General features: G+C 47.1%; 1 protein-coding gene across 9 annotated transcripts; it reads left to right on the top strand.

Annotated features, from left to right (window-relative positions):
- Positions 1-1,937: 1,937 nt before the first annotated feature.
- Positions 1,938-29,947, top strand: LOC135394264 (solute carrier organic anion transporter family member 4A1-like). 9 transcript variants are annotated; one of them, XM_064624936.1, is made up of 16 exons: positions 1,959-2,176; positions 2,509-2,598; positions 2,664-2,790; positions 3,200-3,410; positions 6,549-6,601; positions 18,623-19,062; positions 20,776-21,142; positions 22,316-22,415; positions 22,470-22,591; positions 22,653-22,799; positions 22,852-22,941; positions 24,160-24,364; positions 25,285-25,450; positions 29,063-29,259; positions 29,315-29,379; positions 29,538-29,947. In XM_064624936.1, exons 6-16 carry the CDS (start codon positions 18,757-18,759, stop codon positions 29,933-29,935), a joined length of 2,163 nt encoding a protein of 720 aa, XP_064481006.1. In that variant the 5' UTR covers positions 1,959-2,176; positions 2,509-2,598; positions 2,664-2,790; positions 3,200-3,410; positions 6,549-6,601; positions 18,623-18,756; the 3' UTR covers positions 29,936-29,947. The 9 variants fall into 9 exon arrangements, with proteins under 9 accessions (XP_064481012.1, XP_064481006.1, XP_064481005.1 ...); XM_064624939.1 differs by having other exon boundaries at positions 1,960-2,176; positions 2,509-2,790; positions 18,623-18,720; positions 18,847-19,062; XM_064624935.1 differs by having other exon boundaries at positions 2,509-2,790.
- Positions 29,948-62,135: the final 32,188 nt, after the last annotated feature.

Here is a 62,135-nt window from a genome sequence, read left to right as displayed (position 1 = left end):
TGCCAATATGTCCTCATGAACACACCGGTGTGATATGAGCCAAAATAAGGTGCACGACATATCAACAAGTTGCAAACAACCTGCCAGAGGAACATAGACCGCTGTTTTATTTTCCACATTTGTCACGCACATCTATGTATTATTGATATTTCTGAATTTTTTAAGCATTTCCAGATTTTTCATATTCAACGTGCTGGGCATGTCAGCTTGCAACTGTTAACACCGAATTAAAATGTGTGCCAATATGTCCTCATGAACACACCGGTGTGATATGAGCCAAAATAAAACATGCAAAGCGCTTAACACCCGTCAGTAAACTATCGTTATATATGACACTGCCGCTCTCGCAACAACGATCCCACATTGGGTGAAAGTTGCATTGTGCATGTCTGCTCTCTCGGTACTCGATTCATTGTTTTGGCAGAGATTCATACAGTTTGAGAGGCACACGCTGCTGAAAATCCTTCTTTTACGACACAGCTTCACTGAGCACCGGTGACAGCACTTTTTGCCGACTCCATATCGCTGTTTCACGCATGCACCGCGTTTCCTGCTTTACTGCACTTTAATGTTATCTCACTTAGTTAATCAGCATATCGTTTATCCACAGAACCGATACTTTCGGTCGGAAAACGACTCACAAGACATTGTTTGAACGTTTACAGCAATCGGCTACGAAGCGCAGATTCGCAGTAGTCGCATAATGGCGGAACATCCGCTTTGGAGCAGACCACGCTCACTCGGCTTGGCTCAGCTTTGGCTTAAGTTCGCTTTCGCGAACTACTTGGCCGGAAAGCGACGCGTTTGACGCATCAACAAGCTCCTCCCTCGCGGCGGCAAAAGATCAAAGAATGGCCAAACTCTCCCTATATACGGCTCTGGTTTGGGTTCCCACCAAGCGCCCTCTAGTTTTCAAGCTTTGGCCGTCTGTAGTTTCGGTTTCGGTTTTAAATGAATGGACGCCAAGCTTGGTTGCTCCACGTGTAGTTCTGGTTTCAGTTTCGAATTCCTAGGCGTTGCCAGATGCCCTCTGGTTTCAAGCTATTGACCGACTGTAATTTCGGTTTCAAACAGCAGCACGCTAGTTTCGCTGTGAAAACGTCAACGCAGGTTTTTGAATGGTTACCAGATGTCCCTCTAGTTTCAAGCTTTTGACCGTCTGTACTTTCGGTTTCATTTGACAAAAAATAAATGCCGCGTCACAGCATGATTCCCCCCCATGCTACTTTGATAAGTACACTCAAATAATGATGTATATCAGAGACCAGACAACACTGTGTATATTCCTTTTTTATTTCAGCACATTATTTTACTACTCTTTTATTCAACTAACGAAAGATATGTTACAAATTACCAGAGTCTTGCTTGACTTCATCCTTGTACAGAAGCAATCTGCAAAAACAAAGGGAAAACGAAACATCCTGTGAATGCTCTTCTCAATCAGCACAAAGTCTAGGATGACTCAAATCTCGATCAGGTGCCACGCAACAACAACAAGCAGCATTATCAAAGAATCGGTTAACGTTTTCCACTTTCCGATATGTCTCTGATACTGTGTCATGCATTTGCATTGGAGTACGACATTTGGAAGTAAATAACCCAGTGACAACAATCACTACAAAATAGAGGTGTTCTATACACACGCATTTCCAAACTTGTGTTGCGCATTGCGACAACAGCATACAACGAATCGAGAAGCATTGCATGACTACGTATTGCGGTTACCAGCTGTCATGGTTTCGAAATAAAAGTAACAAAGAAAAAATGGCATAAAGACAAGAGGTATACTCACATCCTTTCAAAGTTGCGTCGTCGATGAAGGTCTGATCGGTCTCAGTCGTCGACAGCTAGCTTATAAGACCCTTCATTTTTGTTTTATTTCAAGGGAAGGAAGGATCACGTGAATGCATCGTGGACAGCTTCTCCTTTCGCAGGAGCAGCATGTGAAATGCGATACCTCTTGCCGACGCGCTCTTTTTGCTTCTTCTTTTGGTATGATAACACAACCGCGAAACACCCGTCTGGCTTTTTCCAAACGCTCTTTGGGAACACCAACCACACACACACACAAAGAAAACGTTATCGCCCTCGCAAGATGCATTTTCGACCGGTGGTATACGCTGTCTGCCACGTACGAGCTTCCAGCAGTGAGTGTGCCACGTAAGAGCCAAGTGATGTGAGTATTTCAAACCATTCTTGTGTTACAGTGTATCTTATAGCTAAATAAAATGCGGACATGTATTTGTTTTAAATTCTTTTTATTGTTTCGCTCAGATGAGACAGCAGAGACATGGTAGCCGATTTCGAAAGAGTGATACCGTAACCGCTGTGCTTTCCATTCCCAACGAGTCTTGCAATATTGTACACATTGCCGGGACATCGTTCTATTACTTGCCTGGGTTCGAAGCTTATTTCACATAGCTTCGAGCACTCGAAGTTATAATAATTGTGCGCGACATTTGCTTCTTTCAAGCAATGCCATAGTTGACGTGTATCATTTTGCGACAGATTTACTCCGTATCTCGTCGGATGACCATTGCTGAGCCAAAGGCGTACGGCAGTTACTGCAGCTGGACATCGATGGACGTAGATGTTATGGTCAATCTGAGTCACGGTAGTGCATTTTCCCTGTTTCAGTGTTGATTTTGTAAATTCTGTTGTAGCTACGAAAACGAACAGGGAAGCTGCACTCAGAAAGGACAAGGTGTAGCAGAACATCTCCGGACATCTATTTACCATGACGACCTACAGTAAAATGAGACAACTCGTCATGGATTTCAATATTTATTGGTAAGCGTCTTTGGGTGACAGCCTATTTTGCAGCAGGTCAATTGTCATGTCGCTTATGTACACAGCCAGGTAATGGTAGCCAGTCTTCATTGCGTAGTACATGATACATAGACTTTCGGTCACCAGTTGCATTACGTCGACGTCACGATCACCGTAATAGCTGAATATGGAGCTCATCTGTTTTCCCCATTCGGAGACCAGGTCGAACGGGTGGTCGGATAGGTGCTCACACTTCCTGTGTACCCTGGCATACATTGTTTTTGAAGACTCCCACACAGTCTTTTTCGCGGGAAGGTTCAGAGGCAGGGACTGGAACAGGAAAATGTTTCTGGTTATCTTAAATGCTGCGACGAGCACTGTGTCGTCCGTTGACTTCGATGAACCACATTCTAACATGTCATTCCAACAGGTATGAGGACGGCGACATTTTCCTTGGAGTTGATGATCCTGGGTAACGTCCCGCATGCCGCACACATCATCACCCGATTGGGACCAGGAATCGCCAGCGTTGGCTGGCTGTTCGACATCGGACCAGTGATCGCCAGTCATTTCGTCGTCGGTGGTGGCAGGTAGTTCTCCGGAACCCAAGTCCTTCTACGACTTCCAGAAGGTTGCAACAGGTACTGCACCTTTCCGTTCCGAACGCGTCTTTTTATAATGCGGTGGCCCTTTCCAGGCTGCACACGTGTTAATTCGCTTGAATAAAATTGACCTTCAATAGGTTCTTCCTGCTGGTCACGTAGGAGATAGGTATTCGGGTAACCAATCTTGACTGCTCTCACAACAAAAATTTCACGCGTAAACGAACCAAGATAACTTTTGACTAACTGGTGTCTAGACTTTGCTATTCTGACAAGGTCGCCAACGCGAAAACGTGGCTTCTCTGGGGGTTTGCTCGGAGTAGGATAGAGCTTTTGCCTAAATAAATGTTCATTTTCTTTGTTGACATACACAGGTCGTGCCGACAGAGTTCTATGAACACGATGATTATATGCTTTGACCAGAGGCTGTAAAATTTTCAAGTACGATTTATGTCCCTGATATTCAAAAGCACGATAAAGTGGCGTCATAAGACTGCGAATAGATCGTTCTGCAATACTTGCTTTCGTATTTGAATTAGAGTGGAAGAGAGATATCCCTTTTGATTTTAAAAATGCTCCGACTGACTTATTGGTGAACTCTGTACCTCTGTCTGAATGAATCAGTCTCGGAGTCCCAATACGTCTAAAAGCGAGTCTCAGTCCACGTATAATTTCCGCTGCTCGTTTATTCTGCACAGGCACTACAGCAAGCATACGAGAAAATGCGTCGATACAAAACAAAAGATAGCGAAAACCCTTGTTGTATCTCGACAGTTTCTGAAGGTCTTTCAAATCTATTTGGAATATATCCTTCACACCCAAAACGAAGGTCTTCCGGAACTGACGTGGTCGCTTAAGTTCTCTGAAGAGAGAGTACACATCACTGGTTTCCAGGAACTTGGCAACCTTCGCCGGCTTTTCACCGATCGCTCGTGCGAGTCGTTGAACACCACCTAGAGCACCAGGATGGTATACGTCCACGTAAGCAGCCATTAGCACAATTTTCTTCCACGAACACGAAGTCCGTCGAATGACAAGTAGGCATTTATAACGGCTGCAACGTCACCTTTGTACCAAGAGGGCGATCGATTGTGCAGTTCGTATTTTATAAGCTCGATGACGGAACTACTTGGAACAACGCGAGAATGACAGATAATCCTTCCCTCTTCATCTATCGCAAATACGGTCTTTAGCATCTGCAGAATAGCGAGGGCCTTCTTCCTGTGTCGTGCGGGAAAATGCGCCAGAATGTTTTCGTCCCGAAGGTAACCACAGTGTTCGTGTTGCGGTTCCAACGTACTCAATACTGGTTCCATTCTCGAAGTCTCTTAGCCGCTCTTGTGGTAACCGGAGAAATGCGTCGACGAGGTGTCTCAGGTGTGAACGTAGGACTACTGGCTGATGGCTCTGCAGTCTCCTTTTCAAGTCGAGATGGATGTACGATAAGTGTCGGTATATTTAGCTTGACCAATAGTGGTAGGATCCTCTCGAGATACGCGGGTCGCCACACATTTCGCGCTCTTGTGACCAAATAATAAACAAGGTCTACAACGTTGGTATTTGGTATTTGTTGACCATTGACAATGAGCTCAAACGTTTTACTATTCCAGCTGAGCACGGGTTTTAGTAAAAGCAGTAATTGGCTTGCTCTCATCTTGTAGCCGCTGCTCATAAAATTAACGACGGCATCTTCCTCCTCGCAGGCTTGAATCTGTGTCTGCTCTCTTGTCGATGCCACAGGATTTGTCTCCTCACCTGCTGCACTAGGCTGCCTTAATGTGTTCGCGGGAGGATGCAATAGCTTGTGCAAGTACTGGATGATCTCCTTGGCCTTGATATCATCAGGCTCCTGTTTATTCAATATCGACGGAATAGTGCTCTCCCGACAGGGAACAAGCTCGCATTTCTGCATTATTTAAATGCCGATTGCTTTTGCGATGCTTTTGCCCGCTAAACTTGAAACGAGACCTAACAAGGGTGGCAACAAAAATTGCAAAAACCCGCCGGACTGATGAAGAATCCGTTTAACTTTCTTCACATCTGCACGGTCTTGCCTGGAAGCCAGTGTCCTAATGGGTGTTGCAAAAGGCTGCAATTGCTTTTTAACTTTCGGCGGTACGTCGATGTTTCCTTTGCAGAGGTTCATACAAATCTCCCTGATTGTTCGTAGCTGTTCCCTGCTGGCATGTTGAATCAGGTTGTAACGATCTTCCCCTGTCTTTGCGTCAGCGATCATACGAAGGAAACGAATGTGTTTGTTAAGCCTTTTCATGACCTGTATACGATCTGTCTGTGATCATCCGGGAAAATGTTGGTCCACACCTTATAGTGGTCGTTGCTCTGTTGAGACAAGTCGATAACTAAGTATGAGTATGGTTTCTGACAGGCATCTTTATATATCGTGGGCAACAAATCATTTCGCCCGAAAATCTGCCTGGACAGCATACGCAGCTGGTCTGTAGTGCGTGGTGAACGAAATAAAACGAGAGCCGTGCTATTGAATTGTATTGTGCGATACAAAGGGTCGTTGACGAACAGGTATTGCGAGATGAACACAGCCGTGATTGACAGGTGATGACACCCGGCGATATAAAATTTGCAGATTTCTTTGAGTCTTTGCCGGTCGGCTAAACAGTCGTCGAATATAAATAATGAGTGGCTATAATTCTCCGGATCTGCAGGGATGTCTTGACTGAAATTTACTTCAGGAAGGGTATCGAATACCGGCTGCTTATAAAGATAGATATACCATATTTGCTTAAACGGTTTGTCAAAGAGGACAGCTCTGTGTTTAATTAGTCGTGCCACGAAGGTGGATTTCCCACTTTGACTAGCCCCTGAAATTGACACCGAGGCAGGCGTCACGAACCTAAAAGGTGCTATCACTGTCATTTCGTGCAAGGGAATGAAGTCTGGTCAAGATACGTTTCGTTAGATAAACAAGTCCGTGCTTGCAAAGTGCAGGGGAAAAAAAAGCAAACTGCAAAGGTAGGTTCGACTGCAGAATTGACGATGTAAAAAAAGAAGACTCCTCAAGGTTGCCATGCTGGCAACTTCTTATATAAGAACTGTCTGACGCTCAGCTCCTTCACTCTCGAACCTCCTTCTGAGGAGGTATGGTGTTCAGAATGATGAAATATTTTGCAGTGTTCTAACATGTGCTCCTTTTGTTTTCAGCCGGTCCAACGTGTCCGAAGGATCATCGTCGTCATCATTGCATCAGTGTACAAGTAAGCATCATGTCTTCGTCGATCTTGCATAAACTTGACAAGCTAAAGAAATGTGGAGAGTTTCAAAAAATGGCGACAATTCCTATGAACATCAAGTATGATGTGGTTGATGTTGACAAAATTGAAACGAGGTATGGCGAGGCGGTCTACGTAGAAATTATGAAGGATCACGAGCACGTAAAGGTGTTCCTTCCAGCTCGGTTTCATAAACTAAGCACTCAAGACATCGAAGACATGAGGAACACGAGCGGCCTCTGGATGGAGAAGAAAGAGCGAGTTGGAAAAGACGGGAAACGTCTTCTTTCGCCAGACATCGTGTTCGGTCAATCCGAGTAAAAAAATAAAAATAAATGGTGACATGCCACCTTTGTCCTCCGGCCGATCGGCAGCACTACACAACAGCGCTGGGACTTCAAATTCATCTGGCTAACGTTCATAACCTTGCAACACCCTGTATCCCATTTTGTGAGACACTCTGTACGCTCCGCAACTATACCAACCGCTATGAGCTTCATCTACATGACAGAGACGACGACGGGCAGGATGTCAGCAGATTCTTTCATGAAAACGGACGCTACCTTGCCAGTGTACTTCGACATTTCGGATTTCCGTTACGCTTTTATGTTTTGCTGAAGACGGAACTCGGTCGACATACGCCTGAGGATGAGATCATATTTGTCACTCAATTTATTCCTTCGTGTGTGCATACGCTGTGGTCGGAACGAGACGTAGAACGTGCTGTCATTGAAGTAGGCACTGAAGTCACCAACAATTTAGAAAAGCTTGAAATGCAAGGATCGGGATTTTTCTTATTTCGAATTCACGCCTGCATTCTTTATGTCGGTCGTCTCGCACCACAGCTCATTGGATGTACCGACTTTGAATTGCCAAACGAGTTGAAAAAAAAGTGTCGGTGTCTTCTGAGTGTCGACCTTCACGAGGATAGTGAACAGAACATGTGTTTCGCATTTTGCGTACTTGCCGGTCTACATCCTACAAAGGGTTCTTACAGACGCAGAGCTTCATCCTACAGGCCATACCTGTCTCAATATGTATTTCCAGAGACATTTCCTGTAGTGTTCCCGAAAGATGTAGAAATGTTTGAGAAGCAGAACGATGTGAGCATTAACGTGTACGGTTATGACAAAGATGAAAAATATGTTTACCCGATTAAGGTTGTCGACGACCAGTGCAAGAAGCATGTCGACCTACTGCTGATTGACTTCCATTTTGTACTCATTACTAATTTCAATGCTTTGTTCACACCACCTGGTTATTTTCACTGCAAACGATGTACGATGGGTTTCACCACCCCGGGTGTACTCGCCGATCATCTACTAATGTGTAAACAACAAAAAGTGTCCAAGACTATTTTTCCAAAGAAGGGTGAGACACTGTCGTTTGCCGGAGAGCATTTGATGTCGGAAGTTCCCTTCTACTGTGTATACGACTTTGAGAGTGTACTATCACCGTGTTCGGGAGGCGGGAATGTCTACGAGGAACACATCCCTTCATCCTTCTGTCTCCTCGTCATACGCTCGTGCGATTCGTACGTCTTGAAGAAACATATTTACCGTGGTGCAGACTGCGTTTCCGTTTTCATGGAACTATTGCGTAATTTGCATGATGAGCTGTATGCGATGTTGCACGAGACTGTGCCCTTGCAAATGACCCCAGGAGACGAACTCGAACATTCTGAAGCCACTCACTGTAACATCTGTAAAGAACCATTCACTAAGAAGCAGAAAGTGCGAGACCATGATCACGTAAGTGGAGAATTTCGCCAATCATTGTGTCAGGGATGTAATCTGAAACTGCGGATACCACGGAAAGTGCCCATCATTGCGCATAATGCCAATTATGACCTCGGATTCATAGTAGCTCATCTGCACCTGCTTTGGAAGACAGACATCAGAGTGATAGCCTCCAGTTGTCAAAACTTTAAGGCTATAGACATTGGTGTGTTCTGCTTCATAGACTCGTTAAGCTTCCTCAATGCTAGTCTCGACACATTGACGAAAAATCTATGCGACAAAGGTGAATCTAACTTCAGGTGTCTGCGTCAGTTTTTCACAGAGGAGGACTACTTCAAGTTGGTTGTACATAAAGGGTTTTCTGTTATAACTACGTTACCTCTTTTGAACGTTACGACGAGCCCTGTTTGCCATCACGTGACCAGTTCTTTAACCAACTGAACGGATCAGAAGTGAGCGAGGAAGATTACCGCCATGCTCAAAACGTGTTTGAAAAATTTCAACTGAAGAGCCTGGGCGAGTACTCGGATTTGTACCTTCTGACGGACGCATTGCTTCTGGCAGACGTGTTTCAAAACTTCCGAATATGGGCGTTGGAGACGCACAAAATTGAACCACTTCATTTCGTGTCACTCCCAGGACTAAGCATGTCTTGCGCACTAAAAATGAGCCGGATTAATCTGGATTTAATCCACGATCCCGATGCGTATCTGTTAATTGAACGGGGTCTGCGTGGTGGTATGACCCAGTGTTCAACGCGAATGGCCACTACAAATGTCCCAGGGACAGAGCAGTACGATCCCGAAAAACCAAAGACCATAATTCATTACATGGACATAAATTGACTCTATGGCACAGTGATGCGTGAACCACTCCCATTCGGAGGCTTTGAATGGCTGTCACCCGAAGAGGTTGCAGGTTTAGATGTAACCCTTGTTGCAGATTATGCAGACGTTGGTTATTTTTTAGAGGTAGACCTGGCCTACGTACAAGAGCTCCACGAACGACATAAAGATTTACCGCTCGCGCCCGAAAAAATGAGCGTCCCGTATGAGTTGCTTTCGGATTATCAGAAAGACCTGATGAAAAAATTTAACCTCCCACAGCATGATATAGAACCGAAATTACTCCTTACATTGCTTGACAAGAAGAAGTATTTTCTTCATTATCGCAGTCTAAAGTTGTACCTGCAGTTGGGTCTTCGGCTCGAGAAAATTCACCGGGTGCTCAGGTTCAAACAGAAACCATTCCTGCGATCCTATGTTGACTTCCATCATGAACTATGCAAGCAGGCAACCAATACCTTCGAACGTAACCTGTACAAGTGTTTAATTAACTCCGTATATGGGAAAACATGTATGAATGTACGAAAGTTCGTCGACTGCCGCTTAGCAACTTTCGAGGAGCAAGTGTTGAGATTCTTGCGTAAACCGAACCTCAAACAATTCAGGGCTCTAAGCTCTAACGTAGTCTTGTTTCAGTTCGCTCAATCGATAGTCCGTATGCGACAGCCTCTGTACCTGGGGTTCACTATTCTCGAGCTGTCTAAAGTCATGATGTATGACTTTTATTATAACAACTTGCTTCGGATAGCCCCGGACACAAGGCTCTTGTATATGGACACAGATTCTTATATCGTGATGCTGAGCGATGAGAAGACCCTTGCAGAGCTCGCCGATACCCACCTTGATACATCTGGTCATTCTTGTGATGACTAGATGTATTCTACAAAAAACAAGATGGTGCTAGGAAAATTTAAGAACGAAATGCCCCACGACCACATCCTAGGGTTCTGTTGCCTGAAACCAAAGCTCTATGCACTAGACCTCCATAGTAAAAGACCATAAAATCGTGCTAAGGGGGTGAAACAATGTGAAGCCCAGAAGTTGCATTATTCAATGTACATAGACTCTCTTAAGCTTGGTGAAGTGTACAAAGTTTGTCAGAACCTCATTGTGCGCAAGGAAAATATAAATAAAAGTGTATGTGTTACGAAAGTAGCTTTAAATCCCCTAGACACAAAGCGTTTCATTTGTGAGGATGGTATCCACACGTTACCCTTTGGGTACGCATCCAATGGAAAGATGTAGACAGTTTTTATGCATATGTTGCCCTACCTGGCTGTTGTTGTTGTAATGCTGTTTTTATATATATATATATAAGATTGTGCCTGTAACGACATGGAAATAAATACAATTTTATTGTGTCAAAGTACACTGCAACATGACATGTTGTCTGTCTTTCTTGGGAATTGCTTCCGTACAAGGACGGGTACCAGCTTGTCGTTCAGTGTGAAGTTTGTTGACGAAAATCTCTGAGTGCACTCTCGGAGCGAGAATTCACAAGCCAGCATGCTGCCTACATACAGACAGTAGAGGCCACATGTAGCTGATCCATAGCCCTGAAGTCTTTTCTTGTTATAGTAAAATGACCTGGTAGGATGAATGAATTGGTAGAATTCTTTGTAGACGGGCTGAATGCCGTAACTATCAAAATACGTAACCACATTGTCACCGGAAACATAAGTCATGGTCCAGTGTTCACCGTTACTGCTCCTTGGAGCTGTGTTAATCACATAAATCCCGGGTATGGCTTCCTGTCTTGCGATTTCATTGCATGCAAAGGTTCCCCGAAACAGTTCTCTGGTGCAGTAGTGTCTACTGAATGCTGCATAGAACTGCCACTCCTCCATGTTTATTTTTCAGACAAATTTCACTCGTCTGTTTTTGTTGATTTCTAGCACACAAGGTGTTTCGGATACAAACAACACCGTAACTGCTTCTGTTAGATTGGCAGCAAACGTTAGGGTCAGACGAACGTTGGCTTGAACAACAGGACAAAGAGCATTCACTTCTGCATCTGGAGTCAGATGGTAATAAAGCATAAATGTCTCTTTTGCATACGCAGCTGGAGCTATTGGTATATCCTTGCGTTTTAGTTTGTGAAGCAGGTGTATATAGGCTTTGGAATAGATGTCTCGTTGGAAGTCGAACTCATCCGTGTACTGTTGTCCACCAACGTCCAGTAGTGCTCGTTTTAGTTTGAAGTTCTCAAGCTTGAATGGGTTTTGTGGTCTGCTACCTTGGTAGGCATCGCTCCTGACCATCAATACTGTTAACTTGGAGGGAACTCGCTCGCTGTACAAGTCGTCAAATATCACCTGAGATTGGTTAGGGGCGATGGTTCTGTACTTAATTTCCAGTCCTCGGAGAAGGTATACTGCAGGTGTTGTTTGAAGTCTTCGTTCTATACCAACAAGTATACTCGGCGATAACTGAACACGTCGGAGGTAGAGCACGATATGTGAAAATTCCACAGTGTGCTTTTCTGTTGAACCATCAGCTTGCAAGAGACGAAAATCATCCGACGCTTGACGTAGCACAACTCTTATGTCGGTTCCGTTAAGAATGAGCTTCTGTTGTTGACATATGTCGCTGAAGATTGGGCTGTACATGTCACACAGTGCCGATCCTTTGGTTCGCTTGTAACGAGCGAAAACTCCTTTTGAATCAGATGTGGGAGCATATACCTCACTCGTACCTAAAGGGTCTGGCTCGTATAACATTGCTGAAAGGGTGTGTGTCTGAGTTACATTGTTGGCATTCGTAATGATGTCCAAGTAGGAACGGTAACCATAATGTTCGAAACTCGAAACCAAAGTTGAATTCAGGTAGATATGTACGCGTTGAAACAACGATGAACCAAACGCTTGGACAGGTATGACTGCATCAGGTGTTGTTGAAGTGCTTGTTGTAGTTACCGCTGGATCTCCATTCTTTCGAATGATCTTGCACTGAATATGCAAAAAGCTGGATTGAAGATCAAAGAAGCCCCCACCGAGTCCCGGAACATTGTACTCGATCACTCCGCTTGATGTCGGAGCAGATACTGGGAAAAACTCGACGTATTCAGACTTCTCCAAAGCAAAGTTTGTAGGTGGAAGAGAGAAGAGTTCCAGCTGATTTGTAGTACACAGACAGGAATCTTTATGCACTACTGCAATAGACATTTTTTTTTCTGTCAAGTAAAGAAGTCAGATTTCCTCCGCTTCTCCGCAGGTCGAGCTTTTTTAACGGTCTTGCGTTTTCTTCCTTTCCCTGTGAGTCTCTGAAGTAACTCTCACGAGTTTTATGCACTGTGCGGTCTACTCCTTTCTTGACGGCTTCTCGAAATGATGCTCCTTGCTGGACTTCCTCGGCTATATGTCTTCCAGTATCAAGGAGCTTTCTTCCAACGTATGGCGCTGCCTTCTTGGTCAGTATGGGCAAGAAACCCCTCAATACGTCACGAAATATGCCTCCTCCAATCTGATAAAGCTCGGGAGCAGTATAGTGTGGTAGATGCTCTCGCTTGCCTGCACCAAAATGTGCTATGCAACATGGTGGGTTTGTTATATACATTTACGTAGGTGGATCGTCAACCCGACACGTCCAGAGCCAGAAATGAATGGAATGAAATCACCTATCTCGTTTGCCAACTCGATTTGAATGGTTGTCAATTCCTTCGCAGATACATATTTATAGTAGAGGTTTGTGAATAAATAAGACATCACATCGTTCCTACCCTGGACTCTGAACGGTATCGATCGAAGAAGTGGTGCTGTCACGTCACCCACAAATTCGTTCTCGATGACATCGCAGTATATGAAAATATAGTTTTGAGCAGGGAATAGACAAACGTCTCGTTCGGCGACTGCATAACTTGAGAAAGTTGTCCTCTTTCCGAAGCCCAACATCAAAGCCAAATAAGGATGAAAGGTCACATAGCCATCGTTCATGCGTTCCAGGTGACAAATTCCGTTGTATGGGTTGCATACGAGGAGACGAGCATCTTGCGACAAATGAAGTTTTGTTCGATAGGCATGGTTAATGGAATTAACGAGGTCCTTCCCCGATTCGTAGTAGCCTTCTGGGACTTCATACTTTACCGTTCGTGAACGATAGGTAACTATGTTAATCGTTTCTTCCGTATCCACCTTGTATTTGAGTAGCTTCACGGGTGACCCTCTGTCCAACTCTCCACAGCCGATTATCTTTTCAGCCATGCCAAGCTTAGCGGCAAGAGTTGCGCTAATTTCCAACCCATAGTTCAGAGGAAGTTGTATCTCATAATGACCGGTACCACGTATAATTCTTGTCTTATACTGCAAATGTTTTGCTAAAAATTGTCTCAAAGGCAAGAGAATGTTTTCATTAGCGTTGAACTTGACCTTCTCTGTTGCTTCAATCGTAGAACCAAGGAATGTCGTTTCCGATATACTATTGACTGTGTCAGTTACATTTTTAATCACAAAAGGGATGTTGATTTCTGTTAAAGCGGCCTCCCACCTACCCTCCAACGTCTGTGGATGGGCTAGCTTTACTCGGAACTTGCTCATTGTGTTGTCGGGAAACACATCCAAAGATACATTTGAGAGTAGGTTCACATAGAACTGGTCAACCATGTTTTTTTTTCTTTTTCTGATGAAATTTCTACGCGTACGCTTAATTTATATCGCCAGAAAATGCATTGACGTTGTCACAACGAAACTAGCGTGCTGCGGTTTGAAACCGAAATTACAGTCGGTCAATAGCTTGAAACCAGAGGGCATCTGGCAACGCCTAGGAATTCGAAACTGAAACCAGAACTACACGTGGAGCAACCAAGCTTGGCGTCCATTCATTTAAAACCGAAACCGAAACTACAGACGGCCAAAGCTTGAAAACTAGAGGGCGCTTGGTGGGAACCGAAACTACCTGGCGCTCTGACGCGGCAACCAAACCAGGTGACGGACTGACGTCAACCCGATCGGAAAAATACTATTAAATGTCATCAGATGTTATTGCCTGTTATTAAATGTCATTTGTGTGTTATTACATGTCATTTGCGTGTTATTACATGTCATTGCGTGTTATTAAATGTCATTAAACGTGCATCCAGGTGCCCATCAAACACTATCGACACGTGAGTTCCCATTGTTTACCTGAGTTAACCGTTACCTTATCCTGGCGGCGCATGTTATTGAAACCTGGGAACCCATTGTTCACACTATCGATACATGATTTCCATTGTTTTCTGATATATCTTATCGTGCGTGTGCGTGTCGCATGTAACCTGAGCGGCCCATTGTTATAAGATCTTACATATACCACTACTTAAGAGGATAAGTCGATTTATCCCCTTTTTACTATTTTTCTTGTAATGACATATACATACCAGTATGTACCTGCCAACGAAAATTTAGGACCGCATTGCTATTTATTGACCCGCTACAGGACGATAAAAAACGGGAAATGCATGCGTGTCATTGGGACGGGCCGTCAGACCAGGCCCCTTTTCTCGGTTTGTGATTTTTCGACTTATCCCCTTACTGAAGAGGTTCAATTAGTCTTAATCGCGGTTCGCCTGTACGCACTAGATACAATCTGCTAGTTTAGAGCTGTATGCAATTTCAATGCATTGTCTACGTGGTGCATAGGCACTGCATAGAGTAGATAGGCTGTTCATGAGAACTGTATACAAACTAGAAACTCATTTTCGTAAGGGCGTGTATTGGAATGGCTTCAGAGTACTATCGACCAGCATGTGCCCCAAAAGCTGTACTTCCTGGACACTGAACATGCATTGCTGCTTGTTCAGGCGTAGCCCTGAGTCATCTAGCCGTTGTAGAACATCGGAGAGGTTTTGGTCATGATCCCCCTGGGTCCTTTCGAATACAAGTATGTCATCTAAATAGTGGATCGCTCCGCTGCAGCCTTTGTGCACGGTCGACAACATTTTCTAGAGATCTGCTGCAGCTGAAGTGAGGCCAAAGCAGACCCGCCTGTAGCGGAAAAGACCATCGTGAGTGATGAATGTTGTGAGATTCCTGCTTTCTTCGGCCAACTCCAGCTCGTGGTATGCGGAAGACAGGTCTAGCTTTGAGTAGAAATGCGCTCCAGCTAACTTGCAAAAAATGGATGCGGAAGAGGATGGCTATCTACGACGATAGCTTCGTTCGGCATGTAGATCGCCGGATAAGCGTAGTCCACCCGTCTTTTTCCAAACGACAACAATGGGGTTGATACCCACTCGGATGCATTCACCTGCTCAATGATGTTCGCCTGCTCCAGCTTTTGTAGTTCATCAGAGACTTTCTGGCGGACTTCTAACTGTAGTCGTCGTAGTTTCTGCTGCACCGGAGTACCGGAAGTGACTTTGTGGGAGAACCCTTTTGCGAGTCCAAATCCCTCAGAAAAGAGATGCGGAAACTGGTGCGGTTGCTTGCATGTCGATGATTGACTTGAGTCAGCGACTCAAACATCGCTGCTGAGCGACCTCGAGTTTTGCGTCCAATGCACGTCGAGTATCGATGCCCAGGATATCAGTGTCCGATGCGATGACGTAGAAAGTGCAGATTCCGAACGGTTAGCAAAAGTGACCGATGCGGTGAACGTGCCGTGAACAGGAATCGCTTCTTGCGAATAGGTTGTTGTTTGAAGTGCTGCGCGTACAGCGAAATTGGCAGCAAGGAGACAGACGTTCCTGTGTCAACCAGCATCCTCAACACGACACGATCTACTTCGATTTGGCAGAAGATTGGTGAAGATGTAGCGGACGTGACCGTAAGTACTGGAGCTTCAAGCTGACCAACTGTCCGATATTGGGGCGCTCCCCCGCGGCAGACAGACTCAAAGTGTCCCTTCCTGTGACACCTGAGACAAAGCTTGTCCTTGGCTGGTCATGAATCACTGTTTGCTCTGTGGCTGGTAGATCCACATCTGCAACACCTGGCTGCCGCTGGTGCGGGAGTAGTCCTTCGTATAGCAGAAACTTGAGGATGGCTTGCGCCCGTAAGTAAGTCTGATTCGTTCATGGCCTGTTCAGCCTGCCGAGCAATAACGACAGCCGAATCCAAGATTAGGTCGGGCTGTAACAGGAGGCGATCTCTTATCTCCTTCCAGTAGGTCTTCTGGACTATAGTTGGTCGCAAATAATTTCATTGTGGGGAGGGGAGGTCAAGGCTCGCGGAACCCCGGTTAAGAAACACTGCGTTAGGATAAAACTAGCTATGTCAAGGCTTTTAGTCTCCCCGCCATCCACCAGCTCCCGTGACATAGTGATTAAGATGATCGCTTTCCACGCCGAGACCGGGAGGTGACATGGGTTCAAATCCTGTCACAGGCGTGCTGTTTGAGGTTTTCCCTGGGTTTTCCGAAGACTTTCCAGACGAATGTCGACACAGTTCCCCATGAAGTCGGCCCAGGATGCATACTAACCCCTCCGTCCCCCACTCCTTCCTGCTGTCCTCTCTCCACCTATCCACGTCTGCCGCTCATATCCACAGTTGCTTCGCGGCGCTAACACCGAAATAAAAATAAAAATCTCCCCGCCATCCTCCACTGCTTCATGTTCGCTCTCGACACCTCAACTAGAGTTCGGAATCCCGAGCTGTTTTTACAATCCTGGGATTTCGGGATTTCGAAATGTGGATCCCGAGATCCCGGGACGGGATCGGGATTTTTTTGTAACTATACCCAGGATGTCGTATAGGACTGTATCCACTTGCACAACCATGCTATCACAAATTGCGATATAGTTCGCGTCTTCTGTCATCCCCACGGAACATCCTAGTGAGAAAAAAAAAAGCGCAAAATAATTGCTCACGGGGCAATTGAGCATTGAGCGTTGGGCATTCGCACCGTGCCGGAATGTCGACCTTGCAATGAAATGCGTCGCTTCTTGTCGTCTGCTATGGAATATCTTCTGGCTGCGCCCCAGTACATTTCCCGCAGCTAGTGCACGAGAAGATGCATACTTATGACGTACAGCAATTCTACTTACGAAGCCGCCAAAATCAATGACGTATCTCGCATCATCCGCTGGAGTATTCTGGAGAATGTCCCTTGTGTGAATACATGGAACGGTGCGTTTTGCTCTTTTTGTATTTTATTTACCCGCAGTGACTGTTTGTTCTATTGTAATAGCCGAATTATAGTTTTATGAAAAGGCTGTCTCCATTTTCTCTTTTTACATTCAAATATATATATATATATACACGTATTCGTGCGGATCAAAAGAACAAAAAGAGAGTTTCTGCAGAGAGAGAGAGAGAGATTCTGCAATGTTTCTCGTTGTAGGATTGGAAAACTCCTTCTGATTTCATGGGAGCTTTATGCTATTTGAGGGCTGTTCTGCGCTCTGGCTTGCGTAGTTCACATGAGTCAGCAGCTAACGTCGTTGTAATGTGTCGTGGACGACAAGGTTTGTTCGGTTTCGGATTGCAAATTATATTTTTCGGGGAAGGAACGCTTGAAACAAAATGTCGGTTGGACACCGTTCTTTCCCTTTCACTCGTACCACTGAATATTTGTTATCAGAAAAGCCGAAATTTATAATCCCGAAATCCCGGGTTTGGCCTTGCGAAATCCTGGGACATCGGGACATGAAATTATGCTGAAATCCCGGGATTTCGGGGTCCCGGGATCCCGGGCTCCGAACCCTAACCTCAACACGTTCGTCTCGTCGCTGTGTTTTTTGGTAGTAGAGCATAGTCATTCGTCAGGTGCAACATTGACGGTGTTTGATGCGTTCGCGTCAGCCTGGATAAGTAGGGTTTCTGTGCACATCTGAACTGAAGGACAGAGCCGAACAGACCACAATTATTCGCCTGTAACACAGCTTATTGCTCAGATAGAAGAAACAAAACGACGCTCCAGCGAGGGATAGGAGCGTTCAAAGTAAAAACCGAAACCTGAGTACATTTCTTGTGAGCTCTGTCCGGCGTCGATACATGGTTATCTCCCTATATTTAATTATAATCACTGATTGAAAGGCCAAACGTATGTTGGGAGGTCTGGAATTTGTGTTTGACAATCGCACGCACAACAATTCGCAAAGTTACAGAAAACCACATCTCGGGCTGGCTACAGTGTGCACAAAAGACCGCAGCATCATGCACACGGACCACAGTACAACGGAACCCATTGTTTTCCGCTTTTAGCGTGCTGGCTGTGTGTCTTCTATATAACTCTGCCTCAAACCCGAAGCGGAAAGCGCTGTTCCAAGGAGATATGCGTGTGACCTACAAGTATAGTGTACTGTTTTACGCAGTAAGATGTGCACCGAGAGAACGTCATTTACTCTTGGATAATCTGAAATTATGAAAGTTTGCGGGTTTCTTCCCATATTCGTGTAAGCGCGCAATGTTCACCGAGTTAATATTTTTCGCACTCAGTCTGTTGAGTGAGGTCGATTTATGAGAGGAAACAAAATATGTATACAACGTAAAATATGTATTTTTTTTCAGTTCGTAGTGTAGCTTCAACAAGATGATCACGGAGCACGCGCTCCGTGCTTACACGCCACGAGCAGAAGGGACAACCAAACCCTCGAAGCATTTCGTTGGTACTGACCTTCCGTCGTTTACTTTTGCTGGTGATAATGTGGACACCTGACCCGTACGTGAAATCCGACTTCTCGGTCTCCTCATTTGGGATCACCCTACCGCATGTACGGGTACCACCTCGGAAGTACGGGGGAGGTGGACTGGTTGGAGTGGGCCATGACGTCTACTGCGGTCTTTGCGGCTTTTACCCGTCCTGGATGCAGGGCTTGCGGACGCCACGTTGCTATCTGGTCTTCCTCTGCATCCTGGGCATGACACAGGGTTTCGTTGTCAACGGACTCGTCTCGGTCGTCACTCCGACCCTCGAGAAGCGCTTCCAGCTGCGCGGCATCGAAGTGGGCGTACGTAACTCCAGACACAGTACTTTCCATGAGGATGTTCACTATTCTTTGCAGAGCTCAGTAGATGTAAGGTAACTGGGTGCAGAGCTCGCGCACTACTACAATGGAGTTGTTGTACTGCTGATAGCATTGATATTGTTTGTGATCATATTAGGGAAGGAACTGCTGCGAGGGTGTAGGCAGTCCGGGATGACGTTCGAGCAGGGGTTTTCCCATAATTTTCATCTTGGGGGGAGGGGGAGTGCCCCTTCTCGCCCGTATTTTGTGGATTTTAGTGGACATTGTGGGGGTTTAGGAGGTGCTGGAAAAAACCCTGCGTTCGATCAATGAGGGCGTGTTTCCCAGGTTATGTTCTTTGATATAGTATTCTGCAAAGGCTTTATGTGGACCTGTATGAAATAGGTTTTCAAACAACTGTGGACCTTCATCGCCAGGGGCGATACTCTACCCCATTGCTGGCGGTAATGCTTTTCAGTGTGACAAAGAGGATAACGTTCCACGCAACGTGTCGTCGGGTCAGTAAATTGTTCGGGAGGGAACAAGTAGCCCATGTACATCCCGTCCCAGCTCAACTCTATTAGTTTCCTTGAAAAAAAAAAGTATAATACGGCTCATTGACTTGAATTCTAATCATAAATCCGAAGCTGTATTATTCGCGGAATCTTTTCCTGAGCAGTGAGAAAGCTCCCGTGTCTTTAAAGGCGCATTAGGGTAAGCTGGTGCAAAATGAGTCGCAAATTTACAATTGGGCGTAATCTTTTGTATTTCAAGAAATAACCATACCAGCATTCTTAGGTGTCTCGAGCAAATTTAAGTCCCACTCGTCTTCTTCCCCCCCCTCCGCCCCCTCCCCGGCCTTTGGAGCAAAATGAACCGCTCTGGTTATTCTTGCGATGGAAGCAAGCAAAAGTGGACTTCCTTCCAATGCGATCCTGATCGTAGTCCATTTTCCACATGTTGTCCACTGGTCCCTTGTAAACAAGATGCTGCCGGTCTGTTATGACGAACGTGACCTGCTGGGCGCTTTGGTTGTGCGTCGTCGTGATATTTCACTTTGTAAAATCTGTTTATTTCTCGTATATGATGATACCTCCCAGACAGAGTAAAAAGAAATACATCAGGAACAAACGTAAAACTACTCAATTATTGGCTTATGCCTTTCTAAATGAAACGCTGTCGCTTTGTGCGCCGTCGATATCCTCGCCTAAATACATATTTCTCCTGAAAGCCAACCAACCGCGCCTGGAGAACCTATATTGCGCAAATATAGCTAGATAAATAAAGAAATAGAATGCGAACCTGCTTTGACATGGTAGGCATGTAAACCGCCGCAGCATTCAAAAGAAAAAACTGCAGAAACTCGCGCCTTCTTAACGAGACTGCGTCTGCATGCATCTGCTAGGCATGACAAGGCATTCCCTTCAACGCATCCCGAATCATGGCTATTCCTAAGTCAAAAGTGGACAAACGGCGAGTTCATCGCGAAGAGCGGCTTGCCCCACGTCTCATTTTGTCTCGCCTTACCCTAATATGCTAAGTAGTATAAGCAGCATTATTTTTACATGGTTAGCTGTAGAACAGTGCATCCAGAGGTAAAGAGCTATCGAGATATCGCTTCAAGTAAAAGCTCACATTGTTGTAGAGTACTAGTAAGTGAGAAAACTCGTCTCCTCGATTTGTTTTCGGTACCTATACATGCATTATCGTTCACAGATTATCCAAAGCATGTTCAACATCGCATCATGCATAATGATGGTGCCCGTCAGCTACATCGGTGGCGTGCAGCACAAGCCGGCCATTATCGGCGTCGGTGCGATCATCCTCTCTGCAGGTTCCATGCTGTTCTCGCTGCCGCATTTTGTAGCCCCGCGCTACAGGGTGGAAAAAGCTGACTCTGCCTCCGTCTGCCCGAACCCTCTGCAAGACATCTGCAAAAGAAACATCGGAGGGCTCAACTGGTTCAAGTATTTCTTCATGGTCGGACACGCGCTACACGGCGTTGGCTCGTCACCTTTCTTTACGCTGGGTGTTGCCTACCTTGACGAGAACACCCCGACTCAGAAGTCTTCTCTCTACATGGGTAAAGAGTAGCATTTTCATGGTCGTTAATGTAATAATACAAGGCGCCGCCCTCGGTGGCTCAGTCGGTAAATTGTCTGCCCGTGGATCTCAAGATCACGGGTTCAAATCCGGCCGAGGACGGTGTCAGCGTGATGCGTGGTGGAAGGCTACAAGCTGCTCAGACACGCCGTCCTCCGCGAGAGACGGTTAAAGGTTGTGTAGAGTGTTCTCCTAGAAGGATGAGCGTAGGTGACCTACACAGCGAGCGCGAGGGTTCTGTTCCGCGCACCTTGGAAAAATCGTTTTCCTCGAGAAAAGAGCGCATCGCAGAACAGAGGACGTCGTGACATATGCTACCCCCATCACGTGATGAGTGACTTACAGCGGCACGGCTCAAGCATGTATAAACGTCGCGTGAGCTGCGAAGAAAATACGAAGAAACAAGGCACGGAACTTCCAATGCGTCAAGCTAGAATCGTGTCTGCCGTCTGCGGCTGCTTTCTCAGACTCCAAATTCGATAGCACATCTATAAAACATCGCAGAGCGAAAATATTTTGCGTGGTGACTGCAGGTGGACAACTCTACAGATGGGGCGGGATTTCGAGCAACGTTAAATGTCACCTTCTCGATCCTTTAAGAATCCCTCAAGTGGGCAAAATTAATCCACAGATCCGACCACTGTGGCATCGCTCATGATCGCAGTTGTCTAGTGACGTAAAGCCCTGGATTATTATTATTATTATTATTATTATTATTATTATTATTATTATTATTATTATTATTACATAAAACAGCTGACAAAGCTCACAAGTTGGGCACAATCGAGACCCCTCTTAAGAATAGCTTTCGGTAGCCAATTGACCCGTGCTCACCCTTGATTTCTTTGCGTCGATAGCGTAGGTGGGACGGACATGTCAAGTTTATTTATCGAGCCTAAGAAGACGATTACGACTAGCGTGTATTCGTCACATGTCTCGTTGAACCGTACGACGTATTTGGCTTTATTTTGGATAATGTTAATTGTTCATTCGTAAAATGTTAGAACGTAAGCTTAGAGCGTAAGGCGGAGTGAGTACGCCAAGGACCTCTTCAGCAGAGTCACTCAGTCATTTAGGCCAAGAACGTGTCTCTTCATTTGTGGTGTTGCATGTTGAGAGAGACTTGTTGGTTCCTAAGAGATGACAATTTCAGGCATATTCTACGCAACATCGGTCTTGGGCCCAGCGCTCGGATTCATTCTTGGAGGCTATTTCCTTTCGTTGTACACGGACGCAACCGCTGACGCAAGCGAGTAAGAATCTTACGGAGCACTACGATGCGCATGTGTGACACGACCTGTTTTCAGACTGGGCATGTCCAAGGTCAGCATAGGATGGGTAGGTCGATGGTGGTTGGGCTTCTTCATAGCGTCCATCGTAGCCCTTGGAATAGCTGGACCCATGGCTAGCTTTCCCAAAGAACTGCCAGGTATGGTCCATCGACTTGGATTATTGGAAAACAATGCCTTCGCGGGTCCTTTCTTTTGCAGGGAAGCAGGAAAGAGAACAGCAAATCAAAGCGAACAAGGAACCGGCTGAAGGGCAACCTGTAATAGACCGAAGCTTTTTATCCTTCCTAAAACGGTTGCTCACCAACAAGACCTTTGTGTGTCTCACCTTCGCAGCCTGCGCGGAAAGTAGGTGTCCCGTATAACCTGCCCAACATTAGTCGCCTGTTCTGCTTTACAGCTTTCATAGCGTCTGGCCTCACTGGTTTCGCCACGAAGATCTTCATCTCAATGTTTGGCGTGTCATCCAGTGTTGCCTCCGGTCTGTTGGGTAAGTTTGGGCAGCAGGAAGGAGTGGGGGGGGGGGTTAGTATGCGTCCTTTGGCGACTTTAAGGCAAAGGACTGTGCCGACATTCGTCCGGAAAGTCTTCGGAAAACCCAGAAGAAAACTGGGACAACACATACGGTGGTAGGATTCGAACCCACCACCTCTTCAGCACGACCTTGGCTACAAGCAGCGAGCGGGACTCCTTAAAGGGAGACTCCGCGGGGACAATCTGAAACCATTATAATGGCTGTGCAAATATGTCCGATACATTCTTCCAAAATGAGAAATACAGTTGGTTTGGCAATATGGGACTCATTCGTTACCAAAAGAGCTGGGAAGCTCAAAACGAAACCGAAACTTCTGCAGGTTCCCTCTGCTACCTCTTGTACCATGCGTGACGTCACTGGTAGTCTCGTGTGTGCCACCGGCTGTTTTTCGGGCACGCGCTTTGTAACTTTTTGATGTCGCGTGGATGACCAGTCGTCTGGTTCTTCGATTTCGTTCTAAAATATTCGCCAGCTGTAAAAGCAAGACGTACAGAAAGCCGTACATGAGGAATACCGGTGAGGTGAAGCACAGTGTTGCTTGACTGCTTTTCCGTGGAGGAGCGCTTGATCACTCGAAGCAAAATATTCATATTCTAATCATCTGGGCCACTTGGGGGTGAGAAATTGTATTCACTGAAATATCATAGGGTACGGATTGATGTCGCACCGTTACCTCAACACGTTTTTGGTGCGGAGTCTCCCTTTAACGCGCTCGGCCATGCCGCTGGTCGCAAGTTTGATCTTACGAAGGGAATTGAGACTTCAAACAATGACTTAGCTGGTGTAGGATTTGTGTGTGCCTCCATTGCCGTCAAGGAGACCTTGTGCTTATGGGGTAGCAAGAAAACAAGCGCGTAGCTGGTGGCTGTGGTCAATGCAAAAATAGGAAACTGATTGACAGGCACAGCCCGACAAAATATGTCTCTGAACGAGTATGTGAGCGCACTCCAGGGTTTTCGATTACTATCCACAAATGTTGCAATCTGTTCAGCCACGATGTGTTCAACGACTGACAATCTGTGCAAGGAAGCCGTGTAGAGCATAGAGCAACAACTTTATTTGATGATTGAGGAGTTTCGCATAAAACAAAACTGAGTAGCGCCTAGCTTTTGACCGAAATGTGTGCACGCGGAAATTTTCGATTTCCCTCATAGTTTTCTGGTTACCGTGCAGGCGCCGTATCCGTCCCAAGCGCCTGTGGTGGGACACTCCTGGGAGGATATATTGTAACCAAGCTTACCGTGAAGTCATCGACCATCGCGCGTTACTGCGTCATCCTTTCGTTTGTTACCTGGTTCACCATCTTCGTCTTCATGCACTCTTGCCCAAACATCAACTACGCTGCTGGAAACACAACCGTTGCAGACATGTGGTTGCAGTACGTATGTTTTCAATGTTTGCATCTATGTTCTCTTCAAGGATGACCTCCCGTCAGTGTTGCTAAACGGTGCCCCATATACCAGTGGAATTGGACTTACGATTTCGTGTAGGGCAACGTTCACAAAGCTACAAGGCAGGGACGTAGGGGGTGAAGCCTTGGCTCAGCAAGCATCGGGCATCAGCACCGAAATGTAGTAGACGTTGTATGCATGCCCAACTTTCCTAATTGTGAATAGCACGTCGACTTTCTTTGGTTTTTACATTGCAACGACGACCTAGATTCCAACCTCCACAATTTCTGGCTGCTGACTATGCCGGAGCAGGTGCAATCGACGCAACTATATCTTCTCCTCTCCACCCACGTACCGGTCCTTATTTAGCTCACGCGATTTTGCGCTGACACGTTTAAGGTATAGGATATCGTAGCGAACTGAAGCAGTCGACCGAAGTGAGTCTTGACCCGTAATAATATAGCTTGAGCCCAACAAATCGATGAGGAGCCCCTCACACCTGACGAAGTGTTACTCGCGACCACCGCATAATAGATGTGCGAAAGGCTCTGAAACATGGAAGTGGCATATCTGATAGTCTCCTTCTGCAAATAAACTTCAATGGTTCTTGTGGTGCAGGTCTTTGCTCTGCCACTGCAACTTTCATGGTTGATATCATAAGTATACTGACTGCTGTGGGTACTGCACAGTTAGGTTCTTTTTTGCCTAAAATATTCAAAATCATATACAGTACTGTTCCTCCTGCATTCCTGCAGCGATGTCAGAAAACAGGTGCCGAGCCAAATTGTTGCTGGAGTTAGTAACCGTCCGGTTTGCCGCTACGGACCGCGTGACCCAGATGACGGCGGCTGATGTAGAAATTATGGGGTATTTCGTACGTGATTCCAGAGTCTTGATTGACTTGCAGAACCGGCCGTGAACCCATGCGAGTGCGGGAGTTGGTTCAACCATGTAACCAGCATTGCAACTGCACTGGGTATAAATTTGACCCTGTCTGCGGTACAGACAATTTCACCTTCTTTTCACCATGCATCGCTGGTTGTGCATCAGCTAAACAAGTGAATGACACGCAGGTGAGATATAGGCAAACATAGTTGAATTTGGTAGACAAATGAAATTAACACTAAAAAAAGATTTGTGGTCGTTTAGTTGACGTGGCAACGACCTGTGACATCCGTTAGTCCAATGTGTCAACGCTATATACTGTTTGCAGGGTGGTATCCCTGGGCTTCAACACCTTATAGGGCGCAATTTTTTGCTCCATATTCTGTGCGAAATTTTACAACCCTTGTGTACTTGAGGCGGGCTCATGCGATCTAGTTAACGTTCGCTTCCGGCGAGGGCCATTGCCTCGGTAAACTCGAGGGAAGCACGTCTGTACCTGACAGTGATGGCCAGTAGTTAACTACATGTAGTTAAACTACTCGTTAAACTACCTGATTGTAGTTAAAAAGTAGTTATCAACTACTTGCAGAAATGTAGTGGCAACTACTAGTTAAACTACTATTTTAAGTAGTTAACTACAGTAGTTAGGTTACCTAAGGCGCCAACTACTTCCGATTTTGCCGCAAGCTTTACGGCACGATTGTGCTTCCGGCTTTTACCTTGAGCTACTTGTTTGATGAGAATGGAGCTGCAGAGCAATTGTGTCGTGCATGTGTACAAAATCTTCCCTTTTAATGCTTGTCTAGTGAAGCCTCATTTGCTGCGAAATAATTCTGCAACTTAGTTTATCGCGTGGGCACAGAAAGAATCCCGCCGCAAGCTTTGTATTTGACGATCGTAGCCATGGCTCCAGCCGAAGTTTATTATTGCTCGCGATTCATATTTAAGTATCCAGCAACACCACGAGGGATTGGTGTTGGACAACGTTAAGTAGTTATAGATGTAGTTAAACTACATTGCAGTAGTTAAAAAAAGTAGTTTTAACTACTCCCCTGAAAAGTAGTTGAACTACTAGTTATACTACTACTAGTTATACTACTACTAGTTATACTAGTATACTAGTTATACTAGTATACTAGTTATACTACTACTAGTTATACTACTACTAGTTATACTACTACTAGCTACTAGTTATACTAGTATACTAGTTATACTACTACTACTAGTTATACTACTACTAGTTATACTACTACTAGTTATACTAGTATACTAGTTATACTAGTTATAGTTAAATTACTGTAGAAGTAGTTAGTGGCCATCACTGGTACCTGTGTCCTGTAGAAATTTAGCGAGGTTTACGAGAATCCTGCGAATAAAAATTCCCTGTAGACTTTCTTAAGAAGTGAGTCCGCCTTAAAGGGACCATGAAATGGTTTTGGCGAATTACTCCACCGGAAACGGTCCTAATGATCCCTCACTATCGTACACACATGGACTTTTAACCGTATCCAGTGCACCAGGGGCGCAGTCACCCCGCAAAAATAGCGGGGCGTGACCGCCGGATACATCCCTTCGTATCGGGTTTACGTCATCAACGTCGTCCTCTGAGCCAATAGATGACCCTCTGTTTACAAACATGTGACGTCACGAGAAGACCGGTTCCAGGTTATATTTTGCTGTGGTGGGCACGAAGCGGAAAAACGCGTCGGCTGATAGGCCGATAAAGCTGATAATGCTCACCAGCATGCTTTGCGCGGCGGGAGGACTTAATCGATGACGTAGTGGTGCAGGTCGTCTATTACGGACGACCGGGAGCACACATCCCTCGGGGCTACGTGGGTGCATGGTTTCGGTTTGGACAACGACGTCGTATATCTGCCGTCGAAATCAGTAGAAATGTGGCGAAACACAAATTCTCAGCGATGGAGGAAGAGGTTAGGGAGTTCCTATTACGATAACACTCCAATCCATACGATCTCCGAAAAACAGATACGACTCACGAGTTGGTGGGAATGATTTGTAAAGCGCTTGTCCGCAGTTTTAGTTTCCAGATGACCTGAGACTCACTGAGAACGACCCCACCAATGCGGAAAATCAAGTGGGACGCCATCTGCCCGCACAAGTCTTTACTCGTTTAACTTCATTTACTCGTATCATAAATGATATTAAACGGCAGAAGCAACTTATTTATTTACATATGGTAAACACAACATTCGTGCACGAGGCTGCACTTCAGGTTACAAAAATATGAACATGGTACAGGCGCATATATACAGTTGACGGGGGAGTTTTAGCGCGAAAGGGTAACAGGGTGATGGAAAGGATACAAATACAGGTAAAAATCAAAGAACATAAATACAAAAGCAGGGGTATCAGAAACGCAACATAACGCGAGCCCAAGGGATTACACAGGAAGCGAGAACGTACGTGTAATTCCTTGGGCTCGCGTTATGTTGCGTTGTTTCCATCACCCTGTTACCCTCTCGTGCTAAGACTCTCCCGTCAACTGTATATATGTGCCTGTGTGTCAACTGTATATAAGGACGCCCGCATAGGCGTCAAAACGTCATTTTTGTTATCACTTAATTTTTGTTGAAGCCAGTGCAACAAAACGATAAACATCACTCCTGGCTTGTGGTCTGTTTTCAACACTACGCCACGTCAACAGTCTGGTGTCCTTGCTTCAAAACATCCGCTACTGTTCCCGTGGTTGTCGCCCAGACATGATTTCGGGAAGTTGCAGACCAAAATAGTTCGCAGTGCTCGCCGCGAACGAACGATTTTGTTTTTCTGGGTGTCAACCATCTTGTTTGTAAGCGCACGCTCTGCGCATGCTGCAGCTGAGTAGGAGCTCGGAAGCGCGCACGAGGACTCCGGTATTTGTCGTAGACAGATCTCCGACTCCGCTTACGCATGAACAGTTGCGGAAACCTGAGTCGGCAACTTATCGGCGGAGCAGAAGTGGCCAAGTAAAACTCCCTAATATGCGACGCACATAGCGTCTAGGAATCGTTCCGAACGCAGCAGCTCCCAAAAGGCCACCGACAGACATTTTCCAACGAAGCAGCGGATCTCAAGTAGATTTTTTTAATAATTAGGGGTCACTGCCTCGTGCAACACCCAGTACACGCAAGATGGCCACTTTTTCCAAGCTGGTTATAAAGCTTTGGGTAGTGGTGCGTGCATGGAGAAAAGAATCCTTTGGAGACCGTGCACCGCGTTCCCCTACCGCTGAGAATAGATGTTATACGTCATTCTGTGCGCTATAGACCAGTAGACACCCACAGACGCTGGGCTATTTGTCACGGGCAAACGAGCGTGGTCGAGGAGCAAACATTTGGAACAGCAACGTTATGTGGGCGAGGGTTTGTGTGAGGGTTTGACTGCCCCAAAGAAATGGCGACGGGACAACTTCCGACTTCACTTTATGTCTCTCGGTCTCCTTCGAAACCCTTCCTCCATGGCTGCGATTTGTTACCACCCATGCCGTATCTGTTCTCAACCGGGAGTGCGCGCTGCTGTTGAGGAGGAAACTAACCCCGTTAAACCCCATGCAGCCTTCCTACGCGGGGGTCTTACCACCAACCTTGTAAAGTAGGCACTTACACCATTTACAATTTTATTTTTCTTCCAAGGATGAAGGAAGCACAGAGATACCATATGCTAAGAAACGTAGTGTACTAGTAAGAACTGGGTAGTTGAATGGATGAGAAAGATACCAAGATGCTGACGTTTTTGCCTCAGGTTGCGGATCTGTGTACCTTCTTTCCTTCGTACTTTTCAACACGAATATATTTCAGATCTACATGCAATGCAGCTGCATAACAGGTCCTATACTTCAACTCGGGGATCATAACGATACTGCGCTACAGTACCAAGCCATCCGTGACCCGTGTGCTTCGCACTGCAGCCTCGTAATTATATTTTGTATATCAATATTCATTGCCCTCTTCTGTACGTTTCTACTCATCGTACCAGCCCTCACAGCTATGCTTCGGTAAGTATAATGCCGTCTAATGTACATCGCTTAGATTCATGATGGAACCTCTTAGGACACTCGACGAAGACCTGAAGTCAACCGGTATTGGGGTCAACTACGTTGCAATTAGGCTCTTCGGTAATACCGCTGTAGAGTTTTCCTCTCCTTGACAAAAAAAATCACCTGACTCGTAGAACCAATAGCACTGTCAAAATAGGTGCACCTCACAACGGCCTTTCGGACGGATTGCATAAAGCGCTAATGCCGACACCTAATTTGACTACTATCTTTCGAAGGTACAATACCAGGACCCATCCTCTTTGGCTATCTGATAGACAAGAGCTGTATCCTCTGGCAAGACACATGCGAAGGGCAAGGGGCATGTGCAATCTACGAGAATGGGCTCATGGGGATGAACATCTTCCGGCTGATGATACTCGTGAAGACTGCCTCCATATTCTTCTTCTTCTGCTCTGCACTAGCTATAAAAGATCCTCCAGGAGAGGACCAACTGGGGCAAGGTCAGAAAGGACACGAGGGCGACACAAAGGCTTCGCCGCTGCCTTCGCCGCTTGCGTCGCCGGAAACCGCGAAGCCCGAGGGCGGAGAAATCGTTGGTAAAGGGAACATCGCCAATAAGGCACTCAGAGGGCCATCCAAATCAAAAGACAGAAAAACTGCAGTCGACGAATAAAGGAGCAATATATCACAAGGTGTCTTTCATTCATTACTATAGTATCGTCTGACATGACCACGACCACTTATCACGTCGTCGAGAAGCGGATTTTGGTGTGTCGAATATTTGTAGAAATCTAGTGTATTATGCCCATGGGCTTCCGAATTTAAAGAAAAATCTTACGTCTCAGGTAGTGCAGCAGAGAGGCAGGCATGTTTATGTTGACTACGTAGGTGAACAGCTTGTTGCTTGTAAACCCAACGCGAAGAGTTAAACTGACGGAGAACGCTTAATATTTTTAGTTTACAAGCAAAATTGGAGGGAGTCTGGCCATTGGGAGGAGCCTATTCGCCCGGAGAAGTTTTGGTGTCGCCACCTCGAGGGGAGTAGCCCGGGACGTCACGGATTGGATGTGAGGCAGGAGAGCAGACGACGCATAGCTCTTGAATGATTGTTTTGCGTGTTCGGCGTTTGCCTACAACTGTGCTGGTACGACTCTGATAGTAAGCATGGCTTGACCCACGCGCGTGAAATACAAAACCAAAAAGACCTGGACGAGTATCAGGAGGCAAAATTGCATTTGTATCAAGCGAGAACTGGCGGGGCAGGGCGTGTCTGTAAGGGGCGTACGAGCTGCTATTTTCCGCAAATTCTAATTCAGACAGGAATGACAAAAGTACAGTCAGCATACTTTTTGTGTATGAGAAAGAACGCAATTTCTTCAGCTGTAGTAGGAACTTTGATGAGGTCACTTTGTTTAATTAAGGCATGGAGGAAGGAAAATAAGGAGGGAGTGTGACGTCATTTTGCACGATTCCGGAAGTTTGGGTGAGGAGAAGCAACTGGGACAAACAATTCTCCTCTCCCAGCTCTCTAGCATCTCGCCGGGCGCCACAAAACGCCATCTACGCCGGCAGCTGCCCCAGTTTGTTTGTCCCAGTTGTGGCGAAGTCTCACCGCAGATTGGCTGCCTCCAGTCACCTGATCGATATGACGCCCTCATGATGCGTCACTTCCACTACACTTTTGTGATTCGGAAAGAAACGGTCGTGCTCCCTCCTTAGTTTTCCTTCCTCCAAGAATTAAGGCTACGGTCTCACGGTAGCCATCTTGAATTTACTTACGGACTTCCTACGGCGAGGCGCCACCGTCGCGGTTTCCGTGGATGACCCCGTTAGGGAGAAACGCGCGTGGGGACAGCTGCTGACTGGACCCTTTGACCTTGAGTCTCTTGTCTATGCTATTGTACCCGGTGTTTATACGTGTGTAGAAGGGACGATTGTCTCGTAAAAGTCTTCTGAAACTGTCGTGCAAGACGGCGAGTTGATTTTCGTGCTTTCGTGTTTTGAGTAGCACGGGGGTAGCTGTCGCGCGCGTAGCGTGTGACGAAGACTGCGCAAAATATAATGTATTTGAGATATATAAAAATATATATCTCAAATGCAAAATGGTCAAACAACCGTCATAAAAAATGGACGCAAATACTAAATAATTGCAGTCAGCTGTGAAGAGTCTGTTCACGTGCCGATCGGTAGCAGTTTTATCTCAATACAGCTTACAGAAACAGGATTTCTTGAAATGAATTATGAAATTACCAGTTCTGTTGAAACTAGAAGTTCAACTCACAGTGCGCACACAAAATGATAAGAATCAAAGGAATGGCATAACCGAAGTAAAATAGGGAAGTCGACAATTATACGTTATGTAACCTGTCCGTATTCGGCATAGTAGCGGCTGTGACTAGTAGGCAGTGGCGTAGCCAGACCTCCAAGGTAGGGGGGGGGGGGGGGGCTCGATACGAAAACTCGCCCCCCCCGCTGATCCTGTGTCGACAACACACACATGTGCACACTGCAAACTGAGGATTAAAAAAAGGAACGAAAATAGTTGATTTAGACGTTCACAGTACGATTACATGTATAGGCTGTCATGACCAATGAGGTGGTGTCACGAGATTGGAAGTATTTTGAAAAGCTCATACTTTGAAAACCATTCAAGAGTGCTTCTTAGATAGACGCCATGAACTGCAAGAACTTTCGCGATCGTCACACTGGTCCCCCCCCCCCCCCCACATATATTATACCCCCCCAGCCCCCCGTGGCTACGCCACTGCTAGTAGATGAAGATAACTTTTTTTTTCTATTTGGCTGCGATTCGTGTTATCGCTTTGTGAGATGACGAGAGGTGTGATCTTTCGCCACGAAATGTGGTCATTTCACTAGTTTGTTTCAGTCGTCTCCATCGCATTACGCGGCGCTGATTGCCCAGTTTGTCGTGAAACGATCGTTGTACTTGCGAGTAAACGGAGGATCCGTCTGACTTCAGAGTTCAATCCAAGAAATTGCATTTGCATTGCAAGATAGTTATCGTGCGACAACAATTCCTCGTAGCAAAATGGATGCGACAGCACTCCTTCCCCTTGTCTACATAATAAACATTTACCGTGGTGTAACCTTCCATGCTCCGGTTCTTCGTTCAGTTCCCCCACATGTAGAAAACAAAGAAACTAGTTGGAAAGAAAAAGGAACGAGACAAAGACGTGCGTGCTCTGGGGAAGGGGATTGGCTTATATTCTTTTCTCTCTGGGCAATAGTATTCACGCCTTGCACTGACAATTGTTTTCTAACGGCCTGCTTTCCGCCCCTAACAGGCTTCGCTGTCATAGAAGTTGTCAGTGGCACTGGGAGACCGAAGTTGATTCGTCATGCGCAGCGAAGGGCGCAATTGTTATGATTCGAGCCTATTGTGATAATCGCAGTTTCATTGTGATAAGTATTATAATAATAACGAATACAGTTCTATATGCCATTTGACAGCAGGGCTGCTTGTCCGTCGCGTAGCGAAAAGATTGCAACGAAACAGCTGTTGTACAAAATGCCCCAAGCGTTCATTGTACACGCACGCATTGCTTACTAGGGGCAAAAATAGGATGCTACGATTTTTAGTTCTGTCCACAACAGTTGTTTCGATCCAAAGCCAATATGTTACTCTGTGGAAACCTTGCAAGAATGTCAGAAATACAAGCGAAGAGACACTCAAGAGCCAAGCTCTAAACAACAGCTTTGTTGCGTTCCCCTGTGATTCTCTCTTACAATGAGAAATGAGATACAACAACCGAAGTAAGGTCAACGCGTGCGCATTCTCGTTGTTTTTCCTCGGTCGTTCGTCCTGTGGCCATGTGTCACGTTGACCCGGTTGCAGCAGCACAGTGGATGCCAATCTCCCGTGAGGTGGTCTATTTCCAGGTCTCGCGTAACGGACTGTTACACTGGTTACACACTGGTAATTTCAGATCTATCCGCTGCGCCGTGGAGCACTACGTAGAGGGTAAAGAGCATGTTGGTTGGAACTCATCAAAGGAAGACGTCGCCTTTGTCGAGAAACACGCCCCCGGGTAGCGGTAGGGAGGATTTGTGTCAAATAAACCTGGGTTGCTAGTTGAACGCCGTCCGTGTCTTGTTGACGTGTTTGTGTTCGTCCACCACGATGCGTCGCCGAGAAAGCACGAACTCAGCTGAAATCGCCCGCAGAGCGCTGTCGTCACTTCCGCACTTCGTTCGCAGACCATGGCGCAGACGATATCCCCAGGGTTCAACTGATTTCGGTATTATCGCTGCTGAGTAGACTTTTCATGCTGCTCTCATTTGTTTTGAGCAACGACCGCTCGTCAAAAACGCTTAGGAAATGTTCCTGGGTGGGTTTCCGCGAATCTACAGTTGTGAATATAGAAAGGCGCGTGTAAAAAAGGAAAAAATAGATTTCCCCCATTTCCTGTCTTTTTTATTTTTTTCGCTAATAGAAAAATCGGGAACTCCGACTCGGTGAAAAGCATGGCGGCAAATGATGCGCAATGGTTCGTTGTTCTTCGTTTCTATGATGTTGTTTTACGCTTGACACACATAACCAACCAGCCAAGCAAATACAGTCGACACTACATACAGTACGAGAATACAGTAGCATTTTAGTAGTTATAGTATTTTTCTTTTTGGAATACAGCGTACTGAGGAACGTAGATCGGGACAACGTCACACGCGAAATTGATGCATTAGGAAAACGGCACAGGGAAATGTGACGGGGTTTTCATTTCGTCATTTAGACTGGGATATTTTACCCAACGCCGTTTCATCGAACGCCGATTTATCATCCCTTGCCTTTCGTCGTCCCTCGTCTCGGGATTTTACTGTCATGCAAAGACAATTCTCCAAAGCAGAAAAGCGTGAACGCAAATACAAGAAAACGTACACCTGGTAAAAACATCTGTGATCTTGTCAGCCTGCTGGCCGGCATGAGCCCCACGCCATCATCATGTCTTCGTGTGCGTGTGTTGTTGTAATCTTGTATTTTGTTTCGTTAGAACGGATGCCCGGAAATGTTTTCTTCCCTGTCCCGCAATAATTATACTTGAGCCACTACACGAGGAGTTCCTCGTGACATTCGCACTTTAGGAATTAGCTAGCTCTGAAATTAGCCGCAGGAATACCGCTGGTAGCCTGAATAACGCGGTCAGTCGGGGACATTTTTGGGGCTGGAACGGGACATTTCGGTGTGGAAGTTTCGGTGTACGGACTTTTTTTTTTCGGGGATATTGTTCCTACAACCATTCTTCGCTGTTTGCGAAGGCAACGCCGATAGCTACTGTCATAATAATAATAATTCGAGGCTTTACGTCGCGAGACAACTGCGATCAGTTACTGTCACGAAACAGGTTTTCCGTTCATGGGCTTATCCCCTTTACTATGCACTGAGCCTATACTGATATTATGACAATAACGTGAAGGTAATGGCAAATGCTATGAGCACGATATGGAGAAATGCAACGAAATAAAAGCAAGTTTCTCACAGACACGTAGCTGATTGACGTACTGTGACTGTGGCTTCCCTGAGAGAAACATGCGACGCATATGACACGCTACTGCTATTTCCTTTTCATGTTCACTCCCAAAATCGAAAATTCTCTCTCCACACCCAAGGCCATCGAGTATAGCTTTAGAACAGGTTTGCTAGCCAATTTTAGATAGCTTTTAATTATGACACCCAAGTACTCATAACGTTGTACTCGCGCGCTTTAGCCCGAAGAGGAAAAGCCAGTTCGCCGCGTGACTCAGAAGAGGCACACGAACATATGTATGTATATCAAATATCGTGTACGTCCTCGAAGGAGGAGCAGCACTCGCCAAGTAAAGATGCTCCAGAGCAGTCGTGTGTTTTGAGCATCTAGACGAGCAAGAGGTTGTCTACACATTGAGCACGCGACCCTTAGGATATCCCGCGAAACGTTCGTCCTGAGTGTCAGCTGGATAGACTGCTTGTAGGGGACCTTGCCCCAGCATGATAAAGTTCCGAGGGGCAGTGGGGCAGACACTCAAGCCCCCACGTAGTTGTGTTAGTGTATATCACACAAACAAATGTCGTTGACTAACAACGCAGTGTGGGGTTGGTATGACATTTCAGACGCGACGGAGCTACGGCAGACGAGGACAATACGGAAAAGGGCGGTGTGGTGCCTTTCCGTCCTTTCCGTACTGTCCTCGTGTGCCGTAGCTCCGTCGTGTCTAAATGAAGTTGATCACACATTTTCCGCGGCACCCTTTTTTTTTTTCTGTTCTTCTTGTCTTGATAGGAAAGTTATGCATCAACTTGTACAACTTCAGGAAGGTGAATTGGATTGTTGCATTTTTGCCGATACGATATGCCATGTAAAACAGTTGACATGGTTACAGAAATACCACGTTTTTATTTTTATTTTACTAAGTTATTTAACTGACTAACTACTAACTACCACGTTTTTGTGGCTTCAAAGAAGAACTATTATCTGGGAAGCCACATATGTAAGGACGCGTACATGTTCACTTGCAAAAGTCAAGGACGTCGGCAGATGGAAGGAACGTTATACGGAAGGTTTTCGAGATCGTGCAATGCGAAAGACAAGAATACATAACACAGAAGTAGTCCCACAGCATATGCCTAATCTAATTTAATTCTTTTCCACTCATTCCATTCAGTTAATTTTAGTCCGCTTCATTCACATCAATTTGTCTAACTGAATCTGTAAATTATTGTACTAACTCTGGTCCTGCAGTACCAGAATTGTTACTGCAAATATTCGTTTCCGTTTCTATTGTGCGATATCCGTTTCTGTTACCGCTACCTGCATGTATTCGGTATAATACAGTTTCCGTTGCCTTTCCCTGGTGTAGACTGTTTTAAGCCATGGTAAAACGTGATCGTTTTGCTCTTGTCGGGCTTCCTGAGAAAGAGAGCGGGAGCGAAGGTGCTTGGAGGTTCCTTTCGCTCATGACTCATGAACAATGCAACGGAAGAATCTCGTTCCTTTTGTGTTGGTGTCGAGGTAACGCCACCTTTCATTCCGTGGTGAGAAATTTTTGTAATTTTAGTGCCCTTTTAACGGCCCTCGTTTGGTACTTTTTTCACCACGTCGCCAGGTTTTGTCACAGAGCACGCAAATCGGGGTACGATATGCGGCCCCGTGAGCACAATTAAAGTTTGGACTCAGCCAATCAAATGGTGTTGGCAACATGTCCCTCAACTCGTGGGGAAGGACAAAAGACAAAACACACTTCTGTCCTTCCCCCTCAAGCTCAGGGACATGTTGCCAACGTCATGTATACACCAGCTGGGTGGGGGGGGGGGGGGGATTTGTTTATTAAGAAAGGAAAGGCTACCCAGGCAGGCTGGCTTGCATTTTACATCTACAGGGTGCCCCTGAAAACGTGTCATTGAATTATAACAAAAAAAAGTACACCACCTTGAATCATACGGCCAACGGCATTTGTTCTTACTACGTTTTTGCCACCTCCTGATATGAATGTCATGTAACGTAAGTTTAATTATGTAAATTCTTGCGAACTGAACTCGGAAATTTGCCAAGTAAACGTCACTTTTTTACCCCACCAACGTGCCGAATTTACTCACATTCATGATACTTAACAGGTATGTTCAGGAGCTATCCAATCGGAAGAATTAGCCGAACATCATGCTTTACGCAGCACCCGGAGCATAGCGCGCGACGAATTTTTGTCAGTCCGACGAAAGGAGGTTGGAAACGATGAAAGATGAAAGTCACTGAAAAGGTTAGCCAGCTGTAGGGATCGAACCCACATCTTCTGGATTACCGGTCCAGGGCTCTACCAATTGAGCTAAGCTAACACGCCTCTCCCGCGACTTTCGGGGTGCGTCATCTGAAGGGACGACAAACCAGTCACTCACTCTCACTCACCCTCCTTTCACTCTTACATTTTTTGCTCACTCATACACACATCCATACGACGGAAATCGACGCAAGCGGCACCTGTTGAACAAGAGAGAAACTGATGTTCTGAGGCTGGAACAACATAGAAGGGACAGATACAAACAAACCCGGCCCACAGCGGGATAGTAGAAAGAGTTAACACAGACATGGCTTATCGCATCAGGCTTCCGTTGGGATCATGCCTTCCCTTTCCCAATTTCAGGAGCTGTCACTTTTTCTACTATGAGTCTGTGGACTGGGTTTCCAACCTCCTCTCGTCGGACTGACAGCGACTGCGCTCAAAAACGCCACACAGGGACAATCGGAAATGTGTTAAAACTACAGATCTAAGCTACCCAACAATTCTGCAACATAGGATACACGGCTACAATAAGATCACAATATAGTCAGCAGCGCACTCTTTTCAGACTTTAGCTGTGGTGGTTACGAAGTACCACTTTGACTGCACCTTTCACTTTCGCTGACCACCGGACGAGTGGTTTCCTTCATACGTCTATTTCTTTTAACAACTCGGGACGCGGGGCTTTCTACAATGCTTGCAAGACGTGGCACACTTTCCCTAGTAACAAACAGATGTCAGCACTTGTGACCCCTGCAGTACTCATCTCCAGCTCAGCTCCTTGTTTGCTAACCCATGCTCATCCACTCCCAGAGCAGATCTACATATGCTCACTCATGCTCACTCACTCCCTGCTCAGCCCTCCATATGCTCACTCCGTCCCTGCTCAGCTCTCCATATGCTCCCTCCCTTCCTGCTCAGCTCTCCATATGCTCACTCACACCCTGCTCAGCTCTCCATATATGATCACTCGCTCCCTGATGAGCTCTCCATATGCTCACTAACTCCCTGCTCAGCTCTCCATATGCTCACTCATGCGCAACTCATTTGCCACATTGAGCATGAGTGAGCATGAATGAGCATGCTCATGAGTGAGTTTTGCCGAGGTATAGTCACAAATTGGTCGCCACCAGCGTCACATTCTGGAAAGGAAATCTACCCGCTCTTTTACAATACTGCGAACACCTGCGTTCCCACGGTGGAAGGGCTTCCCTACCACCAAGATGGACATCTCTTTTCCACGTGGTTCGCCACAAGGCTTACACATTAAACATCTGTAAAAAATGTACGGTAAATTACGTCTGTTTAAGACACAAATAATTGTTGTACAGTGACAAGGTTAAAGGGATTGTGACACCTTCCTATGCCCCAGGCTATACCGGATAAATGCAAAATACGATTATGGTATTTCCCAAAACATGACGCTCATCCCCGACATTTGATCAAATTTCAAAAATGGCCGTTGCATAACGCTCACAACAAAAGCGAAGCTACCGGCGCTAATAGACCTCTACCCGAGAAACATCATCATGACGTTGTCAGACGTACTGAAACCGAAACAAATCGGAAGGGGAGGGCTGGGTTCCACGAATGGGCATTTGTTTGTTGCCTCCTACTGAAAGAAAAGTAGGACCGAAGGTCGCGTCCCTTTCAGAGACCATCGTAATCCCTTCAAGACCGTGGCTTTCGGGCGTGACCTTGTTCGCCCCTAGTTTTGAGCGTAGTTCAACTCTACCAAATTGGTGACGCTGTCGAACACTGTGACGTCATTTGTTTACAAACAGGGAGAGGTCTATTGCTTTGAGGCTAATCGCATGTGTATCGCAAAGCAAGTGTGCAAAGAGCATGTTGGCATACAGTGACTCCCGAATAATATTATTATCCAGCGTTTGTTCATCGTCTCATCATCAGGACACATCTCATTCCGTCCATTGTGCATTGGAGTAGTGGGCCGCAGCTCATGTTGCGAATTTCCCCATACATCATCGTTAAATTACCTGTTGTTTCACTGGTGCACAGGCTTCGTCTCGGGGTTGCATTTACCCCCCATTTCAAGCATGTGATCGGCCGATCCGACTCTTTGCTCTGCTCTCGCTGTGCAGTTTTGGCGGATACTAAGCATGTGCTCCTCGACTGCCATCTTTACACCTCTCAAAGCAGCACTACAGTGTCGCCTGCAATCGATCGCGGCCGCACCATTCACATTGGCGACCATCTCAGCCCTTGGTCTAACCAGATAGACCATCGCCAAGCTCTTGGGTACTTTCAGATTTTTCTCCGGGACACCGGTCTCTTCTCTACACTCTAAGAAAAAAAGGTACAATTTTCCGTAGAGGTGCATTGCAAGCACATTTCTACTCAAACCAATATTACTTTTTGCGTATAATTGCAGAGTAGAAACAGCACAGTGGAAACTCGTTCTACAAGCTTGGGTAGGAAATTCTATGATTTTTTTCTTAGAGCAAACGTGAGAGAGAGGAGCAAGGCAAAGGGACGACGCCGCTTATACCCGCGGAGGAGAAGGCGCGTGTGGATTGCCACGAAATCGTAGAAGTACAGTCGTTCTACCAGCTTGGGTAGGAAATTCTAGCATTTTTTCTTAGAGCAAACGTGAGAGAGAGGAGCAAGGCAAAGGAACGCCGCCGCTTATGCCCGCGGAGGAGAAGGCGCGTGTGGATTAGCACGAAATGGTAGAAGTACTGTCGTTCTACCAGCTTGGGTAGGAAATTCTAGCATTTTTTCTTAGAGCAAACGTGAGAGAGAGGAGCAAGGCAAAGGAACGCCGCCGCTTATGCCCGCGGAGGAGAAGGCGCGTGTGGATTGGCACGAAATGGTAGAAGTACTGTCGTTCTACCAGCTTGGGTAGCAAATTCTAGCATTTTTTCTTAGAGCGAACGTGAGAGAGAGCAAGGCAAAGGAACGCCGCCGCCTATACCCGCGGAGGAAAAGGCGCGTCTGGATTGGCACGAAGTGGTAGAAGTACTGTCGTTCTACCAGCTTGGGTAGGAAATTCTAGCATTTTTTCTTAGAGCAAACGTGAGAGAGAGGAGCAAGGCAAAGGGACGCCGCCGCTTATGCCCGCGGAGGAGAAGGCGCGTGTGGATTGGGACGAAACGGTAGAAGTACTGTCGTTCTACCAGCTTGGGTAGCAAATTCTAGCATTTTTTCTTAGAGCGAACGTGAGAGAGAGCAAGACAAAGGGACGCGGCCGCTTATACCCGCGGAGGAGAAGGCGCGTGTGGATTGGCACGAAATGGTAGAAGTACTGTCGTTCTACCAGCTTGGGTAGCAAATTCTAGCATTTTTTCTTAGAGCAAACGTGAGAGCGAGGAGCAAGGCAAAGGGACGCCGCCGCTTATACCCGCAGAGGAGAAGGCGTGTGTGGATTGGCACGAAATGGTAGAAGTACTGTCGTTCTACCAGCTTGGGTAGGAAATTCTAGCATTTTTTCTTAGAGCAAACGTGAGAGCGAGGAGCAAGGCAAAGGGACGCCGCCGCTTATACCCGCGGAGGAGAAGGCGCGTGTGGATTGGCACGAAATGGTAGAAGTACTGTCGTTCTACCAGCTTGGGTAGCACATTCTAGCATTTTTTCTTGGAGCAAACGTGAGAGAGAGGAGCAAGGCAAAGGGACGACGTCGCTTATACCCGCGGAGGAGAAGGCGCGTGTGGATTGGCACGAAGTGGTAGAAGTACTGTCGTTCTACCAGCATGGGTAGGAAATTCTAGCATTTTTTCTTAGAGCAAACGTGAGAGAGAGGAGCAAGGCAAAGGGACGACGTCGCTTATACCCGCTGAGGAGAAGGCGCGTGTGGATTGGCACGAAATGGTAGAAGTACTGTCGTTCTACCAGCTTGGGTAGGAAATTCTAGCATTTTTTTTAGAGCGAACGTGAGAGAGTGCAAGGCAAAGGGACGACGTCGCTTATGCCCGCGGAGGAGAAGGCGCGTGTGGATTGGCACGAAATGGTAGAAGTACTGTCGTTCTACCAGCTTGGGTAGCAAATTCTAGCATTTTTTCTTAGAGTAAACGTGAGAGAGAGGAGCAAGGCAAAGGGACGACGTCGCTTATACCCGCGGAGGAGAAGGCGCGTGTGGATTGGCACGAAATGGTAGAAGTACTGTCGTTCTACCAGCATGGGTAGGAAATTCTAGCATTTTTTGTTAGAGCAACGTTCAGAGAGACGAGCAAGGCAAAGGGGCGCCGTCGCTTATACCCGCGGCGGAGAAGGCGCGTGTGGATTGGCACGAAATGGTAGAAGTACTGTCGTTCTACCAGCTTGGGTAGCAAATTCTAGCATTTTTTCTTAGACCAACGTTGAGAGAGAGGAGCAAGGAAAAGGGACGCCGCCGCTTACACCCGCGGAGGAGAAGGCGCGTGTGGATCGGCACGAAATGGTAGAGGTACTTTCGTTCTACCAGCTTGGGCAGGAAATTCTAGCATTTTTTCTTAGAGCAACGTTTGGAGAGAGGAGCAAGGCAAACAGACGCCGCCGCTTATACCCGCGGGGGAGAAGGCGCATGTGGATTGGCACGAAATGGTCGAAGTACTGTCGTTCTACCAGCTTGGGTAGGAAATTCTAGCATTTTCTCTTAGAGCAAACGTGAGAGAGAGGAGCAAGGTAAAGGGATGACGTCGCTTATACCCGCGGAGGAGAAGGCGCGTGTGGGTTGGCACGAAATGGTAGAAGTACTGTCGTTCTACCAGCTTGGGTAGGAAATTCTAGCATTTTTTCTTAGAGCAACGTTGAGAGAGAGGAGCAAGGCAAAGGGACGACGTCGCTTATACCCGCGGAGGAGAAGGCGCGTGTGGATTGGCACGAAATGGTAGAAGTACTGTCGTTCTACCAGCTTGGGTAGCAAATTCTAGCATTTTTTCTTGGAGCAAACCCGAGAGAGAGGAGCAAGGCCAAGGGACGACGCCACTTATACCCGCGGAGGAGAAGGCGCGTGTGGATTGGCACTAAATGGTAGAAGTACTGTCGTTCTACCAGCTTGGGTAGGAAATTCCAGCATTTTTTCTTAGAGCAACATTGAAAGAGAGGAGCAAGGCAAAGGGACGCCGCCGCTTATACCCACGGAAGAGAAGGCGCGTGTTGATTGGCACGAAATGGTAGAAGTACTGTCGTTCTACCAGCTTGGGTAGGAAATTCTAGCATTTTTTCTTGGAGCGAACGTGAGAGAGAGCAAGGCAAAGGAACGCCGCCGCCTATACCCGCGGAGGAAAAGGCGCGTCTGGATTGGCACGAAATGGTAGAAGTACTGTCGTTCTACCAGCTTGGGTAGGAAATTCTAGCATTTTTCTTGGAGCAAACGTGAGAGAGAGGAGCAAGGCAAAGGGACGACGTCGCTTATACCCGCGGAGGAGATGGCGCGTGTGGATTGGCACGAAATGGTAGAAGTACTGTCGTTCTACCAGCATGGGTAGGAAATTCTAGCATTTTTTGTTAGAGCAACGTTCAGAGAGACGAGCAAGGCAAAGGGGCGCCGTCGCTTATACCCGCGGCGGAGAAGGCGCGTGTGGATTGGCACGAAATGGTAGAAGTACTGTCGTTCTACCAGCTTGGGTAGCAAATTCTAGCATTTTTTCTTAGACCAACGTTGAGAGAGAGGAGCAAGGAAAAGGGACGCCGCCGCTTATACCCGCGGAGGAGAAGGCGCGTGTGGATCGGCACGAAATGGTAGAGGTACTTTCGTTCTACCAGCTTGGGCAGGAAATTCTAGCATTTTTTCTTAGAGCAACGTTTGGAGAGAGGAGCAAGGCAAACAGACGCCGCCGCTTATACCCGCGGGGGAGAAGGCGCATGTGGATTGGCACGAAATGGTCGAAGTACTGTCGTTCTACCAGCTTGGGTAGGAAATTCTAGCATTTTTTCTTAGAGCAAACGTGAGAGAGAGGAGCAAGGCAAAGGGATGACGTCGCTTATACCCGCGGAGGAGAAGGCGCGTGTGGGTTGGCACGAAATGGTAGAAGTACTGTCGTTCTACCAGCTTGGGTAGGAAATTCTAGCATTTTTTCTTAGAGCAACGTTGAGAGAGAGGAGCAAGGCAAAGGGACGACGTCGCTTATACCCGCGGAGGAGAAGGCGCGTGTGGATATGCACAAAATGGTAGAAGTACTGTCGTTCTACCAGCTTGGGTAGCAAATTCTAGCATTTTTTCTTGGAGCAAACCCGAGAGAGAGGAGCAAGGCCAAGGGACGACGCCACTTATACCCGCGGAGGAGAAGGCGCGTGTGGATTGGCACTAAATGGTAGAAGTACTGTCGTTCTACCAGCTTGGGTAGGAAATTCCAGCATTTTTTCTTAGAGCAACATTGAAAGAGAGGAGCAAGGCAAAGGGACGCCGCCGCTTATACCCACGGAAGAGAAGGCGCGTGTTGATTGGCACGAAATGGTAGAAGTACTGTCGTTCTACCAGCTTGGGTAGGAAATTCTAGCATTTTTTCTTAGAGCGAACGTGAGAGAGAGCAAGGCAAAGGAACGCCGCCGCCTATACCCGCGGAGGAAAAGGCGCGTCTGGATTGGCACGAAATGGTAGAAGTACTGTCGTTCTACCAGCTTGGGTAGGAAATTCTAGCATTTTTTCTTAGAGCAAACTTGAGAGCGAGGAGCAAGGCAAAGGGACGCCGCCGCTTATACCCGCGGAGGAGAAGGCGCGTGTGGATTGGCACGAAATGGTAGAAGTACTGTCGTTCTACCAGCTTGGGTAGCAAATTCTAGCATTTTTCTTGGAGCAAACGTGAGAGAGAGGAGCAAGGCAAAGGGACGACGTGGCTTATACCCGCGGAGGAGAAGGCGCGTGTGGATTGGCACGAAATGGTAGAAGTACTGTCGTTCTACCAGCTTGGGTAGCAAATTCGGGTGTTGTTTCCAATGCAGCCCCCAATAGTCGGATTATCTCCGATGAATAGAAGGATTAGCCATTGTGTAGGGTACACCACTAGAGGGCGCTACGATCGACGCCTCACCACTAGGGGCCGCTGCTGTCGCATTCCGCGGATGACGTCATTGCTCCTTCGGGGAGCATGGTGAGAGATAGCGGGAGGCATTGGATGGCGATGCGAAATAGAGCGCCCCCTTGTGCAAGGCTGTGGTGGCGCTGCGGGCGACATGACAGACGCTCTCGGTGGCGGCTCTCCACGGCGGTGTCATGGTCTCGTGACCGCGATACGCGGCGTCGGCGGCAAAAGGGTTTTGGGTCCAGCGTTGTGTACGAGTCTTTGAGCGAGTTTATATTAATCTCACTCCGTTTATTGTTCAACTGATGGTTGTTGTTTGAGAGCTCAATTGCTATGCTGTGAGATTGGGGTGTACGGCACGCATACGGCATACGACAATATAAATAAATAAATATAAACAAAAGGACGTGCACGATAAATTACGCCACATTATTATGGCTTCCCGTGTTGCTACACTTTGCATAATAAAGGCGCTTTCGCTAACCAGTCCGTTCACAAACAGCCGTGTGCATCCCTTGGTGTATTTATTAGACTTGGATACTTTCCTTTTAATTGCCTAATAACGCTTTTGTGACTCGAGCGCGTATATTAGAAGGCTCCAGACTCGCGCAATATTATTTTGGTGATGGCGCATATGTTCAGACAAGAGCGGAGGAAAGTTGTTCCCCCCCATTTGCTTTATGTATTTATTCACCTCAGTATGTCATTCTCACATACTAGTTTAAATTTAATTAGCGATTAGTAATACTGCAGTATATGCAATTTAGCACACTACAGTGCTGTAAGATATATTGTACAAGCGCCTTGGCTGCAGAATCACTGGGTGGATATCTGTAAAATTTTAGTGCCTTCTTTTCTGTGGTGGTCACTGTCACTAATAGGGATTCAGTTAAGTGTTGTGGCAATTCCAATGTAAACAGTCATCTGCTATATTGGAAAGTGAGTGATTATGGTCAAACAAGTCAATTAACATGATACCTTCTACAATACCATCTGTGATTCCTAAATGTTAGTATACAACAAGTCAGTATATGACAAGGTATGAAGAAATGTTAACGTAGTGCATGCTATTCAAAGCAAGTTCTTCCACCCCCCCCCATCTACAAACACCCAGAAAACAAAAACGAAAAAACTGGTCTTGGGTTTGCCTCTGGAAACATAATTTAACTACACAAATGCAGATATGTGCAGCCAAACACATTTGCCATAAGGAAAGCGTGAAGATTATTGCAGTTGCAACGGTCATGTCAGTAGGTCATGTACATCTTGGTATTTTCGAAATTTCCCAAACATTTCCATGTCTTTTATATTCAACATGCTGGACATCTAGTGTGCAACACCTGATATCGAATCAAAATCTGAGCCAGTATTCTCTATTGGGTCATGAACACACCGGTGTAACATGAGCAACAAAAAGGCAGACCACATGTCAACAAGTTGCAAACCGTTGTTTCATCTTGCACATTTGTCATGCTCATCTAGGTATTTTTGAAATTTCTCAAACATTTCCATATCTTTTATATTCAACGTGCTGGACATCTAGTGTGCAACACCTGATATCGAATCAAAATCTGAGCCAGTATTGGGTCATGAACACACCGGTGTAACATGAGCAACAAAAAGGCAGACGGCATGTCAACAAGTTGCAAACCGTTGTTTCATCTTGCACATTTGTCATGCTCATCTAGGTATTTTTGAAATTTCTCAAACATTTCCATATCTTTTATATTCAACGTGCTGGACATCTAGTGTGCAACACCTGATATCGAATCAAAATCTGAGCCAGTATTGGGTCATGAACACACCGGTGTAACATGAGCAACAAAAAGGCAGACGGCATGTCAACAAGTTGCAAACCGTTGTTTCATCTTGCACATTTGTCATGCTCATCTAGGTATTTTTGAAATTTCTCAAACATTTCCATATCTTTTATATTCAACGTGCTGGACATCTAGTGTGCAACACCTGATATCGAATCAAAATCTGAGCCAGTATTGGGTCATGAACACACCGGTGTAACATGAGCAACAAAAAGGCAGACGGCATGTCAACAAGTTGCAAACCGTTGTTTCATCTTGCACATTTGTCATGCTCATCTAGGTATTTTTGAAATTTCTCAAACATTTCCTAGGTATAAAAGATACGGAAATGTTTGAGAAATTTTAAAAATACCTAGATGAGCATGACAAATGTGCAACATGGAACATCGGTTTGCAACTTGTTGACATGTGGTCTGCCTTTTTGCTGCTCATGTTACACCGGTGTGTTCATGACCCAATACTGGCTCAGATTTTGATTCGATATCAGGTGTTGCACACTAGATGTCCAGCACGTTGAATATAAAAGATATGGAAATGTTTGAGAAATTTCAAAAATACCTAGATGAGCATGACAAATGTGCAAGATGAAACAACGGTTTGCAACTTGTTGACATGCCGTCTGCCTTTTTGTTGCTCATGTTACACCGGTGTGTTCATGACCCAATACTGGCTCAGATTTTGATTCGATATCAGGTGTTGCACACTAGATGTCCAGCACGTTGAATATAAAAGATATGGAAATGTTTGAGAAATTTCAAAAATACCTAGATGAGCATGACAAATGTGCAAGATGAAACAACGGTTTGCAACTTGTTGACATGCCGTCTGCCTTTTTGTTGCTCATGTTACACCGGTGTGTTCATGACCCAATACTGGCTCAGATTTTGATTCGATATCAGGTGTTGCACACTAGATGTCCAGCACGTTGAATATAAAAGATATGGAAATGTTTGAGAAATTTCAAAAATACCTAGATGAGCATGACAAATGTGCAAGATGAAACAACGGTTTGCAACTTGTTGACATGCCGTCTGCCTTTTTGTTGCTCATGTTACACCGGTGTGTTCATGACCCAATACTGGCTCAGATTTTGATTCGATATCAGGTGTTGCACACTAGATGTCCAGCACGTTGAATATAAAAGATATGGAAATGTTTGAGAAATTTCAAAAATACCTAGATGAGCATGACAAATGTGCAAGATGAAACAACGGTTTGCAACTTGTTGACATGCCGTCTGCCTTTTTGTTGCTCATGTTACACCGGTGTGTTCATGACCCAATACTGGCTCAGATTTTGATTCGATATCAGGTGTTGCACACTAGATGTCCAGCACGTTGAATATAAAAGATATGGAAATGTTTGAGAAATTTCAAAAATACCTAGATGAGCATGACAAATGTGCAAGATGAAACAACGGTTTGCAACTTGTTGACATGTGGTCTGCCTTTTTGTTGCTCATGTTACACCGGTGTGTTCATGACCCAATAGAGAATACTGGCTCAGATTTTGATTCGATATCAGGTGTTGCACACTAGATGTCCAGCATGTTGAATATAAAAGACATGGAAATGTTTGGGAAATTTCGAAAATACCAAGATGTACATGACCTACTGACATGACCGTTGCAACTGCAATAATCTTCACGCTTTCCTTATGGCAAATGTGTTTGGCTGCACATATCTGCATTTGTGTAGTTAAATTATGTTTCCAGAGGCAAACCCAAGACCAGTTTTTTTGTTTTTGTTTTCTGGGTGTTTGTAGATGGGGGGGGGTGGAAGAACTTGCTTTGAATAGCATGCACTACGTTAACATTTCTTCATACCTTGTCATATACTGACTTGTTGTATACTAACATTTAGGAATCACAGATGGTATTGTAGAAGGTATCATGTTAATTGACTTGTTTGACCATAATCACTCACTTTCCAATATAGCAGATGACTGTTTACATTGGAATTGCCACAACACTTAACTGAATCCCTATTAGTGACAGTGACCACCACAGAAAAGAAGGCACTAAAATTTTACAGATATCCACCCAGTGATTCTGCAGCCAAGGCGCTTGTACAATATATCTTACAGCACTGTAGTGTGCTAAATTGCATATACTGCAGTATTACTAATCGCTAATTAAATTTAAACTAGTATGTGAGAATGACATACTGAGGTGAATAAATACATAAAGCAAATGGGGGGGAACAACTTTCCTCCGCTCTTGTCTGAACATATGCGCCATCACCAAAATAATATTGCGCGAGTCTGGAGCCTTCTAATATACGCGCTCGAGTCACAAAAGCGTTATTAGGCAATTAAAAGGAAAGTATCCAAGTCTAATAAATACACCAAGGGATGCACACGGCTGTTTGTGAACGGACTGGTTAGCGAAAGCGCCTTTATTATGCAAAGTGTAGCAACACGGGAAGCCATAATAATGTGGCGTAATTTATCGTGCACGTCCTTTTGTTTATATTTATTTATTTATATTGTCGTATGCCGTATGCGTGCCGTACACCCCAATCTCACAGCATAGCAATTGAGCTCTCAAACAACAACCATCAGTTGAACAATAAACGGAGTGAGATTAATATAAACTCGCTCAAAGACTCGTACACAACGCTGGACCCAAAACCCTTTTGCCGCCGACGCCGCGTATCGCGGTCACGAGACCATGACACCGCCGTGGAGAGCCGCCACCGAGAGCGTCTGTCATGTCGCCCGCAGCGCCACCACAGCCTTGCACAAGGGGGAGCTCTATTTCGCATCGCCATCCAATGCCTCCCGCTATCTCTCACCATGCTCCCCGAAGGAGCAATGACGTCATCCGCGGAATGCGACAGCAGCGGCCCCTAGTGGTGAGGCGTCGATCGTAGCGCCCTCTAGTGGTGTACCCTACACAATGGCTAATCCTTCTATTCATCGGAGATAACCCGACTATTGGGGGCTGCATTGGAAACAACACCGGCAAATTCTAGCATTTTTTCTTAGACCAACGTTGAGAGAGAGGAGCAAGGAAAAGGGACGCCGCCGCTTATACCCGCGGAGGAGAAGGCGCGTGTGGATCGGCACGAAATGGTACAGGTACTTTCGTTCTACCAGCTTGGGCAGGAAATTCTAGCATTTTTTCTTAGAGCAACGTTTGGAGAGAGGAGCAAGGCAAACAGACGCCGCCGCTTATACCCGCGGAGGAGAAGGCGCGTGTGGATTGGCACGAAATGGTAGAAGTACTGTCGTTCTACCAGCTTGGGTAGGAAATTCTAGCATTTTTTTTAGAGCGAACGTGAGAGAGTGCAAGGCAAAGGAACGCCGCCGCTTATACCCGCGGAGGAAAAGGCGCGTGTGGATTGGCACGAAGTGGTAGAAGTACTGTCGTTCTACCAGGTTGGGTAGGAAATTCTAGCATTTTTTCTTAGAGTAAACGTGAGAGAGAGGAGCAAGGCAAAGGGACGCCGCCGCTTATGCCCGCGGAGGAGAAGGCGCGTGTGGATTGGCACGAAATGGTAGAAGTACTGTCGTTCTACCAGCTTGGGTAGCAAATTCTAGCATTTTTCTTGGAGCAAACGTGAGAGAGAGGAGCAAGGCAAAGGGACGACGTCGCTTATACCCGCGGAGGAGATGGCGCGTGTGGATTGGCACGAAATGGTAGAAGTACTGTCGTTCTACCAGCATGGGTAGGAAATTCTAGCATTTTTTGTTAGAGCAATGTTCAGAGAGACGAGCAAGGCAAAGGGGCGCCGTCGCTTATACCCGCGGCGGAGAAGGCGCGTGTGGATTGGCACGAAATGGTAGAAGTACTGTTGTTCTACCAGCTTGGGTAGCAAATTCTAGCATTTTTTCTTAGACCAACGTTGAGAGAGAGGAGCAAGGAAAAGGGACGCCGCCGCTTATACCCGCGGAGGAGAAGGCGCGTGTGGATCGGCACGAAATGGTAGAGGTACTTTCGTTCTACCAGCTTGGGCAGGAAATTCTAGCATTTTTTCTTAGAGCAACGTTTGGAGAGAGGAGCAAGGCAAACAGACGCCGCCGCTTATACCCGCGGGGGAGAAGGCGCATGTGGATTGGCACGAAATGGTCGAAGTACTGTCGTTCTACCAGCTTGGGTAGGAAATTCTAGCATTTTTTCTTAGAGCAAACGTGAGAGAGAGGAGCAAGGCAAAGGGATGACGTCGCTTATACCCGCGGAGGAGAAGGCGCGTGTGGGTTGGCACGAAATGGTAGAAGTACTGTCGTTCTACCAGCTTGGGTAGGAAATTCTAGCATTTTTTCTTAGAGCAACGTTGAGAGAGAGGAGCAAGGCAAAGGGACGACGTCGCTTATACCCGCGGAGGAGAAGGCGCGTGTGGATTGGCACGAAATGGTAGAAGTACTGTCGTTCTACCAGCTTGGGTAGCAAATTCTAGCATTTTTTCTTGGAGCAAACCCGAGAGAGAGGAGCAAGGCCAAGGGACGACGCCACTTATACCCGCGGAGGAGAAGGCGCGTGTGGATTGGCACTAAATGGTAGAAGTACTGTCGTTCTACCAGCTTGGGTAGGAAATTCCAGCATTTTTTCTTAGAGCAACATTGAAAGAGAGGAGCAAGGCAAAGGGACGCCGCCGCTTATACCCACGGAAGAGAAGGCGCGTGTTGATTGGCACGAAATGGTAGAAGTACTGTCGTTCTACCAGCTTGGGTAGGAAATTCTAGCATTTTTTCTTAGAGCAAACTTGAGAGCGAGGAGCAAGGCAAAGGGACGCCGCCGCTTATACCCGCGGAGGAGAAGGCGCGTGTGGATTGCCACGAAATGGTAGAAGTACTGTCGTTCTACCAGCTTGGGTAGCAAATTCTAGCATTTTTTCTTGGAGCAAACGTGAGAGAGAGGAGCAAGGCAAAGGGACGACGTCGCTTATACCCGCGGAGGAGAAGGCGCGTGTGGATTGGCACGAAATGGTAGAAGTACTGTCGTTCTACCAGCATGGGTAGGAAATTCTAGCATTTTTTCTTAGAGCAAACGTGAGAGAGAGGAGCAAGGCTAAGGGTGACGCCGCTTATACCCACGGAGGAGAAGGTGTGTGTGGATTGGCACGAAATGGTAGAGGTACTGTCGTTCTACCAGCTTGGGTAGGAAATTCTAGCATTTTTTCTTAGAGCAAACGTGAGAGCGAGGAGCAAGGCAAAGGGACAACGCCGCTTATACCCGCGGAGGAGAAGGCGCGTGTGGATTGGCACGAAATGGTAGAAGTACTGTCGTTCTACCAGCTTGGGTAGCAAATTCTAGCATTTTTTCTTAGAGCGAACGTGAGAGAGAGCAAGGCAAAGGGACGCTGCCGCTTATACCCGCGGAGGAGAAGGCGTGTGTGGATTGGCATGAAATGGTTGAAGTACTGTCGTTCTACCAGCTTGGGTAGGAAATTCTAGCATTTTTTCTTAGAGCGAACGTGAGAGAGAGCAAGGCAAAGGAACGCCGCCGCTTATACCCGCGGAGGAAAAGGCGCGTGTGGATTGGCACGAAGTGGTAGAAGTACTGTCGTTCTACCAGCTTGGGTAGGAAATTCTAGCATTTTTTCTTAGAGCAAACGTGAGAGAGGAGCAAGGCAAAGGGACGCCGCCGCTTATGCCCGCGGAGGAGAAGGCGCGTGTGGATTGGCACGAAATGGTAGAAGTACTGTCGTTCTACCAGCTTGGGTAGGAAATTCTAGCATTTTTTCTTAGAGCAAACGTGAGAGCGAGGAGCAAGGCAAAGGGACGCCGCCGCTTATACCCGCGGAGGAGAAGGCGCGTGTGGATTGGCACGAAATGGTAGAAGTACTGTCGTTCTACCAGCTTGGGTAGGAAATTCTAGCATTTTTTCTTAGAGCAACGTTGAGAGAGAGGAGCAAGGCAAAGGGACGACGTCGCTTATACCCGCGGAGGAGAAGGCGCGTGTGGATTGGCACGAAATGGTAGAAGTACTGTCGTTCTACCAGCTTGGGTAGCAAATTCTAGCATTTTTTCTTGGAGCAAACGTGAGAGAGAGGAGCAAGGCAAAGGAACGACGTCGCTTATACCCGCGGAGGAGAAGGCGCGTGTGGATTGGCACGAAATGGTAGAAGTACTGTCGTTCTACCAGCTTGGGTAGGAAATTCTAGCATTTTTTCTTAGAGCGAACGCGAGAGAGAGCAAGGCAAAGGGACGTCGCCGCTTATACCCGCGGAGGAGAAGGCGCGTATGGATTGGCACGAAATGGTAGAAGTAGTGTCGTTCTACCAGCTTGGGTAGGGAATTCTAGCATTTTTTCTTAGAGCAACGTTGAGAAAGAGGAGCAAGGCAAAAGAACGCCGCCGCTTATACCCGCGGAGGAGAAGGCGCGTGTGGATTGGCACGAAATGGTAGAGGTACTGTCGCTCTACCACATTGGGTAGGAAATTCTAGCATTTTTTCTTGGAGCAAACGTGAGAGAGAGGAGCAAAGCAAAGGGACGACGTCGCTTATACCCGCGGAGGAGAAGGCGCGTGTGGATTGGCACGAAATGGTAGAAGTACTGTCGTTCTACCAGCTTGGGTAGGAAATTCTAGCATTTTTTCTTAGAGCAACATTGAAAGAGAGGAGCAAGGCAAAGGGACGCCACCGCTTATACCAACGGAGGAGAAGGCGCGTGTGGATTGGCACGAAATGGTAGAAGTACTGTCGTTCTACCAGCTTGGGTAGGAAATTCTAGCATTTTTTCTTAGAGCAACGTTGAGAAAGAGGAGCAAGGCAAAGGGACAACGCCGCTTATACCCGCGGAGGAAAAGGCGCGTGTGGATTGGCACGAAATGGTTGAAGTACTGTCGTTCTACCAGCTTGGGTAGGAAATTCTAGCATTTTTTCTTAGAGCGAACGTGAGAGAGAGCAAGGGAAAGGGACGGCGCCGCTTATGCCCGCGGAGGAGAAGGCGTGTGTGGATTGGCACGAAATGGTAGAAGTACTGTCGTTCTACCAGCTTGGGTAGGAAATTCTAGCATTTTTTTAGAGCGAACGTGAGAGAGAGCAAGGCAACGGAACGCCGCCGCTTATACACGCGGAGGAAAAGGCGCGTGTGGATTGGCACGAAGTGGTAGAAGTACTGTCGTTCTACCAGGTTGGGTAGGCAATTCTAGCATTTTTTCTTAGAGCAAACGTGAGAGAGAGGAGCAAGGCAAAGGGACGCCGCCGCTTATGCCCGCGGAGGAGAAGGCGCGTGTGGATTGGCACGAAATGGTAGAAGTACTGTCGTTCTACCAGCTTGGGTAGCAAATTCTAGCATTTTTTCTTGGAGCAAACGTGAGAGAGAGGAGCAAGGCAAAGGGACGACGTCGCCTATACCCGCGGAGGAGATGGCGCGTGTGGATTGGCACGAAATGGTAGAAGTACTGTCGTTCTACCAGCATGGGTAGGAAATTCTAGCATTTTTTCTTAGAGCAACGTTCAGAGAGAGGAGCAAGGCAAAGGGGCGCCGTCGCTTATACCCGCGGCGGAGAAGGCGCGTGTGGATTGGCACGAAATGGTAGAAGTACTGTCGTTCTACCAGGTTGGGTAGCAAATTCTAGCATTTTTTCTTAGACCAACGTTGAGAGAGAGGAGCAAGGAAAAGGGACGCCGCCGCTTATACCCGCGGAGGAGAAGGCGCGTGTGGATCGGCACGAAATGGTAGAGGTACTGTGGTTCTACTAGCTTGGGCAGGAAATTCTAGCATTTTTTCTTAGAGCAACGTTTGGAGAGAGGAGCAAGGCAAACGGACGCCGCCGCTTATACCCGCGGGGGAGAAGGCGCGTGTGGATTGGCACGAAATGGTAGAAGTACTGTCGTTCTACCAGCTTGGGTAGGAAATTCTAGCATATTTTCTCAGAGCAACGTTGAGAAAGAGGAGCAAGGCAAAGGAACGCCACCGCTTATACCCGCGGAGGAGAAGGCGCGTGTGGATTGGCACGAAATGGTAGAGGTACAGTCGCTCTACCACATTGGGTAGGAAATTCTAGCATTTTTTCTTAGAGCAAACCTGAGAGAGAGGAGCAAGGCAAAGGGACGACGCCGCTTATACCCGCGGAGGAGAAGGCGCGTGTGGATTGGCACGAAATGGTAGAAGTACTGTCGTTCTACCAGCTTGGGTAGCAAATTCTAGCATTTTTTCTTGGAGCAAACGTGAGAGAGAGGAGCAAGGCAAAGGAACGACGTCGCTTATACCCGCGGAGGAGAAGGCGCGTGTGGATTGGTACGAAATGGTAGAAGTACTGTCGTTCTACCAGCTTGGGTAGGAAATTCTATCATTTTTTCTTAGAGCGAACGCGAGAGAGAGCAAGGCAAAGGGACGCCGCCGCTTATACCCGCGGAGGAGAAGGCGCGTATGGATTGGCACGAAATGGTAGAAGTAGTGTCGTTCTACCAGCTTGGGTAGGGAATTCTAGCATTTTTTTTAGAGCAACGTTGAGAAAGAGGAGCAAGGCAAAAGAACGCCGCCGCTTATTCCCGCGGAGGAGAAGGCGCGTGTGGATTGGCACGAAATGGTAGAGGTACTGTCGCTCTACCACATTGGGTAGGAAATTGTAGCATTTTTTCTTAGAGCAAATGTGAGAGAGAGGAGCAAGGCAAAGAGACGACGCCGCTTATACGCGCGGAGGAGAAGGCGCGTGTGGATTGGCACGAAATGGTAGAAGGACTGTCGTTCTACCAGCTTGGGTAGCAAATCCTAGCATTTTTTCTTGGACCAAACGTGAGAGAGAGGAGCAAGGCAAAGGGACGACGTCGCTTATACCCGCGGAGGAGAAGGCGCGTGTGGATTGGCACGAAATGGTAGAAGTACTGTCGTTCTACCAGCTTGGGTAGGAAATTCTAGCATTTTTTTAGAGCGAACGTGAGAGAGCAAGGCAAAGGAACGCCGCCGCTTATACTCGCGGAGGAAAAGGCGCGTGTGGATTGGCACGAAGTGGTAGAAGTACTGTCGTTCTACCAGGTTGGGTAGGAAATTCTAGCATTTTTTCTTAGAGCAAACGTGAGAGAGAGGAGCAAGGCAAAGGGACGCCGCCACTTATGCCCGCGGAGGAGAAGGCGCGTGTGGATTGGCACGAAATGGTAGAAGTACTGTCGTTCTACCAGCTTGGGTAGCAAATTCTAGCATTTTTTCTTGGAGCAAACGTGAGAGAGAGGAGCAAGGCAAAGGGACGACGTCGCTTATACCCGCGGAGGAGATGGCGCGTGTGGATTGGCACGAAATGGTAGAAGTACTGTCGTTCTACCAGCATGGGTAGGAAATTCTAGCATTTTTTCTTAGAGCAACGTTCAGAGAGAGGAGCAAGGCAAAGGGGCGCCGTCGCTTATACCCGCGGCGGAGAAGGCGCGTGTGGATTGGCACGAAATGGTAGAAGTACTGTCGTTCTACCAGCTTGGGTAGGGAATTCTAGCATTTTTTTAGAGCAACGTTGAGAAAGAGGAGCAAGGCAAAAGAACGCCGCCGCTTATACCCGCGGAGGAGAAGGCGCGTGTGGATTGGCACGAAATGGTAGAGGTACTGTCGCTCTACCACATTGGGTAGGAAATTCTAGCATTTTTTCTTAGAGCAAATGTGAGAGAGAGGAGCAAGGCAAAGAGACGCCGCCGCTTATACGCGCTGAGGAGAAGGCGCGTGTGGATTGGCACGAAATGGTAGAAGGACTGTCGTTCTACCAGCTTGGGTAGGAAATTCTAGCATATTTTCTTAGAGCAACGTTGAGAAAGAGGAGCAAGGCAAAGGAACGCCACCGCTTATACCCGCGGAGGAGAAGGCGCGTGTGGATTGGCACGAAATGGTAGAGGTCCAGTCGCTCTACCACATTGGGTAGGAAATTCTAGCATTTTTTCTTGGAGCAAACGTGAGAGAGAGGAGCAAGGCAAAGGGACGACGTCGCTTATACCCGCGGAGGAGAAGGCGCGTGTGGATTGGCACGAAATGGTAGAAGTACTGTCGTTCTACCAGCTTGGGTAGGAAATTCTAGCATTTTTTTAGAGCGAACGTGAGAGAGCAAGGCAAAGGAACGCCGCCGCTTATACTCGCGGAGGAAAAGGCGCGTGTGGATTGGCACGAAGTGGTAGAAGTACTGTCGTTCTACCAGGTTGGGTAGGAAATTCTAGCATTTTTTCTTAGAGCAAACGTGAGAGAGAGGAGCAAGGCAAAGGGACGCCGCCGCTTATGCCCGCGGAGGAGAAGGCGCGTGTGGATTGGCACGAAATGGTAGAAGTACTGTCGTTCTACCAGCTTGGGTAGCAAATTCTAGCATTTTTTTCTTGGAGCAAACGTGAGAGAGAGGAGCAAGGCAAAGGGACGACGTCGCTTATACCCGCGGAGGAGATGGCGCGTGTGGATTGGCACGAAATGGTAGAAGTACTGTCGTTCTATCAGCATGGGTAGGAAATTCTAGCATTTTTTCTTAGAGCAACGTTCAGAGAAAGGAGCAAGGGAAAGGGGCGCCGTCGCTTATACCCGCGGCGGAGAAGGCGCGTGTGGATTGGCACGAAATGGTAGAAGTACTGTCGTTCTACCAGCTTGGGTAGCAAATTCTAGCATTTTTTCTTAGACCAACGTTGAGAGAGAGGAGCAAGGCAAAGGGACGACGTCGCTTATACCCGCGGAGGAGAAGGCGCGTGTGGATTGGCACGAAATGGTAGAAGTACTGTCGTTCTACCAGCTTGGGTAGCAAATTCTAGCATTTTTTCTTGGAGCAAACGTGAGAGAGAGGAGCAAGGCAAAGGGACGACGTCGCTTATACCCGCGGAGGAGAAGGCGCGTGTGGATTGGCACGAAATGGTAGAAGTACTGTCGTTCTACCAGCTTGGGTAGGAAATTCTAGCATTTTTTCTTAGAGCAACATTGAAAGAGAGGAGCAAGGCAAAGGGACGCCGCCGCTTATACCCACGGAGGAGAAGGCGCGTGTTGATTGGCACGAAATGGTAGAAGTACTGTCGTTCTACCAGCTTGGGTAGGAAATTCTAGCATATTTTCTTAGAGCAACGTTGAGAAAGAGGAGCAAGGCAAAGGAACGCCACCGCTCATACCCGTGGAGGAGAAGGCGCGTGTGGATTGGCACGAAATGGTGAGTTACTGTCGCTCTACCACATTGGGTAGGAAATTCTAGCATTTTTTCTTACAGCAAACCTGAGAGAGAGGAGCAAAGCAAAGGGACGACGCCGCTTATACCCGCGGAGGAGAAGGCGCGTGTGGATTGGCACGAAATGGTAGAAGTACTGTCGTTCTACCAGCTTTGGTAGCAAATTCTAGCATTTTTTCTTGGAGCAAACGTGAGAGAGAGGAGCAAGGCAAAGGAACGACGTCGCTTATACCCGCGGAGGAGAAGGCGCGTGTGGATTGGCACGAAATGGTAGAAGTACTGTCGTTCTACCAGCTTGGGTAGGAAATTCTAGCATTTTTTCTTAGAGCGAACGCGAGAGAGAGCAAGGCAAAGGGACGTCGCCGCTTATACCCGCGGAGGAGAAGGCGCGTATGGATTGGCACGAAATGGTAGAAGTAGTGTCGTTCTACCAGCTTGGGTAGGGAATTCTACCGTTTTTTCTTAGAGCAACGTTGAGAAAGAGGAGCAAGGCAAAGGGACAACGCCGCTTATACCCGCGGAGGAAAAGGCGCGTGTGGATTGGCACGAAATGGTTGAAGTACTGTCGTTCTACCAGCTTGGGTAGGAAATTCTAGCATTTTTTCTTAGAGCGAACGTGAGAGAGAGCAAGGGAAAGGGACGGCGCCGCTTATGCCCGCGGAGGAGAAGGCGTGTGTGGATTGGCACGAAATGGTAGAAGTACTGTCGTTCTACCAGCTTGGGTAGGAAATTCTAGCATTTTTTTAGAGCGAACGTGAGAGAGAGCAAGGCAACGGAACGCCGCCGCTTATACACGCGGAGGAAAAGGCGCGTGTGGATTGGCACGAAGTGGTAGAAGTACTGTCGTTCTACCAGGTTGGGTAGGCAATTCTAGCATTTTTTCTTAGAGCAAACGTGAGAGAGAGGAGCAAGGCAAAGGGACGCCGCCGCTTATGCCCGCGGAGGAGAAGGCGCGTGTGGATTGGCACGAAATGGTAGAAGTACTGTCGTTCTACCAGCTTGGGTAGCAAATTCTAGCATTTTTTCTTGGAGCAAACGTGAGAGAGAGGAGCAAGGCAAAGGGACGACGTCGCCTATACCCGCGGAGGAGATGGCGCGTGTGGATTGGCACGAAATGGTAGAAGTACTGTCGTTCTACCAGCATGGGTAGGAAATTCTAGCATTTTTTCTTAGAGCAACGTTCAGAGAGAGGAGCAAGGCAAAGGGGCGCCGTCGCTTATACCCGCGGCGGAGAAGGCGCGTGTGGATTGGCACGAAATGGTAGAAGTACTGTCGTTCTACCAGGTTGGGTAGCAAATTCTAGCATTTTTTCTTAGACCAACGTTGAGAGAGAGGAGCAAGGAAAAGGGACGCCGCCGCTTATACCCGCGGAGGAGAAGGCGCGTGTGGATCGGCACGAAATGGTAGAGGTACTGTGGTTCTACCAGCTTGGGCAGGAAATTCTAGCATTTTTTCTTAGAGCAACGTTTGGAGAGAGGAGCAAGGCAAACGGACGCCGCCGCTTATACCCGCGGGGGAGAAGGCGCGTGTGGATTGGCACGAAATGGTAGAAGTACTGTCGTTCTACCAGCTTGGGTAGGAAATTCTAGCATATTTTCTCAGAGCAACGTTGAGAAAGAGGAGCAAGGCAAAGGAACGCCACCGCTTATACCCGCGGAGGAGAAGGCGCGTGTGGATTGGCACGAAATGGTAGAGGTACAGTCGCTCTACCACATTGGGTAGGAAATTCTAGCATTTTTTCTTAGAGCAAACCTGAGAGAGAGGAGCAAGGCAAAGGGACGACGCTGCTTATACCCGCGGAGGAGAAGGCGCGTGTGGATTGGCACGAAATGGTAGAAGTACTGTCGTTCTACCAGCTTGGGTAGCAAATTCTAGCATTTTTTCTTGGAGCAAACGTGAGAGAGAGGAGCAAGGCAAAGGAACGACGTCGCTTATACCCGCGGAGGAGAAGGCGCGTGTGGATTGGTACGAAATGGTAGAAGTACTGTCGTTCTACCAGCTTGGGTAGGAAATTCTATCATTTTTTCTTAGAGCGAACGCGAGAGAGAGCAAGGCAAAGGGACGCCGCCGCTTATACCCGCGGAGGAGAAGGCGCGTATGGATTGGCACGAAATGGTAGAAGTAGTGTTGTTCTACCAGCTTGGGTAGGGAATTCTAGCATTTTTTTTAGAGCAACGTTGAGAAAGAGGAGCAAGGCAAAAGAACGCCGCCGCTTATTCCCGCGGAGGAGAAGGCGCGTGTGGATTGGCACGAAATGGTAGAGGTACTGTCGCTCTACCACATTGGGTAGGAAATTGTAGCATTTTTTCTTAGAGCAAATGTGAGAGAGAGGAGCAAGGCAAAGAGACGACGCCGCTTATACGCGCGGAGGAGAAGGCGCGTGTGGATTGGCACGAAATGGTAGAAGGACTGTCGTTCTACCAGCTTGGGTAGCAAATCCTAGCATTTTTTCTTGGACCAAACGTGAGAGAGAGGAGCAAGGCAAAGGGACGACGTCGCTTATACCCGCGGAGGAGAAGGCGCGTGTGGATTGGCACGAAATGGTAGAAGTACTGTCGTTCTACCAGCTTGGGTAGGAAATTCTAGCATTTTTTTAGAGCGAACGTGAGAGAGCAAGGCAAAGGAACGCCGCCGCTTATACTCGCGGAGGAAAAGGCGCGTGTGGATTGGCACGAAGTGGTAGAAGTACTGTCGTTCTACCAGGTTGGGTAGGAAATTCTAGCATTTTTTCTTAGAGCAAACGTGAGAGAGAGGAGCAAGGCAAAGGGACGCCGCCACTTATGCCCGCGGAGGAGAAGGCGCGTGTGGATTGGCACGAAATGGTAGAAGTACTGTCGTTCTACCAGCTTGGGTAGCAAATTCTAGCATTTTTTCTTGGAGCAAACGTGAGAGAGAGGAGCAAGGCAAAGGGACGACGTCGCTTATACCCGCGGAGGAGATGGCGCGTGTGGATTGGCACGAAATGGTAGAAGTACTGTCGTTCTACCAGCATGGGTAGGAAATTCTAGCATTTTTTCTTAGAGCAACGTTCAGAGAGAGGAGCAAGGCAAAGGGGCGCCGTCGCTTATACCCGCGGCGGAGAAGGCGCGTGTGGATTGGCACGAAATGGTAGAAGTACTGTCGTTCTACCAGCTTGGGTAGGGAATTCTAGCATTTTTTTAGAGCAACGTTGAGAAAGAGGAGCAAGGCAAAAGAACGCCGCCGCTTATACCCGCGGAGGAGAAGGCGCGTGTGGATTGGCACGAAATGGTAGAGGTACTGTCGCTCTACCACATTGGGTAGGAAATTCTAGCATTTTTTCTTAGAGCAAATGTGAGAGAGAGGAGCAAGGCAAAGAGACGCCGCCGCTTATACGCGCTGAGGAGAAGGCGCGTGTGGATTGGCACGAAATGGTAGAAGGACTGTCGTTCTACCAGCTTGGGTAGGAAATTCTAGCATATTTTCTTAGAGCAACGTTGAGAAAGAGGAGCAAGGCAAAGGAACGCCACCGCTTATACCCGCGGAGGAGAAGGCGCGTGTGGATTGGCACGAAATGGTAGAGGTCCAGTCGCTCTACCACATTGGGTAGGAAATTCTAGCATTTTTTCTTGGAGCAAACGTGAGAGAGAGGAGCAAGGCAAAGGGACGACGTCGCTTATACCCGCGGAGGAGAAGGCGCGTGTGGATTGGCACGAAATGGTAGAAGTACTGTCGTTCTACCAGCTTGGGTAGGAAATTCTAGCATTTTTTTAGAGCGAACGTGAGAGAGCAAGGCAAAGGAACGCCGCCGCTTATACTCGCGGAGGAAAAGGCGCGTGTGGATTGGCACGAAGTGGTAGAAGTACTGTCGTTCTACCAGGTTGGGTAGGAAATTCTAGCATTTTTTCTTAGAGCAAACGTGAGAGAGAGGAGCAAGGCAAAGGGACGCCGCCGCTTATGCCCGCGGAGGAGAAGGCGCGTGTGGATTGGCACGAAATGGTAGAAGTACTGTCGTTCTACCAGCTTGGGTAGCAAATTCTAGCATTTTTTTCTTGGAGCAAACGTGAGAGAGAGGAGCAAGGCAAAGGGACGACGTCGCTTATACCCGCGGAGGAGATGGCGCGTGTGGATTGGCACGAAATGGTAGAAGTACTGTCGTTCTATCAGCATGGGTAGGAAATTCTAGCATTTTTTCTTAGAGCAACGTTCAGAGAAAGGAGCAAGGGAAAGGGGCGCCGTCGCTTATACCCGCGGCGGAGAAGGCGCGTGTGGATTGGCACGAAATGGTAGAAGTACTGTCGTTCTACCAGCTTGGGTAGCAAATTCTAGCATTTTTTCTTAGACCAACGTTGAGAGAGAGGAGCAAGGCAAAGGGACGACGTCGCTTATACCCGCGGAGGAGAAGGCGCGTGTGGATTGGCACGAAATGGTAGAAGTACTGTCGTTCTACCAGCTTGGGTAGCAAATTCTAGCATTTTTTCTTGGAGCAAACGTGAGAGAGAGGAGCAAGGCAAAGGGACGACGTCGCTTATACCCGCGGAGGAGAAGGCGCGTGTGGATTGGCACGAAATGGTAGAAGTACTGTCGTTCTACCAGCTTGGGTAGGAAATTCTAGCATTTTTTCTTAGAGCAACATTGAAAGAGAGGAGCAAGGCAAAGGGACGCCGCCGCTTATACCCACGGAGGAGAAGGCGCGTGTTGATTGGCACGAAATGGTAGAAGTACTGTCGTTCTACCAGCTTGGGTAGGAAATTCTAGCATATTTTCTTAGAGCAACGTTGAGAAAGAGGAGCAAGGCAAAGGAACGCCACCGCTCATACCCGCGGAGGAGAAGGCGCGTGTGGATTGGCACGAAATGGTGAGTTACTGTCGCTCTACCACATTGGGTAGGAAATTCTAGCATTTTTTCTTACAGCAAACCTGAGAGAGAGGAGCAAAGCAAAGGGACGACGCCGCTTATACCCGCGGAGGAGAAGGCGCGTGTGGATTGGCACGAAATGGTAGAAGTACTGTCGTTCTACCAGCTTTGGTAGCAAATTCTAGCATTTTTTCTTGGAGCAAACGTGAGAGAGAGGAGCAAGGCAAAGGAACGACGTCGCTTATACCCGCGGAGGAGAAGGCGCGTGTGGATTGGCACGAAATGGTAGAAGTACTGTCGTTCTACCAGCTTGGGTAGGAAATTCTAGCATTTTTTCTTAGAGCGAACGCGAGAGAGAGCAAGGCAAAGGGACGTCGCCGCTTATACCCGCGGAGGAGAAGGCGCGTATGGATTGGCACGAAATGGTAGAAGTAGTGTCGTTCTACCAGCTTGGGTAGGG

The sequence above is a fragment of the Ornithodoros turicata genome, chromosome 5 (genome assembly GCF_037126465.1).
Source record: "Ornithodoros turicata isolate Travis chromosome 5, ASM3712646v1, whole genome shotgun sequence".
NCBI classification, from domain to species: domain Eukaryota; kingdom Metazoa; phylum Arthropoda; class Arachnida; order Ixodida; family Argasidae; genus Ornithodoros; species Ornithodoros turicata.
Note: the sequence above shows the minus strand (reverse complement) of the source record. Positions and strands in the feature narration are given on the sequence as shown.

Coding starts and splice junctions, on each gene's coding strand:
- LOC135394264 (XM_064624936.1), top strand. CDS start 18,757: ATGTGGACACCTGACCCGTACGTGAAATCCGACTTCTCGGTCTCCTCA. Junction 21,143..22,315: donor GAAGTCTTCTCTCTACATGG/GTAAAGAGTAGC, acceptor TGACAATTTCAG/GCATATTCTACGCAACATCG. Junction 29,260..29,314: donor GCCCTCACAGCTATGCTTCG/GTAAGTATAATG, acceptor GGAACCTCTTAG/GACACTCGACGAAGACCTGA.